Source organism: Tinamus guttatus, unplaced genomic scaffold, assembly GCF_059628265.1.
Source record: "Tinamus guttatus ecotype Peru unplaced genomic scaffold, ASM5962826v1 Tinamus_guttatus_pri_ptg001272l, whole genome shotgun sequence".
NCBI classification, from domain to species: domain Eukaryota; kingdom Metazoa; phylum Chordata; class Aves; order Tinamiformes; family Tinamidae; genus Tinamus; species Tinamus guttatus.
Genome location: NW_028289806.1, coordinates 175,525 through 227,220, shown reverse-complemented (window position 1 = coordinate 227,220; position 51,696 = coordinate 175,525). Strand labels below are relative to the sequence as shown.

The window sequence follows — 51,696 nt, the reverse complement described above, 5'->3', positions numbered from 1 at the left end:
CCTTGCTGGTGCAGCTGAATCCCATCCTTTCCAGTAAACCGTGGAGGAGTGGGACCATCCCAGTGTCCTGAGTGGGGTTTCAAAAGGCAAGAGCACTGGGTAGAGCAGCATCAGCCTCCCTTCAGTGTGTTGAACCCGGTGGAACAGGCAGGCACCAGGGCACGTTTAGCCAGGCTGGTCTCCTTGGCTGCAGCAGCAGGAGCCTTGCAGCAGCCCAAGGCCTCCCTGCTGCCTCCTTGTCCTTTCTGTGACCGTTACTTTACCAGGTAGCGGAGGTTGGGCGCTTTGCTGTGATATTGTGTAACGCCTGCGTTAGATGTTTAGCCCTTTACTCCATAGTTACTGTTCTTGGTGAATTTGTCAATTTGGGAATAATTCTGTGTCGAGACGTAAGGTGACAGGTGAGGTGGTAAAGAACCAGGGTCCCAGCGTCAGGAATAGTACGGCAGCTCGTGACAAGCGGGATGTTCTGTTTTCTGTGTGAGGTGCCTCAGCCTTCCCTCTCCTCCCTCGGACGCGCCGTGATCTGCCCGCGAGGGGAGCAGGCGTCTCCCGGGAAGGAAGCTGCGGGAGCAGGAATGCGGCGCCGCAGCATTGCTGAGCGGCCGCCCGGGCGCACGCCCAGCCCCGCTCCCGCGGCACACCTACGCGGGGCAGGAAGCCGAGCCTGCGCTCCGCGCGCTGTAGCCTTAGGGACAGGATTTTTTGCAGCTTTGCTGTGTGTCCTTTCTGCGCGCTGCTGCTCCTTGCCGCGCGCAGCCCGTGCTGCTCCGTGGAAGGCGGCGGAGGTAGGTAGCGCGCACCAGCGAGGAGACGAGCACAGCGCAGAGCAACCGCTGCCAGCCTGGCGCTCCGGAGAGCGGGAGAGAAGGGCTCGTTTGGGGATGGTTTCAGTAAAGCAAACGGCAAAGACTCGACACATTCGGGTTCCTTTTTTCTGGGGTTTTCTGAGGGTATTAGAACAAGTGCATAGCTCGGGGATGTGGAAGGGTAAGCACGGCCTGTCTGGCAGCGCTGGCAGCCGCTGCGCGGCCATGTGTGAGGCGCACGTGTGCGTTGCGGTCCCAGTGCCCTTTACTGAACAGCTCTTCCTTTGTTCAGAGCTGTCAAAAACTGAGCAAGCTTTGTGAAGAAAAAGCCTTTGGTGCCTTCTCCCGCTTTGTAGGCACACTAGAAACATGAACTCAAGATGCAGTTTTCATTAGCGCTGCTGGAAGGCAACGGTGCCAACTGAACTGTGTCAAGTGTGAGGAGAACTGAGTTAGGTCCGAGCAGGGGTGAAGAGATGCTGTCCCCAGCTGGACATTGAGCTATGGGTCTGCCCTTCCACACATTCCCTTTGGAGTCTTGATTGATTAATGTACAGGATGATATTCAAAATCATCCTAGTATGATAAATACGGAGCCTCTTTGGAAACCTTGGCGCTTTTCTAGGTAGCTCAGTGGGCGCATTGTGTAGTCTGCCTGCAAATCCACGTCCCGGTGCTCGAGGCGTTCAGGCCTTGTGTGTGAGTATGCAGGGCGGGTAGAGCTCGTGTGGATGTCCCCAAGCAGGCTGTGAGTCACCAGCGTTGGGCGCTGGGGCAGCCGTGCCCTGACTGCGTGGCGTGGGGCTGCTGAGGGGCAGCTGCAGTGGCCCCACGCTGGCGCTCAGGCCAGCGGGCTGTGCGCTCGCCTGGGGGCTCCTGAGGGGGCTCCTCACGGGGACTCTCCTGCAGCTGCACGTAGGAATTCACTCAGTGGCAAATTGTAGACATGTTCGATCACTGTGCATCATCCCGCTGCTCGGTGACCTCTGTTTGCGAAGCTGTCTGAGAGCTGGTTGAGTTGCTCGTTATTTGGGCGTGTGTGTCTGAAGATGCCTGAATCACTCCCTTTATCTTACTACACCCACAGGTACTGACTTACGCAGGTGAGGCAGCTGCGTGTTAAAAGCAGCGTGAGGAGGGAGCCAGCGCCTCAGAGCACGGCGACTTTCACGGGAGCTGCGGATAACACGGGCGCCCGAGGGGCCTCGCCGCAAGCCAGGTACGTGCGGGATTTCAGAGACGCTGCAGGGAAGCCGCCGTGCCGGGAGGTGGAGAAAACAGCAAGGGAGAGCTTTCCTCACTGCCGCGGTAGTGCTACCACTTCTGTTTCTAGACGGCTCTTGGGGGGCAGATTTCTGTTTGGAAATTCTGTGGAAGTCACTAATTTTGCAATGACTTCTACATATATGCATATAAAATTATTGTTTTTTTTCTTCCTGTAATAGAATAAGACTTCAGGCTATTTGAAATGCCGGCAAGTTTTGACCTGGAATCAAGTCTGAAAACGCAGGGCAAAGGGTGAGGGGGAGGAAGGGAAACTCCACCACGTGCACGTAAAGTAGCGGCAGCCCTGTTGCTGCCCTCACCCTGGGTAGTTTCTAGGTGTATGTTGGGACTTGGCTTTGGCAGGGCCCCTTACCTATGGATCGTGCTGCTGGGAGCTGGGGGTCCCCAGCACCCCCAGCAAGGTGTGCATTTTCATTTTTAGTCATTCATTTTTAATGCATAATTTGATTTTGCATTTGATTTCCTCTTAGTCTGGATTTTCATCCATGTGATAGATCCATAAAATGACCTCCTTGCAAATTACTCATGCTGCAAATTCTTCCCTAGGTGTGTCCTCAGCAGTATGGAGTGTCGCTGCCAACTTTGTCCTTGGGCGTTATTTATACTCATGGGTAAGCTGTGCTTTTGAAAGCGGGGGGAAAGCTGGCTAAATCTTTCCTGCCACTTGGCAATGACTTTTTATTTATAAATGGGGTAGTATATTTGTGATATAATGAGTTGTATTGCCTGTAGTCTTCATATGTGCTGTGTCTTAAGCAAGATAGTTTTATCTGCAGCCAAAACTCTTGCAAAAGTGATCAAAACATAAACTTTATTGTTGGGAAGTGAATGACAGGAGCATGTTCACCACGAGGTTGAGAAATACTGCTAGTGTAAGCATTATATTAGCCATAGTTTTATGGTGGCAGCTGGGAGATCAATGTTCAAGAGCAGTGCTGGTGTCACCCTTGTGTCTTACTTGACACACCTTTATCTTGTAGCTTTGTCTCAACATGCCCTCGTAATTGATTTATTGGGGAAAACAGTTTTCAGTCAAGGAGCGTGCTCTCACGCCACTCTGCTGTCACTGAACAAGAGCTCTTGTTTCTCTGCTGTCCCAGTTTTACCACCGCTCCTAGATGCCCAGAGATCCTGTTCTCACGGCGCCTGCTACCCGCCGGTGGGAGACCTCCTCGTAGGAAGGATCCATCACTTGAAAGCCTCCTCCACGTGCGGCCTTACCAAACCCGAGACGTACTGTACGCCCTACGGGGAGGTATGTTCACCTTCACCCTTTCACAGCGACGTGCCTAACCTCCTTCAGGTCTTTAGCACTCTTCCAGTAATGTCAGACAATGTCACTGTGTCCAGTGTCTCTTTCAACCTGTGTAGAGGCAGAGGAGTGCCTCATTCCCATGCTGTTGAAGCGGAGCAGAATGTGAGTGCTGTGGCAGGGCAAGAGCAGCAAATCTCTGGAGTTTGTGCCGCTGGTATGGGATCATCCTGGAGCTGGGGAGGAAACTGCTGGTATTCCCATCAAAATCTGAGGGCAAAATGTGAGCTTTTGCATCAAAAAAATTCTAAACCTTCTTAATACTCTAGACTTCTTAGTTATCAACTCAATCCAAATATCAGTCATCAAAAATGGGATCATTTCAGGTCTTTTACAAAGATCTTTTACAACGAAACTTCTAAACCAAATGTCTGTTTTCAATTAGCTTGGTAGTGTGAGGGGAGGAAATTATGCCGTGCATGTGACATTTCACCATCTGCAATTGCAGATCCTCAGTCTCCAAATCTGCCACCAACATCCAAGTAAGGCTTTATGGATAAGTCTGCACAGAGCTGAAAATATTGCAGGATCAATGACCATAGCATGAACACCTCCTGAAGGCTTTATGCATTTGTGTGGAATTTTTAACTTCTACAGCAGTGGTGGGGGAAGCTCAAGATGGAGTGAGTTCACCGCAGGACAGGCTGTAAGGGTTTTGGAAGGGCTGAGCGTTTCTCGATTTGCTATTTCCTTAACATAAATGAACTCACTGCTTCCTAGTGCCATCTCATAAAAAGTAGGCTTATTAAATTTATAGACCATCATGACTTTTCTTGCTCATGTGCCAAATAGGTGCAAATTTGGAGTCCATTTTGCAATCTCAGCAGAGGGCATGGGACGAGGGGTTGCAGTGTGCACTGCCCACCCGCGCCAGCTGGCTGCTGCCTACTGTCTGGCTTTGGTGCCAGCCCGCGCTGCCCCCCGGGGCTCTTTTGCAATTCTAGTAGGTCAGTTGCTGTGGGCACTGTGGGCATCAGTTTCAGTCTTGGTTCCATTGTCTGCTCCCAGAGCCCTGGCTCCGAGTCCTCTAACCTTTATACTTTGCACTAGTGATTGCTCCATTCCTTGGCTGCCCAAACCCAGGAGGGCCCCTGCGTTGCCATTTATAGCGCAGGGCACTGCGGCCGGGATTGGGAAAGCGATGGGGGCGGAAAGCGGGCAGGCCAATGGTCTGGCGTGGAGAGAGCCCGGGGCTTGGGAAATGGCTGCTCAAGCCAGGAGGGAAGGGAAAAGCAAGAGGAAAACTGAAAATGGAATTGAAATATAAGCGAGCGTGAATTTGGAGTCCTGAAGCCACTGATGTATGTGGCAAGACTCTCATGGGCTGAGGTGTTGTCCCAGGCTCAGGAAATTAATCGGTTTATTTAAATGCAGCACTTGGGTAGCAGTATGGAGTAGCTACCATCATTTGGTCAATGGCGAGGGAAGGTACTGTGCATTTTTCCTTGCATATTGGCAGATTCCACATCCTCTTGCCTCGCTCTCTCTTCTGTGAGCATGTGACAGCTTTGTGGCACATGCAGTTCTCGGCTTTTGAAGCAGCAACAGGGCCTTGGCTTATTTGGACCAAGCAAGGTTAGCGCTTCTTTGAGCAGCCTGGATGGTGCTTTCCTCAGGGATAATGCACTACTTCCAACTTAAAAAACATAGAACTAGAAAGCAGCAGTGGGTTTTCTGGTTGTTTTATGGTAAATTAATTTCAAGGTACCCAAACCACCGTGTACTCTTTGTAAAAGCTCTTTAAAAAGAATGTAATCAAGAAGAGAACAAAACTGGGTTTCCTGAATCCTGCTCTGAATCCTGTTTTCTACAGCAAAAGCAGTTTGTGTGTGGCGATTACAGGGGTGCTTACATCCTGACTTTCCCAAAAGGTTTATCATGGGAGATATTAAACTATTTGCAGAAGGTGAAGGCCCAAGATTTTCTGCTTTCTCTCACTTGCTTGATATGAGCAAGGAAGTTGTCTTTATCACCCCGTGTGCCTGCTGATAACGGGTCAGACAGGTGAGGAAGTGAGAAGACAGGTTCTAGATAAACCTAATCCTTAAAGCAGCTGCTGGGAAGGGAGCGTAAGGCTGTCAGGCAAAGAGGAATCTTGGAGTGACACAGGCTTTTACGGACAGATATTGCAGTCGTCTGGCTGCAGTTATCCTTAGCATCTCTCCCTGTGGTATTTAAGCACAGAATCGCTTTTGACTAGTTCCAGAAATACAGGCCAGTATTTATACATATCCTGTGAACAGGAATATGCTGAAGACTCTAATGCTTGTGTGTACCTTATTGCTACCATCTGATGGTTACATATGCTTGCCCAACTGCATGAGTTTGGTAGGGGACCTCATCAGTGATTCTGTATCACAAGAAACATTTTAGTCCAAATTATACTGCCTGTTAGATGGTTCAGCAGCCCAAAGATATTTTGGAATAGGAAGGTTCACGTCAAAAGCCTCCGTGCCTCCCAGCTCAATTTCTTTTCAGCCTCTAGACAGAGTCAAGTCTCCTGTGGAGGAAAATGCGTCCCTAGAATCCTGGAATAATTGTGGTTGGATGGGAACAAGGGAAGTCCAAACCTCTGCAGAAAGTTGCTAGTTTGGGCTTTTACTTCACAATGTTTAGAGTTTATACCAAATACTTTGTATTCCCGACCTGTCAGTGAGTTACTGCTCTGTGCTTATCACATCTTATTCTTGCATTCAGGCGCATCCTGTTCGTTGCAGATAGAGACATATCCCTAAAGCAGAGGCTGTATGGAAGCAAATAAGGCAGGCAGGTTCCCTGCATACTTTCTCCTTCTCTGTTTTCTGTACCCTTTCTGCTGCATAATTGCAAATTGCCACATATGCTGAGACACCGTGTCAGAGGCAGTTGGACTCTAGCATTGCAGTGTGCAGAGCTAAATGAGACAGTGTGGTTTCTCCAGACTGTCGTTCTGGCAGATTTTAAACTATGCTTTGCTGAGGGGACATAATGAGCAAATAGAGCAGAGGAGGGAGTGGGGGCACCCACATTCTTTGCTTTCAAGCAAGAGAAATGAATTGAACTTCATTTTCTTAAACCTCTGAGCTCTGTGCCTAGGGTGCTTGTCCAACAGCTGACGTTGGCTGTTAGTGCATTCCGGACATTTAGTGTGTATTTGCTGGCTTCCAAGGTATTGACATTGCTAACAGTAAGATTCTAACTGCCCCCGGAGGCCACGTGTGTTTATTCAAGGTATTTGCCTTCAGGTTCTTAGTCACAGATGTTCAGCAAAAGCCTCTGCTCTCTGACTGAGCAGGGAGGAAGGGCTGTGGTGAAGCAGGTGGGCATGGTTGGCGTCCTGCAGGAGTAGCCGCCGCAGGCTTGCAGCGATCCCTGCTGCTGCAGGCACAGGGTAGCACCGCCCTCTGAGAGCGAGTGCAGCCTCTCCTGGGAATATTTATGACAGGACGGAAACAAGGCTCTAGGGCAAGAACTGGGCAAGCTCTCATTTTCCACTGAGAACAAGCAGGGGCAGATCCGTGCTTGAGCGGTGCCGGATGCCTCACTGCAGTTGCGGCACAGAATGGGCCGCTCTGTGGACGGGCTGGGGCATGAGACGACTCTTCCTGAATCGCTGACTTGCCTGTGGGCAGAGACAGTGCTTGAATTTGGGGCTGGGGAGGGTCCCCCCAAATTATGGGTTACCCAACTCTGCGGAACCCTGCGCTGGAGAGCAGCAGGCTGCTGCCCAGCCTTGTCTCTGGCTGTTTCCAGAGGACACAACGGAGGGCACAGCTCAGTACCTTCCTCTTCTTCAAAGAGCCACACTCTGAAAGCAGCGTCACCACACGCTGCTCGAGTCTGGATGTCATTTGCTGCGAGTCTTGCCAGATTCTCAGCAAACAGCAGTCTGGCTTCTAGTAAGCGCAGGCAAAGCTGAAGCTAGAGGAAGATCTTTTAACTGCTCGTTGCCTCGGAAAGTGTGTGCCAGCGTTTTAGCTCTTGGCTCGGATCTGCATCTAGATGTGGGGTTCTCCTCTTTCCATTCCGTCTCTTTAAATAGGCACAAACTTTTATCGAGTCTTTCTTCTTTGTCTGTTCTGCTTCCTCATCCTGCCTGTGACCTCTGAGTTTTGAGGTTGCCAGTAAAACCAAACTGGGGGGGTCAGTTCACTGTATTTTTGTTTTGGGTATAACCTCAGAACTCAGGCTTCTCTGTGGCACTTCTGCCCGGGCAGGAAAGGATGTGAAATTGGGCATTATGGCTGAGTTTTATTCTGTGGTTCAAAACTGCAATGCAAATGAGAGGTCTCTTTGCAAATAAAATTGCTCACTTAAAGGCTTGATGATGGCAACACATCCAGTGGTAACTTAGATAGCATTTCCACTTGGCAGGTTTGGAGTGCTGCAAAGTGAGGCCTAGTGCATTGGCCTGCCATAGGGGTGCCGTGCAGCTGGTGCTAACAATTAAAATAGGCTCTAATAGAATTACATAACTTGACTTTAGCAGGTGTCCATGCTTCTAAAATAACTCAGTCTTGCTGCCCATTCTATTTTTGAATATCATTCAGTCTGCTTCCATACATACCTGTACATTCCTGCTGTCTTCCAGATCTTTCCAAAATAAACTTGGAATGGTAATTACTGTCCCAATACAATATTTATCATGCTCGACCACACAAGATTGCTATGTGGGAGGCTGGATGGACTGACACAGTGCCTCTTGCTGACATGAAACTGCGCTGATACGAGACCGCCGAGGTCTCGACAGCTGTTGAAGGTCTTTGGTTCAAGGCCAGAGAGAAGCAGCTTCAGATTTTTGCCGAAGAGTAATTCCAGTTTATTTTGGTTTATGCACCTATGCCAGGAGGTTTTATTTCAAGGCATCTCTACTCATGTTAAAATGACAGCTAGAGCTACTTAAAATACTCTGTAGAGCTACTTAAAATACTCTGGTCGGAATCCGCCAGCTTAAAATGCCTGGGGGTGTGTGGCCTGCACGTGGAGAGCGGGGAGCTGGGGGCTCCGGAGCAGCTGCTGTGACAAGGTCAGGAGAGAAGGAGGCCACGAGGACGCGCAGCCGAGCGAGGGAGAGCTGCAGCGCCCGCGCCCCGCCGCGCGTCTGCCGCAGGCAGGGCTTGCTCTCACGGGTGCCATAGGTGCCTTCTTATTTACCACTGCTGGTTGTGCTTCTAAGTACATCCCCCCATTTATTTTTAAAACTTCTTCTAATTCTTCTTTTCTTCAACATTAACTTTTCCCATAAAACAGCTGTCCTGTGAAGTACCTTTCAAACAACTTTCATACTTCAAGCAAGCTTTCGTAAGCAATATTTTGAGTGTTTTTACGAGCAGATCCACAGTTCTGAGATGTGGAAGGGCAGTGAACTGTTAGACCCTGTTGTCGTTCAGGTGTTTTGGTGCCCCGTCTCTCGGCGTGGCTCCGGTACCTGCTGCAGCACGTCCACGTTCTGTGTGGCTCGCCAGCACACAGGCTGCTCTGCCAGCGTTGGGCCAAGAACAAGTATGGGAGAGCTGGGGCCCGGCACTGCCCCGGGGCACTGACCCAGCTCAAACCCTGACCGCTGCGTTTCCATTTCTGTCCTGTAGTCCCCCAGCCTTGCTTTGCTCCTGACCAGCTCGTCTCACATGAATCTTTGCTGGTAATAAAGAGCGGAGAAAGCAGGGAAAGGTGTTTCTTGGTCAATCCCCCCTTGACCCAGAGCTCGACTGACATGTGGGTAATTCCCACTGTCCCGAGAAACTTTGAGACACACAGTCAGTAACAGCAAATTCTCTTGTGTAACTGAGTTTCACAATTTACTCTAAGCATGTGATTTGAATCTTGAATTTTGCTTCCGGTGTTAATTTTAGCTTAAAAGACCGTGAAGGTAGCCCTTTCCCAGCGCTGCTGGGTGTCCAGGTGAGTCGCTGCAGCGGCCCTTCCCCGCATGCTCCGCCGTGCACGGAGCTCGCCCGGAGCTGCTCCGCGCTGGCCTCAGCAAGGGGATGTGAGCGGGGCTCAGCAGGCGGATCCGCTCCTTAGGAAGGGACACGTCATCCCCGCCGTGTCCCTCACACACCTTCCCTTCCCCTCTTTCCCTTGCTGGAAGTGTTTCCTCTGGGTTTTGCTGGTGCCCCAGCCCAGCCTGTTTGCCTACCTCGTGGCTCGCACTCCTCTTGACCAAAATGGGACCTTTACTGCTCCTTGTCTCTTACTCAATCCACCATCCGCTGCTTTCTGCATGTTTCTGAGCCTACTCATGTGCCACATACTCAAAAGCTTGCTGGAAGTAACGGCATTTAACGTTGCTTGGTTATTCAAAACTGGGACATTTGTTTGCTCCTCGGGGACCCTGTTTGTGTTTTCCCCCTCCTTCAGTCTCTGCATTGCCCGTGCCACCTCTCTGTTTGCTTCTTGAATTACTTGCTTAAGGGCGAGCTGAACTTTGCGCTGCGCGACTCGCCACCCGCTCCCTTTTCACCCACTGAGCTGTTTGCTGCTGCCTGGCTCGGAGGGAGCGTGCAGAGGGGCTGAGCCGGTTCCTGGGCTCGGAGGAGAGCGAGGCCTTTCTGTCTGCCCAAACACACACTCCTCAGTCGCATGGGACAGGCAGGCTGGTGCTGAAAAGCTGCAAAGAGCACTGCCATTGCAGAAAACAGGCATGCCTTAAAAAAGGATGTTTTTGATGATTCTCAGAAATATCTTTTTTTTTTTTTTTTTCCGAAACGATTTTGGTTGTAGTTTTCAGTCCTTAAAACCGTGAGCTTTTTAATGGGACATGAGGGGGACCCCTTGAGTTCTAATTACCATTAATTTTATTGACCCGCATTGTTTAGCTGTCTAATAAAACAGTTTGTTTCATTGCTTTCCCTCCAAGTTCATGCCAAATTAGAGCGTGGTTTATGGATGAACGCTGAGTTGGTGGTGGCTTCGCTCGCCGCGCGCTGACTCTGTCCCCTGCCTTCTCCTTCCAGTGGCGAATGAGGTGCTGCAGGTGTGACTCTCGGGTGCCACACTCCCACAACAGTCACCGCGTGGAAAACGTGCTCGCTTCCAGAGGGCCCCTGCGCTGGTGGCAGTCCCAAAACAGTGAGTACTGCGGAGCCTGGAATCCCCCGAGGACGCTGTTGGCTTTCAGACCTGAGCTTTCTGCAGCAGGAATCTCTCCTGGGTTCCTCTTGGTGCCTGGGATCAACCTTAAGCATTCCCAGCAACAGAGGGGCCTGGATGCTGCAGTTAGGTTCAGAAAACAATTGAACAGAAAGTTCTGATTTTCCAAAAGTGTTTCAAAGGGGATTTTGGAACTTTAATTTCGGATTTGAATCAAAACAAGCTGTTCCCCGTGGGATCATAATTCCAAGTTTTAACTTCACGTTTTCACAGACACTTGGTGACTTAAGTGATTGGAATAGTGATACTGAGGAAAGGAGGGGAGGTGTTGAATCCAGTAGATTGGAAGGGAAAAAGGGAAATGAATGACTTGGCTCAGACAGATAAATGTTCTGTTTTTCTGAAGTCCATGGCTTGCCTCTTTGAAAGCTGCCTGTTTGTGTCTCTAGGTATGGATCGGGTCTCTTTGCAGCTGGATCTGGACAAGAAATTCTTGCTCAATAGCATCGTCCTTAAATTCAGGGTTTGTATGCACCTTCCTAATTTTCAGATCGGTTACAAACTGTAGTGGAAGGGCCCTGCTGGCCCCTAGCAGCGTGTGGGAAGCCCGATGCAAACCTCCCCCTGGGCTCCCCGCAAGCCGGCCGGGGATCGTGCCTCTGTTCCTCCCTGCTCTTCCCCTTGTGTGAGTGTTTCCTAGAGCAAGCAGGCGGCCTGCGCTGGGGAGCAGGTTCCCAGATAACTGAGCGTCTGCTGTCAAATCCACTTGGTGCAACCTGACTCATAGACCTGCCTCTTCTTTCCCCCTGCCACTGCAGTCGCTGCTCCCTGCCGCGATGCTCATTGAGCGCTCCACCGACTTCGGCAAGACCTGGAGCGTTTATCAGTACCTGGCCTCTGACTGCGCCGCCTCCTTCCCCGGGATCCCCCCGAGCCCCGCCGAGAGCTGGCAGGACGCACGGTGCCAAGCGCTGCATGCCCAGCACGGATACCCCTTGCACGGGGGCACGGTAGGGTTTATGGGACTTCACTGCAGGAAGCCCTAGCACTTGTACGTTCCTTGTAGTGTGACCTTGTAATAGAGGGCAGATCACCTAAGTCCATTGCAGAAGGATGTGGTGGCTTGGAAATGCTGGGATTCATACGTGGCACAGGAAATCTTCTACAAATGTTATGCCTAGCAAGTGATGCGAGTCAGTGGACATCCAAGAGTGCTGAGAGTAATCCTCTGGAAGACTCTTGCTCCTTCAAAAGGAAGGTCCTTTCTGCTCTGTGGGCAAGCTAATGTTAGTCTGTTGCTAAATCCTCAGCAATTCTGAGTTCTTTTTCCTTCAGTAAGTGACAATTCTGCAGAGGAATCAGGTCTAGGGCACAACCCATTGCTTAGGTTATGAAAAGAAAGAACCCTATCATTCTGCATTTTAATTTTCTTATTTTCTTCCTTCTCAGATCAAATTCAGTGTCCAAGACTTGGCACCTACCATTTCTACCTCCTACAGCCAGATTGTCAACAGTAAGTGAATGACCTTCTGGGTATCTGAGAAAGGGAGAGGAGGAGGATGCACCTCTTAGGGTTTTACCTACACGTGATGGAGGGCACTGAGTCATAGTAAGCACTTCTGAGAGAGCAATTTCTCTGCAAAACAAGCGTTTGGCAGCATTTTTGACAGCTACCCTGGCACCTCTGTCATGTATGATGTCCCCTGTACACACCACAGGTATAGCAGTTACACAACTTGCCTCTGCAGTGCCCCTAAGACATCCTGCAGACCGGTGTATCAAATACCTTGAAGGCAGGAGCAGCTTTCAGTCCTCCCCGTTTTATGCTGAAGCTGCTCTCTGTCTCTTGTCCCTAACCCTCAGTGCTGATTGCAGTGTTTCTGTGCCTGCTGCCTCCTTACATCTCTTCTTGGTCCCTAACAGACCTGGCAGAATTCACCAACCTGCGGGTGAACTTCACTCAGCTCGCCCACATTGTGCACCAAGGCTACCACTCGCCCAGCACTTTCTATGCGGTGACAGAAATGCAGGTGCAGGGGAGCTGCTTCTGCAACGGACACGCGGATCTCTGTGCTCCCTCTGGAGATCAGCACGTCGTGGTGAGTGCAGAGCCCCGGGAGAAGCTGGGAGACCAGCACTGTTCAGGATCAGCCCGTCTCCGAGTCCCAGCCCCTGCATACACCTCCGCTTCCTGCTTCCCGGGAAGGCTGGGCAGGATGGCCGGCAGTTCGATGTGAGACAGTCTTATCCCTGGCCAGAGGCTGCTTTGAATCAGTCTAGGAAAAATGTTGCCCCCTTGTGCTTGCAGAAGTAGGGTAATAGCTGCAAGACAACCTGTGTCATAATATTTTGTCTGTCTTCCAGGTTCATGGACATTGTGTGTGTCAGCACAACACTGCAGGGCCAAACTGCAATCACTGTGCAGATTTCTACAATGACCAGCCATGGCGACCTGCGGAGGATGACAATCCCCACGAATGCCAGAGTACTTACCCCTGCCTTTGCCTCTCTGCTTTTTGGCTTCTGCTTGTTCATGAGTGACAGGGGAGGGAGGAAATTCTGAGTCCTTTCACTTGGACGCTGCTGGGGGCTGGATGTTAATACAAACTGTCTTTGCAAACCTGTTCCTGAATCAATTATGCCAATACTGAAACTGCAATAGGGCGGGTGCCCCGAGGCTCACCAAATGGAGCAAGATTCTAAAACTGCTTCTAAAAGTGGTGCAAGTTTCACACTGCTGGTTTCTGTGTGCTAATGCAGGTGATGAGGGCACCATCTAGTGACAATGCAGCGGGGCCTCCAGCTGCTGGGAGACTCTGGCATGGTTGCAGCTTTAGACAGACTTGCTCTCTTCCTCCTTAGGGTGCAACTGCAACGGCCACTCCGACTCGTGCCATTTTGACCCAGACGTTTACCAAGCCAGTGGCGGGGAGAGCGGCGGTGTGTGTGACAACTGCCAGCACAATACAGAAGGGAAGAACTGTGAGCGGTGCAAAACTAACTATTTTCGCAACCAGCGTCAGGATTTTGCCCATCCTGAAGCCTGTCTACGTAAGTGCCTGGTTATCTCGGAGTAATATCTTGCCCTGAAATTCCCACTGACTTCTCTTCCGCCTCCTTATCCATGCGTTCTATTGCATGTTTCCAGCCTGTGAATGTGATCCAGATGGCACTGTTCCAGGGTCCGTTTGTGACCACCTCACGGGACGCTGTGTCTGCAAGGACAACGTGCAGGGGGAGCGCTGCCACCTCTGCAAGCCAGGATTCACCCAGCTGGCCAACGCCAACCCGCAGGGCTGCCGCAGTGAGTAGCCTTGGAAAGAGCTAGTGCTGCCAGGCTCGCCCCTAGCCTTGCATACAGCATCTCTGCTAACTCTGGAAGGGGCCTTGTTCCAGCCAGCAGTGATTTGGGCTTTCCAGATCAGAACCCTGATGGCTAGGGCTTGCTGGGCATGTAGTCTGTCTCAGATATGTGTGGCAAAAACCATGGGGAAACCGAAGTTGAGAGCATGTGTAGGGCTGTATCCCCTTTCCGATGCTCACTCGAGTGAGGTGCTTCTGTGGAGGTGAGCTGGGGGAAGGCAAGTCCCCAGTTCTAGCGAGACTGAAGCCTTCCCGTTTCAGGATGCACCTGCAACCTGCTGGGATCGCGCCCGGACATGCCCTGTGACGACGAGACAGGAAGGTGCTTCTGCCTGCCCAACGTGGTGGGAGCCAACTGCGACCAGTGTGCCCTGGGCTACTGGCAGATCGCCAGTGGCCAGGGCTGCCAGCCCTGCGACTGCCACCCTCGCCACTCGCTCGGCGCCCAGTGCAACCAGGTAGCGCTGAGCCCTGGCCGCGTGGCCCTGCCGCACGCGTGGGGCACTGCAGGATGGGCACGGGTCGGAGTGACCTGCTGGCCCTGAGCACTCGCTTGGTGTCTGGCTCATGCTGCTCTCGGCAGCTTGAGGACTGCTGCTTTAGCCTGCTCTGAGCTAGCTGTGAGGGGCTGATTTCACTAGGTGCTCTCCTATTTTTCCTCTCTTTCCGTTTTCCAGCCAATGCTGAAGAACATCCTATGTGGAGCTGCTGGCACAGTGCTGGCTGGAGGGGAGTGGGGATAAGCTGGCAGGGCTCTGCACATATCCCCGCGGATTCTTCATGTCACTGAGGCATCAAAATCACTTGTTCGATGGCTTCATCTTGCCATCCCATGTGAGCTCCTCCAGAGAAGGACAGTGCATTCCTTAATGCATTATGCTGTCACTTTGCCACTTTCCATCTCCTGGAAACAATATGACAAGCTATTCAGGAAAATGAGGGAAAGTGGTAATTACAGAGACAAGATTAAACCATTCTAAAAGGCCCAATGGTTGGTCAGGAAATCCTAATAGGAGATTTTCACCCAGGCAAGGCAAGTTAATTATCCTCATTTGTCAGTGAAAAGTGCATTTGTCACTTCAGGCTTTATAGGCAACTGGGAAAAATTAAAATTAAATGAAAAAAAAGAAGAAATGATATATCCTAAGAGCCAAAGAGAGGTCTCCTGAACCAGCTCAACACAAGGAGGAGATCTGAGATCATAAACCAGGCCTAATTTCTTGCAGGTGATTCCTTTGTCTTTGCAGCACAACCTGAAACCTAAACATTGTGATGCTTGTAAGCTGAGGCTGTTTGGAAATCTGCACCTGAACCTGGGGACCAGCTGAGCCTGGAGATGAGGGTGTGCAGCACTGAGACTTAATAAAACAGAAGTCCATCCTGCTTCCCTCTGTACTGGGAAATGGCACTTGTAAGGAGCTCACAGCAATCCTTTGCTCCTCTTTTTGATAAAAATCAGCCTAGGAAATAATCAACCGGTTTAACTGAGGGCAGTTTCCCAGCATGGAAGTGACTGCCATGTGCAGACCTTACGTGGTGATCCCGTTCTGCCACCTTTGCCGGGCCCTGGGGAAGGTCAGAAGCCCCTTACAAAGTTTCAGGGTGGTGGCAATGGTCATCAGAGCAGGGAAGGGCAACCTTCTCCTTTCTTTTATTCTCTCTCTCGAACATCCTGGTAATAAACCACGGTGTTGGCAGTGATGGGACGAGCCTCTCCCCAGGGCTGCAGGAGCAGGGCTATGGTGCTGTTGTTGTTTTCCTACCCTTAGTCTTGTCCTTAAGTAGGAGACAAGACATATAGAAAACAGAAAGGCTCAAGAGCAGCTCAGGCTCTGCACTTCAGGGTGCACTGCACAGAGTGTTTCACTTCATGGGGCAGGCTTGAATTAGCAGCTGAGCTCACATGGGACTTAAACAATGATGATAAACACAAGTGCTGGGAGATAGGTGCCTGAATTCCCGCTCATGCCTGATTTTCGTTGTCGCTTAAGGAGTTGGAGAGGTTCAGCAACAGCAGAAGTGTCTGCGTGGGATGAAAATGTGACTAATTCTGCCAGGGTCTGACAGCAGAAGGGCGTAATGAGGGATGGGTAGAGATAGAACTGAGGTTGCATATCAGCCTGGAGCTTTCTGCTGCGGGATCCAAGTGCAGGAGCCTTTGGCTGGAATTTCCTACTGCTGAAGTCAGCAAAGGATGGGAACACAGTGAGGCTTTGCTGATCAAATCAAATCAAGAGCAAATCAAGGGAGGGCTTTCTCAGGAAGGTGCTCAGACCTGGATGTCCCTGATGTATTTTTCTTGCTTCAGTTCACAGGACAGTGTTCTTGCCGAGAAGGCTTCACAGGAAGAACATGTTCTGCAGAGCAGCAGCAGGTTTGCCCAGATAGGCACTACGGAGATGTCAGGGTGGGATGCACAGGTATGTAAAAGCCGTTTCTCATTAGCAAGGTGTTTCTTAGTGCAGTGAGAGTTTGACCTCAGGTTATATTGGCATCTCACTTAAAGGGTCTGATTCCCACCACCCCTCTTGCGTGGGCTTGACCTCTGTGTCTTCTCTCCTTCCCATCCTCTAGAGTGCAACTGCGACTTCCAGGGCACGGAGGAGGCGGGCTGTGACAAGGCCACAGGCCGCTGCCTGTGCCGCCCGGGCGTTACGGGGCTGCGCTGTGACCAGTGCCAGCGGGGACACTGCAGCACCTACCCGCAGTGCGAGCTGTGCCACCCCTGTTTCCAAGCATACGACGGGGACATCCAGCGCCTCAGCGTGCGCCGGGACAGCCTGAGCAACTCCACTTCGCAGCTGCACTTGGGCCATGCAGGCTCCGGCTTCAGTGCCCGCATCTCAGAAGCAGAGGGCAACGTTCAGCAGGCCCAGAGCATCCTTGGCAGCTCTCTGGTGATAGAGCAGGGCCTGACACAGCTGGCCAGCAAGCTCACTGCCATCAGGTAAAGGACCTTGTCTCAATGGAGCAGTGCCCAGAGCAACATGGGCCCACAGTGCCAGCACACAGGCTTTGAACTAGCAGGGCAGCTGCCTTAGCTAGGAAGAGATACAGACTTTTCCTGTGCACTGACAAGACTTGTCAGACTGATTCACTTGAATAGTTTCTGCTTTGCTTCCATAATTGAATATACTGCTCAGCTCTTGCAAAGATCAGGGACGCAAGAGGCCTGTCCTTCCAATTGCTCCTCCTGTGAGTTGGGCTTTCTCTATATAGAGAGGAGACCATTCGACAGAGTTTTGATGTAAACCCAGTCCTGCAAGATGAGGCAGAGAGGAGAGCTCTAACCCGGCGCTGCTCTCCGTGGGCTGTGCAGACCTCCGAGGCTACTGTGTGTCCTTGGGCAGTCGATTCTTTGGACAGAGAGAAGTACCTCTTCACCATGTGTTTGTAGCTGCCTAGCGCAAGAGGACCCTAATGTCTGCCTACTGATGGTTTGCTGGATGCTTGAATCCACATTTTCTGCTTTTCTATCCCAGGAAGGAAGCCCGAGGCATAAATCCTGACCTTCATTTTCTGGATGAGACTGCTTCTCTATCTAGTGAGCTTGACACCCTCAACAGAAGCTTGGTTATCATTAACAGCCAGTATGAGACCAAAAAGACCCAGTTTGAAACGAGCCGCAGCACCGATATTTCAGGTATGGTGCTGCAGTCACACTGCTCCCTCATTTGTGTCCGTTCATTCACCTTAACGTGCCTCTGACTCTTGCTGCTTTCTCACTGCTTGAATAGAGAAGTTTTTAACAGGCTTTTGGCTTAGGAACTGTAAATAGCTCCTTTTATCCAACCTCTAATTTTAGCCATTACTAGCAATTTTATGCTAACAGATTATTTGCTCTCGAATATTGGGCTTGGAAGCCTCAGCCTGCATGCATCGCTTCCTGGTGTCCCAGCAGGCTGGCTGATGTCCCTCTCACCCTGCACAAACTCCTGCTGTCTGCAGAAGCGCCTCTTCTCCAGGGCCCAGCATGAACTGTTGGCGAAGGGGGTGAGCCCCTCTGCGAATGTGTCACAGACACCAGGAGGAAGCTGCAATAATGACGGTTCTGCACAGATGGGAAGGATGGAGGGGTGGAAAAGGGAGCCAGGCGACTGTCACACACTCAGGAGAAGAGCTAATTAAGCCTTGTGATGATGGTGGTAGTAGGTTGCCATTATATCCCTGCGGCAGCTAATTCTCTCCGAGCATCTTATTGTCTTCTGCCTTCCCTCCTTCGTGTGCAGCACAGTCCAGCTCAGCCTTGCAGGGACTAATCCCAACACGTGGAGAATGACCTCTGCCTGCGCGCGTTTGCCCCGACTCCCTGCTCGTCTGAGCAGGGTTTACGGACCTAAGTCCTGTCCGTTCTCCTTCCAAGGTGCGGCGGCGTCGGGAAGGGGCTGGCTCTACCCCCGAGGATGGAAAGGGCTGCGAAGGCGCATTACCTTCCAGGGCCCCCTTCGGGGCGTGCTGAGCAAAGAATCAGCACTTGTGTTGCCTCTGCTCTGCTTTGGTTGCAATCTCTGAGCCTCAAACCAGAATTTGGTTCTTCAGGAAGGCTCTATCGCTCACTGTGAAAGAGTGGCTGAAAGGTGTTTGGAAATGAAGGCAAATTTTAGTTGTGCTTTAGTGACTAACCTCCCGTACTGTGTCCCCCTCTTCTCTGTGCACACATCCACTTGCAGGGTATAGTCAATGGCTTGTTTAGGTAGCTATGCTGCATTTATGAGTCATGAAAGTATTTTTGTCATTTATTGTTTTTATTCCTGCAGGAGCCTTCAAGACAATCAGATCTGCTTACCAGACATCCAGCAATGCCAGCAGCCTCGTGGCTGCTGCCTCCAGGCTGCTAACTGAATCCAGAGAGAACAGGAGAAGCGTTGAGGGACTGGAAGGGGCTTTCACAGACTACACCTCCACGCTGCAGACTCTGCAGGGCAAGACAGCCTCCTTGCCCAACTTGACCCCAGTTATAAATAAGGTGAAAATAGCAAGCTATTTTTTTATTTCCTCACAAATTTCTAGTTTTTAAGAGGATCTTGTTGTGCTCGGAAATGGAAAGTCCTACCCTGGCATCATCCATCTTTCTTCCAGCAGTCTAACATGATAGGATGAAATGTCTGGACGCACATTGTGAATGGCATCCTGGCAGGTTGCTCCTTTGGGACATCAGTGGGGTGCACTCTGAGCACCCCTTGTCTAGTAACAGCAGATACCAAAGTACTGGGCACCCACCACCTCACACCTTTCCAGGGTTTTTTCCTCCAAGGACTATCTTTTGTGTCAGTTCCTGTATCTCAAAGATCCACTTAATTTCAGGATAAGTTCCTTTTCTTTCTCCTTCACTGCTTTGTTATTGCCATGGAGATCCATTTCAGTGTCTCTTAATGCACGGTTGCTGTGGAGACCACCAGCCTCCATCTCTGCTTTTCAGGGCATCCAAATGTTCCCAAGCAATCAGCCTGCACTGGTGTTTGCACTAACTCTGAATTTGCTTGTGCCCCTGCTGCAGTGCCCTCTCTGGATGGTAACTCTAGAACATGACCTGCAGTTAAAACCACTTGTGTTTTGGCAGGGAGCAGGATTTGTTCAGCCTCTTTTCTCTCGAAAAGGAAAATGTCAGGCTGCAGGGATTCCTGTCCCTGTGAAGAGCTGCTGTCCTGAGAGGAAATGTAGTGTTTGCTCCATGTAGACAAGCTCTCTGTTATACTTCATGAGCTGGTGGAATATAGCTCCCACTTTGCTCCTAATTGAGCTCAAGGTCATTCTTAGGTTCTGAGCTCACATCATTGTCTTGGATGTGAACACTCAAAGCCAATCTGTGTGTGCTCAGTTCTGCCTGTCCTCGTCTGACACAGTCATAGTCTGGTCATTTGGGCTGAATCAGGCACTCAGGTACATGTCATTGGTAGCTACCCAAAGCAAAGGGTTGACACTTTTGATGTTCCACGTAAAGCTTCACTGTAGAAGTGTTCCAGGTTCCTGCCCGGCTCCCTTGTCCCGAGTCTCTCCAGGAGCCTGGCATAAGCTGGCTCGTCTGTCAGACTGAAGCTACTGAGGTCTCTGTGGCGCCGAGGATGCCATGGCACTGTGGGACCTCGGTGCTACGTGCTGCTCTCTCCCTGCGTAGGTCTGCGGTGGCTTCAGGCAGGAGGAGTGCACTCCTGCCCGGTGCGAAGGGTTCCTCTGCCTGCGAGACAACAGCACAGAGTGTGGAGCTGCTCTGGGCTGCAGGGGCATCTTCCCCCTGTCACGAGGTGCCCTCCGGAGGGCTGAGAAGGCCTCAAGCGAGTTCCGCAGCCTGAGCGCCCGGCTCCAGGAAACCGCGCGGCTGGTGAGTACGGAGCGCGGCGCTCCCTGCTTAGGTCCCTGCTCTAGGGCAGCAGATGTGGCACCTGTTAAACAGCTACCGAAAGAACAGATTGTGATAAAATAACCAATCTCAAACTTGATCTGACACTTGATCTTTTGGACTGCTTCAGAAATTTGGGATTTCTTTAAATGAATATCTGTATGCTACCCCTGCAATTCCTGGCACACTTTGCAGACTTGCCTAATTTGTTTGGGGCTTGTGTAGGGCTGTTGGGAATCCAGGGCAAGTGCTACGGCTTCAGTAAAATATTGTTGTTTGCAGATTAAAGCAACAGAGACATCTGCAAATCAGATTCAAAGCAATACTCAGCGTCTTGTGGAGCAGATGAGTGTAACAAGGACCCAGATAGAAGGCGACGTCCGACGCATTCAGCAGTTCATCCGGAAAGTTCGGAACTTCTTGTCAGGTAGCACTGTGCAAACTTGCAGTGTGTACGGACAGGCTGGCTCGTGCGTGGAAGACCAAATCTTGTAGAGTGACCCTGTGTATATATACAATGAAGGGAATTAACTGAATAGCTCACCCACTCTAGGCTCAGAGATAGCCAGTTCATCTGCACTTGAGTGTATTCACAACCCCAAGATAACGTGCATCCATAGTGCGTTTCCTGAAAAGCAGAGAAGAAGGAGTTTCAGCAATACAAAGCTCATCAATTTCTGTCAATAAGTGAAATTTGGCCAGCTGATTTGGTCAAGCTTGATTGTGCCATTCACATGAAACCAAATTAATCCCGTGTGTTTTATCCATCTTGGCTTCCCTGGCACTTCACCAAAGGTGGACCTGGCCTGCTTCCTTTCAGGGATGTTAAGAGCCATCTATAAATGTGTGGCCTGGGGTAAAAACATACAACATACCAAACCTTGGGCTTTGCCTTCAGCCAAATCTGTTGTCAAATCTCTTAGTTCTAAAACAAAGCCTGAATTTAACAAAAGTGGAAAGCTTAGATGGATAGCCTTGAGGAAGAGGAGTCTTTCATTTGTAGCATGGACAGCAGATTTTTTTTTTTGTGTCCTGCTCTCCACAGTTCCTTTCTTTGTCTGTGGGGCTTGGGGACAAACACGTTCACCCAGAGCCTCTGTGCTGAAGCTGGTTGTGAATGTCACCCGTTAGCTCTGGTTAGGACGGCAGCTTCTGAGCAGCCTGGAGATGCAGGAGTTTATCAGCAGCATTTATTGACCGCAGGTAAACTCAGACAAATCTTCAGACTATTAATCAGACTAAATTCCTTGTTGTCCTATAAAACAGTGGGATGACTTATTGTTCGCAGACAGATTGTAATAACATAATAAGCCTCATGAGCATTAGCTGAATAAGAAAATCAGGTCATTTGGTGCTGCCTGGTGTTAATGATGAGTGAAGATATTTCTGAGCTAATCACTGGGCTAATGTCCCTTGGGCTCTGCCTGCATCTGATTCCTCAGATTTGTTAACTTTTATTTGTGAAATAAGAAAAGGCTTGTCTTGAAACACAGTCTCATTTAGTCAATGAGATTTACGTGACTGAGCTCTGGGCTTAGCCATCTTACCCTGTCTGCCAAATTAAAGGTATCATTTTAGTACTTTTCTGGAAAGCTTTGCCAAGGTGAATGAAAAGTGCATACTAAATGTAAATGCAGTTCTCGTTTTATTCTAAGCAGTAGGACAGATTTTCAATGCTGAAACAAACCTACGGTTTATCATATTTGTCCCTCAGGTAAGTCCGTAACAGTCATCAGCAAAATCATCCTGGTCTAAAACTGAATACCCATAGCAAATTTATGAGGACAGTTTTACAGAGATTTTTACCTCAGGATTTCTAAAGCATCAAATATGCCAAAAGATGCCAATCAACATATTTGGGACATGCTTAGGAACCTTTATGTGGTAACTTAGACCCAAGCTGGGAAAAGAAAGATGTCAGAGATGTTATTCAGAGTAATGGAGACAGAATCATAGAGCCCTTAAAACTCTAAAGATACAGCACAAATCCGGAATGGACAGCAGAAATGGGACTGCTCCCTGCACGCCTGAATATGGAGGAAGAAAATGAAAAAGGGAAGGTTTAGTTGAAAGCGCTGCTATTATGATTGTGCTCAGTGACTTGCACCACAGCTGGAGCTGTCCTGCTGTCCCTGTCTTTGACTGACATATCCACCTGACACGGAAGGTTAGATTTTTGGAGAATTACATTCTGAGTGTTGCCTTGTAGCTGAAGCACAGTGTACCCAGTCAGATTCAGAGATGCTGCTCTGCATCAGGGGTATGTGGTCTGTTTCCTGACTGTATTCTGTGATGGAATATGTGGTAGAACTGTTGCCTTGACTTTTTTGGTGCCTCTTATTTGGTGTTGTAGTTTGGTTAGCGTGAGGCAGATCACCTTCATATTGAGCCTGCCTTTAGAAACTGGCCCCTGCTCTAGTTAGTTAAATTCAGGGTGGGTTTTGGTAGCAATCTGAAGTAGAGAGACCAAGCATATGTGAGAACACGCAGAGCTGGATATCTGCCTTCATGCTCCTTTGCATTTGCCTTCCTGCCTTCCTATTCTTTTCTTCTATTTCTGATATTGTTTGTTTGCAAACTCTTTAGACAGAGATACTGACCCTGCTGCTATCCAGGAAATCAGCGAGTCTGTTCTCTCACTACGTCTCCCTACGGATGCTGCTGCAGTCCTGAGAAAAATGACCGAGATCCAAAATTTGGCGACTAAGCTGCAGTGTCCGGAGAGCATCCTTGCCCAGACGGCCGAGGATATTGCTAAGGCCAAGCAGCTGCAGCAGGAAGCAGAGCAAGCCAGGTCAGTTGGGAATTGAAGGCTTTCAGCAGCTGAGGGTTACGCAGCCAGCATGGATGTGGTGATTCTCAGTCGGGGTTAAACCTAACTGCTGCAGCTGTGCTGACTTGCACGACCTGCAGTTTCAACCCAGGATCTTCTGTGTCTGCGCAGTACCTAAAAGAATGAGTTTGCAATCCCTGTGGTGCCCAAATACAAGTAAGAAACCTGGCTGCTAATAATAGATCTCATTGTAGGTACTAGAACAAGGAGGTCTTTAGCAGAAGTAATGGAAGTTCTTTTCTTTCTCTAGAGCCCCCACAGTGAGAGATGACAGGCTTGCCCCTGCATTGCTTGATACTGATGACCTATATCCTAATTGCACAAGAGAGTGTGAGCGATTAAATGGACTGTTTGTTTTCTGGGTGAAAGTTGGGAGGATTATCCCATAGTCCCTTAAAAAGTAATTAGGGGCTTTGCACATTTGGAGCATCTGCTTTGCCACATGTTGACTTTCAGCAGTATCCCAGAGAGCAGGTTAGCAGGATAAGTATGTAAACTCCTTGGTAGTGTCTGACACCTGCTTAACCTGCTGGAAGTGATGAGGAAGGGAGCCTGGCTTTCTAGGGGATAGTCTGTCACAGAGTGTGAATATTTTCGCTGCAAACAGAGAAGCTATAACTGGTTGAATTGCTGTTGCTTTCCCTTTAATATTTTTTCCTGCATCAGTTGGAGAAAAAAAAAAAAAAAAACAGAAAAGACAGTTCAGTACTTTTCAGTTCTAATTTACGGACTCTTTCCTGTGTTTCCCAGGAACCGGGCAAATGCTGTGGAGGGCAACGTGGAAGAGGTGGTTGGGAATTTGCGGCGAGCAAACACGGTGCTTCTAGAGGCCCAGGGGGCTATCAGGGGCTCTAGCTCTTCCCTTCGCTTCATCCAGGAACGTGTTGACGAAGTAGGTGGTGGACAAGGGCTTTCTAAGTAGCAATATTCCGCCTTGCTCACTCGCCCTTTGACACTTCCTGCTTGATAGTGTCCTGTGTCCACATGGCAGAGAAGCTGGATGATCTGAGGAAGTTGTGCTGTTTTTTGTTCCTGCTGCATCTCGTTTGTCTGCTTCTCCAAACTCCAGTCAAACCTTGGCTGAGCTACCTGAGACAAGACCTCTCTTTTGTTTGACTCAGTTGTGCAGTGCTGTCTCTGATCCCCAGCTGAAACCTCCATTCTGTAATTTGTCAGTCAAAGATTGAAATAGTGTAATGTTGTTTTGGATGCGATTTCCTCCTTAATGTGCAACACTGTACTTTTAGATCAAGGCCGTTCTTGGCCCCACTGAGAGTAATGTGAAGTCCATTGCTGGCCAGCTGGATGGACTTGCAGAGAGACTCAGCCAGCTGCAGCACAAAGCGGACCAGAATCGCCTGAGAGCCAGCGATGCCCAGCAGACAGCGGCCGAGGCCGGCGAGCAGGCGAGGAGTGCGCGGCAGGTACCCGAGCTCCGGCACGGCGGGGCGGGAGCAGTTCACAGCCTTGCACCTGCCTCCTGTTGGCATAAGGCAGCAAAGCCAGCTGTGGCAAGGCACATTTTCAGATGGAGCAAGGAGAGTTCCCTATCCACTGCACTGTTGTTTTCTTTTTCATACTGTGTAATATCCCACTATCCAGGCCATTCTCAATGCTAATACCTATTGCTGAAAACTTATTTCTGCTTTATCTCCCACCTGAGATAGGGTGGCCTACATAGCTATCGGTGAGCAGAGCTGTGTTAGTGTTGTAAGCCTTCATGCATTTGTATAATAATACTAATGGCAAAGCTTTAGGATAGTATCCATTTGCTATTTAAAATGATTCAGCATTGCAGAATCCCTTTTCACCCAATTTGTTTGATTCTGCATCCAAGCACTCTTTGCTTTCCAACAGGCATTTGAACAAGTGAAACAAATGTACGCTGAGGTGAAGGGAAGGATGAAGGAGAGCTCGACGTTGGGAGTGCAGGGCAGCAGGCTGCAAAGCGTGAACATGGAAGCCAAAGCTCTGCTGGAGGAAACCTCGGCCATGATGCGCAGGATGGAAAGTAAGAGCCTGCGCTCCGTGCGAGAGCCTGCGCTCCAGGCAGTCTCCAGCAGTGAGGAGGGGGCTTCTCGAGGGCTGAGGGAAAGTGGCTGCAAGGAGGGAAGGGAAGGGCCACAAGGGCTGAGGGAAGACCAGATCCTCAGTAGTGCTGGGGTGTGCATCGGGCTGCGACTGCTGCTACTAAGCCCGTAAATTTGGAGTCAGCAAGGGCATGTGTGCCTGCTGTAGGAGGGACACCTTAGCCTGCAAAGCGGATAGGCCCTTAGCAGTATCTTGCTTTTCCTCCTCAGGTACTCTTCAGTTTTAAACATTCAAAACTAGTGACTTTGGTGGCTCTTTGGGCCAGCCAGTATGTGGCTGTAGCTGCCCAGGAGGCTGGCACCACCTCCCAAGTGCAAGGAGAGCGGCCAACGCCCTGTGGCCCAGGCCGTGTTTGCAGAGGGCCTTGTCCTCACTGGCGTGGATAACTCCTGGCGCACGTCGAGGAGCTCCTGCAGGGCCGTGCGGCCGAGGCCAGGGCTCCGAGCCGCGTTGTGTCCTTCCAAAGCGTGCGAGCCGCCCCCGCGCTGAGGGCCCGGGGACCAGCCCGGGACGGCCACCGAGTGCTGCAGCGGGGCTGGAGCAGCGAGCAGCCAGCGGGACCCTCGTGCAGGCGCCTGCACGCGCCGGGCTGGCTCCGTGGCTGCAGTGACAGCGTCAGCACGGGCGCTGGCGTGCGTGGCTCCTCCGTCAAGATCTGCAGTGTTTGTGAGCCAAAGTTCGGAGCAGCTGTGTTCAGATTTTCTGGGGGGCGACAGGGAAATGCGGAAGGAGGAGTGTTAACTGTCTCTCCTTACCCCTCCGTGAGCAATGTCTGCTCTGTGAGGGAGGCGAAGGCTTTTTCTAACCCCAGTAGCCTCTGAAAGGATAACTGGACATGTCGTCCTCCACCTGAGAGCTGCTTGTAATACTTTCCTCCCCCTTTTCTCAGCTTTAGAGATAGAAATTCAAGGAAGCAATGAAGCTTTTATCTCCAAGTCGGCGAGCCTCGTGGGCCTGGAGGAGCGGGTGGAGAGCATTCGGGATTCCATCCACAAGCGAGTCGCCTACTATGACAGCTGCTGAGGACGGAGTTGTCAGGGCCACACACCGACATGTCTTGCCATACAGTTGCATTGTCTTCCTTCTCCTCAGATGCTGACTTATGTATTTATTCCCATTTTCTGCATGGAGTTTTCATGTTTTAATGTCTCTGATTTTAGCAAATTGAATTACTGTGCCTTAGGAAAACAGCTGCGCCGAGCCAAAGCAGCAACTCCCTGGACAGGATTTACGTTGTCTGGCCTGGCAGAAGCCACCTACTCCTTAAAGAAAAGGGGCAGAGAAATCAATCTTTCACTGAAGAAAAAAAAAAATCCAGAAAAATCCTATTTTTATACGAGTTTATAACCCAAGACAGGTTTGTTTGTTTTTCTCCTTGTTTCAGCCAGTTCAAGCTCTTGAAGCTGGATTTTACTGTTCAAATAAAAGGCATCCAGGTACGGCCTTTTAAAACATTTTGTGTACACTGCAGTTTATCCTTAAACTTGCTTTGGCTTCAGTGCTTTCCTTATTTATTCGAAGAAGCAGATCACAGAAATGTATAATTTTATCTCCATCATATCTATACATCATACCCAAAGTTTTACAAAGAAGAGAAATGCAACTTCTGACTCAAGGGTAAAGTCAAGTTTCTCCTTTGACCTTGTGCCCCAGTCTGAGTATTTACCACGTGACATCTGCCAGCAGAGAGTATCAGAGGGAACAGGTCTGCAGAGGCCCTGGGACTGCTTTAGAGGGGACTTAATAGACCATTTCCACATTGAGTTTCTCTGAATAACCAGCAGGCACTTTACAAACAAAATTCAGCTTTATTAAGCAAGTATTTATTGCACAATTACAGATTTGGAAGCAGGGAATTTACACCTTGCTGTGATTACTATCAGACATATGGAGGTTGTTAGCAGGTTGTCTCCTTTTGTAGCCTAAGTGAAAACTGTACAGCCTAGGCGAGTGGTTGACACTGAACTTCAGCGTGCTGAAAGTTGGGAATAAACAAGATCCCAGGAGTATGAAGGTGCAGATTTTATTAAAAAAGAGATGAAAAATGCTGAGCTGCCACTGAGTAAAACTGCATGGCTGTGGTTTATAGAATTTATGCTGTGCAGTGCACTTAGGATGCATTGAACAACTACACAGTGTGCAAAAACCAAAAGCTTATAGCACTGAGCAATGCTGTATGAACTATATACACTGAAAACGCTAGCAGAAGCCTCAGATTTTCCTGTGCTGAAGTGCCATCTCCCAATGTTAACGCTCCAGAAACACTCGGAGGTCACTGCACTGATGGATTGCCAGCAGTGAGCAGCGTGCAGCCCGTGCGGTGCGGTCACCGCGCTGAGACACTGCTGCTCATCTGCTCCTGGCAGGACACAGCCTCCTCTCTTCTGGCTTGCACTGTTCAGGTCTGGCTTTGAAGTGCAGAAAAGAGTAAAACAGCCCTTCGGTTTCTGCAAGAGAAAGAGTTTCAAATGAGGATTGAAGTCCGTTTTACTAGACTGCTACCTTGAAAACGTTATTTTAATAAGCAGTAGCACTGGGGGTTAGGAACAGCTTAGATTCTATTATATGCCTTATCTCTAAAGGGTTATTACATGACCGATCATTGGGGCCTATAGTAGATCCTACTTGGATTTGGCTCTTCTGTTAATCCTTTATATTGTAGAATTCTGTTCATATAATCTCATCATTAGGGAATGTCATAAAGGATTGTAGTATGTGGCTCACTTTATCCAGTTTTTGGGGAGAACTAAGCTAGCATTAGTTCATCTTTGAGGAATAATTTTTCTTGCAGAAAATAATAATAATAGTTTCTCCCGCAAATGCGTTGCAAATGTTAACTTCATGAATCCAGAATTAATCTATCTATGGTCAGCCAGGGAGGAATCTCTCCTGATTGTACTCGTGTGCTGTTTCTTGTTCCTCTGCAGAACAAGAGCATCTCCAAGCTCTCTGGTAACACAACAACCTAAATGGTGCTGCTTGGACAATCCACGAAAGAGAAGGGCAGCTCAGGCTCCAGAACAGCCATGGACCCAGGCAGCCCTGGCTCAACCCTCTGCTTATGGCATAGTTTGAGACTAGGTGAAAAGCCCAAGTACCAGTTGATGAAATTGTTGCCAAAAAGTGTTATTTTGTAAGTCACTTTGCTTTTTCATGCCATAATGGGATTACTGTAAAGCAGCTGGTGGCTGGAGTGCAGTGCATGTACCTTGGAAAATGGGGTGAGTCCAGTGCCCAACTTCCTCATCACATAATCAAGCAAACTCCAGTTTGCCCCGTGCCACAGTGAAAGTGTTTACTGTTTTTCACTGGAACAAGAACTTCTGAGTTGAAAGGACTGGTTGGAAATAGAATTGGAAGAGGGAAAAAAAGAGAAAGAGAAATAACAATATTTACGATCATTCTTCAGATTCAATAAAACTGTTCTTAGTACAAGGAGTATCCACTGCGGAGCTGTGGGCGCTGCAGCGGAGCGGGGCTCGAGCAGCACCAGCGAGTCGCTGGCAGCAGCAGCCTTGGCCAGAGGGACCGAGCGCTGAGGGCACCGAACGCGGCAGCGGGACCGTCCTGGCCTGGGCAGCACGTGTGCCCGGCGCCGCCGCGAGCAGGGAGGGCGTCTGGCTCGCAGGGCTGGCACGGCACGTGTCGGCTGCCCCGAAAGGGTCATTGCGTGTCTTTGGTGGCGGTTACAGCTAGCAACCTGGCTACCTACTGGGGTTTCGCAGCTTTTCGAAGCAGCACCGCCTCGGAGCAGAAGGACGCCTTGGCCTTCTCGTGGCCCGCGCAGGTGGAGCTGCAGCCACAAGAAGTTCTGTTTGGTGGGCTCGGAGGCTCCGCCAGGACCGGCCCGCTGTCTCCCGGCAGGGCTCCGTTAACGGGCAGCGTTTGCCGCTTCCCCTCCGTCATTCCCGGGTCTTGTTCCAGCTGCGCGGGGAGGTTTGGACAGCCCGGCGTGGGTACCGGCGGCACCGATACGCTCTTGCCTTGGTCTGGCGTCCCTGAGCCCGCGATGCCGGGGCTGGTAGGTCTGGATGCGTCGGAGACTTGTGCAGCGGGCAGGGGGTTTTCAGCCGCCGCGTGGCCGTTCATGTGGAGCTTCCTCATGTGGTGCACGACGGCGGCAGCGTTGAAGGCTTGCTGGGAAGGAAGACAAAGCCGGGTGAGCGTGCGGAGCCGCGCGGTGCTGCGGGACACAGGCGCTGCCCTCCTCCCTTCAGCAGGAACCCCCAGGAGGGCCCTGGAGCTGTGCTGGTTACCCCTGTCTGTCTGCACAACACACACAGTGGGATGTGCTCCTTCCTTACGCGAACACCGTGGTTTCCACTGACTACGACCTGCTGGTGCTTGTAAGATCACAACCGCTGCTACGTAAGGAACTCACAGGGAACAGCTAGGAACTACCCCATGCTGTGAAACAGAGATCAGATGCGAATTTTGAATTAAAGCATCTAAAATGCCAAGAAACACATGGTTCTATGTCCTTCCTCTCTCCACGTAAATTCCTACAAGCATGCTTGATACAGAGGAAATTCCCACGTATGTCCAAGGCTGACAGAAGGAAAAGCTGAGTCCAGCTGCCAAGAGGCCTGTTGACGGAGCACCGATTTCACCCGCTCTCTATAAAGGCAATAATCCTCTCCCGCTACCCTTTGCGTGTTGGCAGGGGTGTCACAGTGCTGCGGGGTGGCTCTGCCCGGACGCCCTCCGCAGGGAGCGCTGGCCTGGCAGGAGCGCGGCTGTCGGGCACTTACCCACCGCATGGCAGCAAGTGGCATTTGTTTCTGAGATGGCTCTAGGCGCCCAAGAGCAAACAACTTACCCTCCATTTGCTCTTTGCGAAGTTTTTCTGAATCTGAGCACTGACAGATGGGTATATGTCACGGTGAAGGGCTGTATTTCCATTAATCCTGCAGATGGGAAGAGGAGAAAATGGGCTCATAGGCAGATGGCATTTGTAAGGCATTCGACATTCGAGAGGCGAGTAACTAACTGTTTTGTATATTCAATCAGCAATAATTAAACCCAAAGGAAAAACAGCAACAAAATGTAATACAAACACACTTCAAAGCTTGGAAAAGCTCAGAATGGGATTTCTTCTTTGCCTCTGTTTAGGAAGGCAAGTATTATACAAATTGCATTTCTAATTCTTTATCTTTTTTTCTTTTTTTTTTTTCTTTTTTCCATACACAGGAGAGAAACACACAGGACTGCTCCAAGGCAGCTCGTGACGTTAGCAGTGGGGATTGGAGGACCCTCCATTCTCAGCTGCAGCTAAGCCCAAGGATCTAAGTGCAGCGGCCACTAGCTGGCAACACTGACTCCCGAGAGCCGCGTTCCTCTCACCATGGGTGTCTCAGGGCTTCTTCACAGGTAAATCTTGTGTTTGGGTTTTTCTCCAGTAAATGTTTGATGAAATCCTTGGCTGTTTTGGAGAGGAGGAGGAGGAGGAGAAGCAAAGAGAAAAGGTTATTTTCCTGTTGTTCCTAGACATGATTCTAACAGGACGTGGCAGGCTGTAGTGGATAAACACTGCAACTATCGACCCCAAGAAGTATGTGTTAATACTGTGTCATTGCATCATCAAATGGACAGATTTATAGCCAAATGTTCCTTATGAAAAAAAGCTGCTCTGTTAGCTGAGCTCTCTTCCGTGTGCAGCATTCCTGCTCTTCCCGTCCGCGCTGGCCTGCGGGAAGGGTGCTGGGGGAATGCCGGAGCTGCTCCTGCAGCGTTGCCTGCCTGGGCTCAGCCAGGACAAGAGGCCTCTGGATTGCAGGCACTGCCCTTGTGAGAGAGCAAAGGGCTTTCCAGCATCTTGAGCTTTACCTGACTCGGAGATATCATCCCAAAACGGTGATTCAAACTCATAGTAGCCTTCCTTAATCTTTTCAAACAGCTTAGATTCTGTCTCCTCGTAGAAAGGAGGATACCCACACAGCCTGGAACAGAGCAGAAGAGAAAGGGGTCCCTTAGTGCCCCAGCCCGAGTGTGCACAAGCTCTTCTTTAGCTGCATCTGGGGGCCTGTGCAATGGGGTTGGGAGAAGAACAGAAGATACTCTACGGATCCATCTGTCCCTCACATCTAAGTGCATTCATAATACTGCAGAAAAGAGTTAAAAATTCAGCTGCAGCAGCGAAAGCACAAAGCCACAGCTGGTACATAGCTACATGGTGTGGGAGGAAATGAAACAAAAAGTACTGAGGAAGATCGAGCAGTAATTGTAGGCAACTGAAAAAAATAAAACATGGGATGAAGCATATAGTGGAGAAAATGTGATTCCCTCCCTCTCCCTACATTCCTTTGCCTTCTCTCATGTAGTGAATCAGTGCAAAGGAAGCATATATTGCTGCTGCGAGCACAGAGCTGGGAGGTCCAGGGTTAGCTCCGTTAGCACTTGCACTCTGGAGATGTGTGAAGCTCTAAAAAAGGTGGGAGACTCCTGGGAGAGTAAGTGGCACCTGCTTGTTTTTACTCACAGGATGTAGGTGATGACTCCAATGGACCAGCAGTCCACGGCCTTGCTGTATGGCTTCTGGGTGAGGACTTCTGGGGCTGCAGAAAAGCAAAAACTTCTTAAGAAAGCCAGCAATATTCAACGACTCAGCCCTGGAAAAAAGCTGAGGCGGCCTCTAAGCTGCCAGTGCAGGAGAACCCAGCCAGCTCTCTTTACTGATGGGATTGATCTGTCCTTTTGCGGCTGCTTTAAGACATTCAGTTTTGTGGTAGTGAAGCACTCCTATTGTCTTTTTCTTTGCATTTTCAAATATTTTGTGACTTTGCAGTCTTTAACCTGTAATCCTGTGTTTGTAGTCCGCATACATAGCGCATCTGTTACTAGTACACGTTGTTAATGTGATTACACATTTTTGCTAAGCAACATACTGTAAACATGTAATCTTTTCCAGACAGACCACTGGTAAAAAGCCATTCCTGATCCTTGGCCTACCGACGTATCCTGGAGTCCCACAGGCAGTGGACATGATGCCATTCTGTTCCATTTTGGACAAGCCGAAGTCTGTGATCATGATTTTGGAGTTCTCCTCGGGAGTGAGGTAAAGGAGGTTTTCGGGCTGTGAACACAAAGTGGACAGGGTTGGAAATTTGAGCTAGAAAAGGGAAAAGAAACAATAAAAGGTCACGGGAAAGAGCATGAGCTTATTCCTGATATTCCAGAATAACATGCTGGCATACGGCAGCGGAAGGAGCGTCGCGGTGCAGCCAGGTGCTGCCGGCAGAATCACCATGCTATTCCACAGGCTGGGAGGCAAACCTGGGTCTGAGGGTTTGGAGGACTGCACTACGTGCTTGAGAACAGCTGGCAGGTGCCTCAGCCTGCAAGACATGGTTATTTCTCAGGAACACGGTTCACCTTTAGGTCTCGGTGAACTATTCCGTTTTCATGGAGGTACTTCACAGCCGTCAAGACCTGGTGGATTACCACGCTTGCATCTTTCTCAGTGTAAACTCCTCTTTCCAGAATTCGGTCAAATAACTCTCCACCAGATACCCTGGAGAAATGATAGTTCAGGAAGAAGAAGGTTGAATATTAAACAAATATAATCATGCTTTCATGTTTGAGGCAAGCTGATTTTCCAACCCTTTTACAACTCCATTTTGAGCACAGGCATTGCTATGGTGGCCGTACTTTGGGACACTGGAGCCAGCAGGCTCCTGAGCGCAGCTTCAGTGCGCCATAAACATTCCTGGCAAAGCCAGTGAATCCGGGTAAGGTCTTGATGCAATTGCCTGCACACTCGAGCTTTCAGATGGGCTTTCAGAAGCGTGTAGAGAACTGCCACCAGTGTGCCTTACACAACCTAATGCACGGCCTGATGTGTATTTTTGTGTAACTTCTTCCTTTAGGTAGATTTGCAAGATAGCAGGAGCAGCCAGGCTGCCTGACGCTGGTGCCCACAGCAAGCTGCTTCCTGTGCAGCTGACACGTTGACTGCTTTGGTTCCCAGAACCCCTGCGTGCCACAGCTTTAATTAGAAACGCCTGGCTCTGTCCTGCTAAACTGTGATGAATTCATTTGCATAAGTAGATCCTAATCAGGAACTAGAATGAACATAGGCTGAAACAGTATGAGAAGCATCGATGTTAGTTCAAATCATGTAGCTGCCACCTCATTCTGACGGGCCTGAGCTCCAAGAACCCTGCTCCTACCCCTGCTCTTGCGCCCCAGCAAGACACGACTGCTGATACTCACAGCTGCATGACCAGGTAGAAGTGAGTTGTGCTCTCATAAATATCTTCCAGAGTCACAATGTTTTCGTGTTTTATTCTGCAAAGATAAACATAGATCACAGACATATCTGACAAGGACTATTTTTTCCAAGCTGAAAGCCCGTTAGTCTTTAGTTATGAAAGGTAAGTCACTGATCTGCATGGTGGCTATCCACACTCCTGTGGTAGCATCTTCTCTGCAGGCACGAACAATAAAGGAGGAGGCTCCTCATTTTTAAGCTGCTGCCTTTCCTGCATCACATATGTTTAAATACTGACAAAGCATTAACTCCCACTTCCTTTCGCTGGGTACTGTTCTGTTTAATGTCCTCAGTTTCTCAGATACACGGCAGTATGGCTGTGTTAGGGTAACAGGCACAGCAGGGGAATAAGAGAAGAAACTTTGCTAGTATATTCATTTGTAGTAATATTTATATATGCTTGAAAAAAAATATTTTTTTTAATTCTCACTCTTCCACTTGTTAACATAACACATTTTTTTGCAAGGGGACCAGGAGCAAATGTTCCTTATTCCTACCCTCAATTCATGTAAGTCTCCAGAGTCGTATGTCTTGGGAAGGGATGTTTGTTTTACTTTACATTTAAAAATATCTATATACACTCACTTTTTCAGTACTGCTATTTCATTCTCCAAGCTGCTGTCCCTAGTGAGAGGAGACTTCTTGATGCACTTCAGAGCAAAGAGCTTGCCTGTGCTTCTTTGTTTCACCAGGAAAACTTCTGAAAAGGCACCTCTGCAGAGAGGAAAGTGCATTTCAACATACGTTGCCGTTGGGAACTTGCAGAGAGGAAGGAAAAAGGTCAGAAAAATAGAAAAACTTAATTCAATTCTAAGTGGATGTTAACTGGAAAGCTAGAGCTACATTTCCAGCAGCCCCAAATTTAGGATATTCAGTGCAATAATTATTCAATATATAGAAAAATCCCATTTTCTCTGTTAAGTAAGGAAAAGGTTACATTTGCATATTTTATAATGAAGTTGTGTTGAGGAAGTTAGAAAAGAAATGATCCTTGTAGTGAAGTTAAGCCACATTCTTCAGGACAGCTCCCTGCTTGTAAAGACAGCGGAGTGATTTACTCGTTTTACTCTGTATGTGCTAGGCCAGGAGTTAACTTTGCTCTCACCAGCCTCAGAGCAGACCTCGGGGAAGGCAGGTGGCAGAACAACCACAGAACTTCAGCCCCCTGCTCAATACTTCCACATGGCACCTAATAACTTCCTCTCTACAGAGTCTGCTTGTACCTGTATATTCTAGCTCTAAAGTTACAACGAGTACGTAGCACGTTCCTGACAAGAGCACAGCGCTGGGCAACGAAGAGTAGATATTTATAACATCCCTAAAGCTTGCAATCCTGTTAAGGGATTTTCTTTGGCACATGTCTTGGGATAGTGACAGTGCATGCTTTGCCAGGTCAGTCCTCAGCAATGCTCATCAAATGAGCAGCTCATTAACTGCTGGTTAATGGAGTTCAGTGGAACGGGCTGCGGCGTGAGAGCCTGGAGGGAGCTGGGGGACAGGGTGAGGAAGGTGAGGGGGCTGCAACGGATCTGCCACTCAGCCGGGAGCTGCTCTGGGAACATGAAGAAGGCATTGCTTATAGAGGACATTTTTATTTATAAATGACAATAGGGTCTTGAAGAATTAGGTTCTGCGAGCAAGGCAGTGTGACACAAGCTCCAGTTTTTCTGGAAGGAGAAAAGTGGGAAAGGACTAGTTCCTATCAAATTTGGAGGATCCCATACAATAATAATAATAATAATAATAATAATAATAATAATAATAATAATAAATCATTTGAGGGAATGCTTTCCATAAAGTGCTTTTGGAATGTCTCAGTAATTTTTATATAATGGTCTTTGCTCTCTTTTGGTTCAAAAACCAATGGAGCCTTTTCCTCCATATATGTGGGTTTTCATGTCACTCAGAAGACTGTTTCATAGACAGGGCACTGGTCAGTGGTGACTACGGGTCTGAGCCCATGCTTATTCCTGAAATGCCTCGCAGCAGCTGCAAGAACTCCAGAATTTTTGAGCTTCCTAGAAAATTATCTATGAATTTCTAGGTAGTTTTAGCTCCAGGCATCTTCATTTATTTTCTTGAACTCATTGAAGCAGCGCATGTGGAAAGAATCTTTTTTCTAATACTAACTTTTCCTACCAATGTAATAGTAGGAAATGAACAACCCACAAATCAGATGCTAGGGCATCTGTTCTGTATTTCAGTCCCAAACAGTTTATAATAATTATGCCCCATATTAAAAACTCATGAATCAACAAGTTGGCAAGGAGAGAACAAACGTTTTCTAACCCCATTTCTTTAGAAGAACATTACTGGATAATTTAACTAATTACTGAGACTGACCAGGAACATCATAATTTAAAACATAGCTGAACTCTAGAATAAATATTTTTGGAAGTTTTTCCATGTGTTGTAAAGTTACAGAAAGTTTGGGTGTGCTAAAATTTAGAACCAAAAGTTAGAATACAACTGAAAATCGTGCAATGCTAAGGTCCTGCCCAGCTCTTGTTTGGAGCTCCTTGCGCAGCTCCGAAGGACGGGTCTGCTTGGGCACGGGTGGGTAGGGACGGGTCTGCTTGGGCACGGGTGGGTAGAGATGGGTCTGCTTGTGGCATTGGCAGACAGGGACGGGTCTGCTTGGGCACGGGCGCACGCCAGCACGGGAGCAGCTGTGCCGCGCGGGGAGCACGGGCTCCACTGGCACTAGCTGGGCTACTTACGATCCCAGGGCCTCCATGAAAATGAAGTTTTTTCGGATGTTGCTTGTCTGCTTTTTCCAGGAGCTGCTGTCATCATCTTCCTTGCGGCCCATCTTCTCCAGAGTGGAAGCAGGGAATTCTGTAAGGAAGGGCAGGAGAGAAAGAATTAATGTGCCAGGTACTCACATGAAGAACAGGAATAACTAGTGGCTAGTTGGATACAACATCATGAATGCTGTTTGCTTGTCAGAGGATTCAAACTTATCAACAGCTTTGAAATATATGATTTTTTGTACTTATTTTGTCACATCTGTTAGCACTAGCCCTGTCACTGATCATGTCCTAGTGTCAGTACAGTTTAATATTAGATCAGCTGAACAAGCACCTGGCAACCATTTGGTAGTATTGTCTTCAGAGTATGTTCATTTATGCATGTTGGCAATTAAAAATATTTGTATTGTGCTTTATATTTAGCAGTAAAAAAACAAGCTGGGTGGTTGCTAATTTTAACTAAAGTACCTATGACTTAATGGATTAAAAAGTTAGCTACAACTAGGGATGCAGATGGATTATAGTTGAGCTGCTTTATGGCTCGAATATTAAATAGTTTAAATAACTCATGACTGCAGAAGGGAAATAAACATAGGGCATTTCTTGGTCTGTATTGTATGGTTTGTGTTGCTGTCTTCTTTATTTTTTGTCAATTAGCATTGCTTTGCACCTCAGTCATCACCTTCCCGTTTCCCTTTTCCTGCCGGAGTCCCGTGGCTGTGAAATCCCAGCGCTGTTGGGTGCTCCGGGTGTAGCCTGGTGCTGCCGGCCGCCGCTCCCGGCTCCGCGCAGAGGTGGCAAGAGGAGCCGCTGCTCATCTGGGAAAGCAGCTTGAAGGGCTTGTTCAGGCGGATGCCAAGGGAACATGGTTAGTTTCTCCAGACTGAACAGTCCAGCCCTGTCGGTCTACGGTGACGCAATGGTCAGGCCGCAAAATCAGGAATATGCAGCTTCTGGAGTCAAATCCCTGCTCTGCTGCATGTAGATGTTTGTAGATGGGAAAAAAAAAAACCCAAAATATCAACTGATGGGGCTTGTTGCATGGTCAGGACACAAAAGAAATGCATTGAAAATATGCACTGATGGAATGGGATATATATATATATATATGCAATTATAATATTTATAGTTTAAATTTGCTCAACATTTGCTAATTTAAGTTTTATTTTCTTAATATTTTCACACTTGATTCCTTACAAAATTCTAGACAAGTCATTTCTTAATGGATTTTGCTGCTAAAAGGATGGGAGTTGTGTGTTTTCTTTAGTCTCCTATGAATCATCTGTTCATTTCATAGTTTCTCCTTCTGTTCCTGTATGTATATGGCATTTTGTTTTTGCTGATATCTGGAGGAAAGGACAGATGAATCGCTGTGACTCCATACATGTGTATTTGATTTCCTGCTTTCTCAGTTTTCATCACGAACAAGTCATTTCCTGTCTCAGCCTGCCCTTCTGTGAAAAATGGAAGTAGTGCTCTTTTGACAGCAAAACAATGAAATATTTGAATTGCCTAAAATGTAAAAGCTGCATAGGTACTCGGATGATAAATACATCTGCCTCCTTTCTCAAACTGGATCACCTTTTACTACATGGTTTCTCCCCTTTCTTTGCAGGAGAAACTGTTTGCATGAGGCCTTTGGACGTAATGCAGCCTCAAAACGCAGCCATGATGCCTGGACTCCAGCACATGTGACTTTGGTAGTGAAGCTCTCTGACCCCTTCCTTTACTTTTGTACGTAATCTGTCCATGCCACGTGTTGCTCTCTGCAGCAGTTCTAGAGAACACAGTGTTTGACAAATACGTCTATTTTGTTTGTTTATTCAGGTTGTGAATTCGTCCAACAATGCCCTGACCTTTCTCAACGCTAGTACATGGTGTGTGGATAAACACAATATATCTATTTGCTTAGCTGAAGAAGCTTTGCCTTCCCCAGGAAGAGGAAACCTCCTCATAGAAGCTGGGCGCACAGCCGTCGTTCCTGGGCTGGCAGGTTTTCCTGCCCCGCGACGCGTCCGTCTGCGTGGGCTCCGTGGTGGACGGGCCCGTCCTGCGGCCGTGGTCGCCCTGGGGCCGCCGTCCTGTCCGCGGTGCCAGGCGTGCACCGAGCTGGGGGTGCTCACGCTGCTGCCCACGCTTGAGCGCCACAGGATTAAACAGCCCTGGTGTGAGGGAGGCTCTGTGACTGCCTCTCTGCTCTCCTTTTACTGGTACAATAATAGTGCATTAAGATTGCAAAACAGAAAGGAAATGCTCATTCATTAATGCACATAAAGACTTCTGGAGATAAAAGAGAAGTATAAAGTATTGCTTTAATTTGCTTAGCATGCCACCCCCCTCATAACAAATTAAGCAATAAGAGGACTTAATCTGACAACTATATGCTGAAAGTAGTTTCAATATTAATGTCTGACCTTTGGGCTGTTCTAGAGACTAAGTCAATAACGTGACTGCTGCTGTATTCTCTGTGATCCAGCAAATGACACATCATTGCTTAGAATGTAATGAGTGTTATTATGACCTTGCTTAAATATTTCCTGAAGAAATTTGTTCAGCTTTCCTATCTCACAGGAACAGATCCATCTGCAGACAGACATTCTGCTTCTGAATGGATATACTGCATTAGCAAAATCATTGTAAGACATGATTAATAATCTTGTGACAAAGTTACATGTGGCGCATGGGAAGATGCATGCTTCCTTCATGATTTTGGCTTCAGAATTAGAAATTTAGATTAAAAAAAAGAGGAGAACACAAAGGGATTTGCTTTTTAAAAAACAATACACCAAAACAAGTACTGTGTGTGTGAATGAATTAACTAACAGCCAGGCTATGCCTTCGGGGACAACCAATGAAGAAACTGAAGACATGAGATCGCATTAGAAAAACATCTACATTAAACATTTTGTGTTCATTCCACTACTCAATTGATTCAAAAGCAGTGCATTAACTTAGGAGTCTGTGAATGGATACTGGCACATTTTTCAATATAAATATTACACATTCCTTAGAATTTTGAAGAAAATTATTATAACCCATCTTTCTACGAAGTTCCTAAATATAACAGATGAGCACAGTAGAGTATTAGACCAACAGTCTGTGCAAAGAGGTACTCCCGTATTTTCCTGCTAAAGGATGCAGTTCATTTTAAAAATGGGTTAGCCAGAGTCCAACTTAATGCCTGCTTTGTTATACAGAGCTGTCGGGAAAAGCAAAAGGTTATTAAGGAAATAATATTTTGCTTACCCAAGTGAGCACAAGCAAAGCAACTGCTGCTCCCTGCTCCTCCTGCTCAGCTCCGCCAGGTCTGTAGGGATTCAGGCAGCCTCGGCGCGGAGAGGCGGCCAGATTGGAGGGGAGGGATGAAGGAGATGGCTTTTATGTGGCGGTAACTAGGCAGCACTGAAAGGGGAGCCCGTTGCACAGGGATAAGCTGCTTGTGCATGTGCTGGTGCATGTGCGTGCGCGTCCCCGGCAGCGGCGCCGGCAGCCCCAGCACCTCTAAAGGGAGCAGTGCACGGGGTCCCCCTGGCAGCAAGGGCTTCTCACGAGTGAAAAATCGGTATTAGAGCATTCCTTGATGAATGCAAATGTAATTTGCCTTAACCAAGTGAACGAACTCTCGGTATAAAGATGTCCCCTTTTCCTCTGTATGACATTGAGGAGGCGCAGAGGGGCTGGGCTGAGGTCTGTCCTGCTGCTCGTCCCCGTGTCCCCTGCGGCCTGGCCACCCTCTCGCCTCCAGCGGCAGCAGCGGGATGCTCTCCATCATTCCTGACCTCCTGGAACTCCGTGGGTTTGACTTCTGGAGAAGCAGGACATGTGAATACAGGGAATATTAATCATTCTTTGCATCTTTTCTGTAATGGAGAATTTTCAGATTTGACAAAAATAATGTTACTGGCTACACTGTTGATTTCCAGTGCTATTTAGAATAACGCATGAAAAAAGTGCACATTAGTAAAGCAAAGTTTAGCTTTATATCAGAAATATATCAACTCTAATACAATAGAAGATAATCACGTTATTTTCCTTAATATTGTTTTCTTTAGTAGCTTAGTTCCAAGCACATGTCTGCTCAGTTTTCTGCCTTCCTTTCTTGGCAGACTGGGGATTTTGGTTAGAATATCTGGATGCGGGTTTGAATCACAGGATTTTCCTTTACTCACTAGGTCCTGATGGAATCTGCATTGATCTGTTCCTGAAGGCCTCAGAGTGTCACCTGTTCCTCCAGCCGGGATGGGTAGTCCAGCAGCACAAGAGGTCCAAGCACACAGTGTTGCTCTGCCTGAGCCAATCACTGTAAATTCACAGCCCGAGAGAGGTCCCTCCCCAAAAGCCGAGTGCCTGAAGGAAGGTGAGGAGAGATGAGAAAGGACCCAAGGGGCTGCGTGCTGAGCGTGGATGTCCCTGACCCGCTGGTGTGGCAAGGGGGGAGCACCAAATCGGAGGGACCTTCGAGTCATTTGTGGGACATTTATGAAGGTGCAGGAATGTACGTATGAGTGATACTTGTATATATTCTTAATACTGCAGGTCAATTCCTGTGGTCCTGCTGCAGCAGAGACATTCCATCTGCAGAAATTTGCTTGAGGTAAAGGACAATAGAGGAGGAGGAAGACGTCTGCAGTTTATGACACTCTCCTCAGAACCCCTGCCAGGTCCGAGCAAGTGGTGGCCTCCAGTGCACAGGTTGTCCCCGCGGCCGTGCAGGCAGGCCCGAGGCTCGGGGTGCTCGGGACACAGCCCCACTGCAACCAGAGCGCTGTCCGCCTCATGCGCCTGCATCTCCGTCTGCTTAACTGCACATTTAAAACAACATCAGCAATTCAGTATTATTGTCTTTGTCATATCCAATTTTCAGTTCATTCCTTATTATTTTATAAGGTTTGGTGTACTTTTAATTTTTTTCTAGAATTCTTAAAAGCTATCAGCAAATCATATCTTAGCTATAAATTCCATAGCTGTACTGTGGTGTTGGTGCATTAACCATTGGGTAGTTAAGGCACTGGGAGCTAAGAGATGCTAGTTCTTTTTCTGTATTTTCAGCCTCCTCTAGCCTGTGCCTATGTGTAGGGCCAAGTGCAGGTAACCGTTGAGCTCAGCCGGGCTGCTAGGAAATAAGGAACACAGAGAGCTGGTAGTGCCCTGGGCAGGCTATGGAGATGATGTACCTTGTGCACGGACTGTGCACCAGCTGTTGTCCTTGTTTTACGATTTTGAGATGAAGATTAAAATGTACTAAGAGAAAAAAATGTTGTTTTGTTTGTTTGTTTGTTGCCGTTATAGGTGCCTACCTCCTGCTGTAGAAGAGCCAGACTGTTGCCTTTTGGAAAGAGTGAGCGGCAAGGAGCAGGCTGCGCTGTGGAAGGCAAGGTAAGATCATTCCCGTTGGCTGGACCTGCGTGCACAGCGGTGTAACGAGCGTCGCCCGGCTCGCTCGGACGGGAAGGGCTGGGACACAGGAGGAAAGGAGCAATTCCCTCCTTTACTGAACGGGATTCACTGTGGTCATAGCTTCAAATAAAGTGCCATCAACGAAAGGGAACTGGCACCGGTGTGTGGGTTTGCATCTCCCCCGAGACGTGAGTGCGTTGTGCTTGCTGAGATGTTATAATTTGTATAGGAGCATGACTAGAGTAGGTGAATGCTCACAGCAGCCGTCAAATTAGGGAGAAACTCAACTGAAAAAAACGGCTTGCAGAACACGATTATTTAGTACGTGAGAGCCGCAAAGTTCCCCCACGTTGTCGATACTCAGTGTTTGGCCTTGAGAAACACGCTGAGAAAAGCACCAACAATCCAGAGGGAGTGAAAGGGAAAAAGTTCCCTTGTGAATGTTCACTGTGAAATGATTCAGTCAAGACACGACTCAACCTTGCCCGACAGAAATCTGGGACAACAGGCAATTCAGTTCAGGGACTTTTCTTTGAGCTCTCAATGGGATTGAGTTAAAATAGCAGTTATTAACCAAAGACACTCAAGTAACAGTCTAGTTTTTAAAGCCATGAATTAGGAGTGAGGAAGGGTGATGAAAACCAGCACCACAATGTGCAAATTACAGCAGTCCATTTGCAAGGATATTAGAAAGGCCTCTTCAGTGCTAAGTGGCCCTGCAGTGTGGGCCCTGGCTGCTGCTCCAGGAAGAGCTGGACTCGCAGGTAACAACATGCACAGGAATCTGCAAGGAAATCAGCCCTGGGGGCAGCTCCTGGTCCCAGGTGAGGGCATCAGGCACTGTCAGAGCACTTGGTCCTGGATAAGAAGGGAATGGGAGAATTTAGCTCAGGTGTCCCCTGGTGACAAGGGAACTCAAAGCATTTCTGCGTAACTCAGAGAAGTGAGAAAAGAGAATAATCCTGAACATTATCAGTGAGAGGGCAAGCAAGGCCTTTTGCATAATCAAGGTGGTTTTCAAGTATGGAAAAGTTTCTAAGCGTGACACCTTGAATGTGAATACAAACTCAGAAAGTAAACACAAAGAATTGATGATAAAGTGTGCGGTCTGGCGGAGCTGGAGCTGGTTGGAAGCACGCGAGGCCGGCAGTGCTCCGGGGCCCAAACCCTCCCGCCTGGAGCAGCCGGGTAGGGGGAAAGCTGAGCTGCGGGGGGTACCAGCCAGAGCACCCCGGGGCCGCAGGGCCAGCAGGGAGCACGGCTCTGCAGTCAGTGAAACGGCAGGCACGTGGGGCCAAAAATAAACAAACAAGTAAGGGCTTCTCCGAACAGCCCATCCGGGATTTCTGAGCGAGGGAAGGTTTTACTCCAGAAGAGCTCCTTGAAGTAAGGTGTCGTTCAGTTATATGCTCCTTACAGGTGAAATCCAAGTAGTATTTGCTTTTCTCTGTTGCTTTAAAGCTGTCTATAAAGCAAGTATATCCCTTTATCTCTAGTGTGATTGTGAATGAGCTGATTTGCAATCAGATGTTCTGCCTTTGAATCTGTACTGCCTCTTTCGGAAAGAACTGCTGAAGTTCCCATCGTTTCCATCCCTCTGAGCACCGGATCACCCTTCTCCCGACCTGTTCCAGTTCTGCAGAGCCCAGAGCAGCTGCTGATACCCCAGATATTTAACCGCTCCCCAAAATATTTTTATGTCTTAATCTCTGATTATTTTTGGTTGCCTTTATAAGCATTTGTTAATCCTTAGAGGATATGGCCCAAACGTGTCCTTGAATGTGTCAGGCTCCATTTATCCTTAACTGCCTCCCCTAGTCGGGGCCTTCCTGCCTCCTGCTATTTTGTGGCCTGCTGCTCCCTCTTGTGAACGCACCAGAAATTTCAGCCTGCCAAAAAATCTGGAAGGAAGATGTCTCATCTGCTCCTCTGAGCAGTGTGCAGAAAACAGGCTTCAAACTCAGCAGTATTTCTGGCAGCATCTTCTAAAATCCATCATTAAAATAATTGTTATAAGAAGTAAATTAGACAGCTTAGCACCTTTGAATTTCAGAACTCCTCTTCGTTACGTGATCCTAATATGGAGATTAAACATGTCCATCATTTAAGAAGATCAATCCAACATGTGTAGCTGAAATTCAAACTTTAAAAGAATCTGCAACCAGGATTAGGGGTAGAAATGCCTGGGAAGTACAAGGAAGCCCACAGCTGGGCAAGGCAGGGAGTGGGGAGGACACACAGGCTGGTGTTCGTGGATCAGGAGGGTTTGCTTGCTTTATTCTTTCTTGAATGATGACAAGTAAGCAAGCAAGATCTGAACTTCACATCTGCTCTGGGAGGCTTATCTTATTCTCTGTAAATAGCCAAAATTTATCAGGAGTTGGTAAGAGAACACCTGATGAATTGATGGTATTTTTTTCATCAGCTTGCTGAAAGTGGAAGTTACCCAACAAAACATTTCATAAACAGTCATAGAGTCGTGGGAGTGCTGATTCCTTGTCTGGAATTGTACACTGCACTTCAGTTCCTGGGATTGAAGCTCTGTAACGTTATCCTTGCTCATTCCCCTAATGACCTAACCAGGCACCAGCCCTTGGAAGGGTTTGCCCTTCTCACCTATGTATAAGGTGACAGGGAATCAGATCAGTGCAATTTTCCAAGGCTGGATCACTCATAACAGCCCATTACCTCAGTTTGGTGATACTCAGAGAATTTTTTTATGTTCCTCGCTTCTGGATATCATTATTAAGAATATCAGTTTTCTGGCCATTTAGAAAGTGCTCTGGGATGCCTGCTGGCAGCTAGCATGTGTGCTGTGGTCTAAGGAATATATCCAAGTCCATTTAAGTAACCCCATGCCTGTTCTATTTAAAGAGAAGGCCGTTACCGTTATGGTAAACAGGCTCCCTCCCAGGTACTCTGTCATCCTTGGACGCACCAAACAGTCAGTTAGAGCAGCACTAAATCAACAGCACGTCCCTCCAGAAGGAACCCCGCCACTTCCATCCTGTAAAACTGGGCAGCTCACGGGACGGATACTGGCTCACCTGTGAAGGTGACCTGCCAGGCATACAGTTTATTTTTCCTTCTTTTTCCTGGAAGTAAAACTTTCCTAAGGAGATTAGAGAATAAGACTAGAATAACTGCATAAAGAAAGGAAAAAATGCCCAAATATGTGCTAAATATCACCAGGCTCCCACATCCCTATGGACACTTTGGGGTATGGAAGTAATGATGGGGCTTGGGTGCTAAGGAGGTAGCAACCATTAGTGTTAATCAGGTCTCAAAGTGGGCAGATGCACCTATGTCCAGCTGGAAGGAGATGGTTTTTAGATGCTGTTTTCACACTCCCAAGCACACGGGTATTGACAGGGTGTCCTTTAGTGAGGCTGGCCAGACTTTCCACGCGAGAGCAGAATCATCACAGGGCTTCAGAAGGCACTGCCAAGCGGCTGAGATTTACATGGATGGGTTCTGCGGCAGAGCCGCCTCCCTCCTCACAGAGCTGCACATCAGCTTGGGAAGCCAGGCGAGACCACCTGCCTTTCTCCTGATTTACTACCAGAGTCATCTGGTGCTGTTTGATTCCACCCGCTATGAAACCATTCGTTATTGATATTGCAGAGAACTGGAATAGCTCCAGGGGTCCGTTTGCAGGTTGGCTTTGGCAGGGAGAACAGCGGCGAATGCGGAGCGCCCTTATCAAAGGCACGAGGTGTGGAAGAGAGATGACCTGAGAGGCTGCCCGGCCACGGGCTCCTTCCTCTCTGGGAAGCGGGTTCGGATTCCCGCGCTTGTGTGACAGTCCTGACACGCCACAGGGAGATGGGACCCCATCGGGGCTCTTACTGAGTCCTGCTGCAAGAACCTAGTGCCCTAGTGCTTGTTCTTCTTTCTGCCTCAAACAGTCTCTCTGTTTTGAGCTCCGTTCATGTTCTCTTGACCTTAAATAGCTGTTTCCTTCTGCCTTTGTAAATACATTTCTTGGATGTGATCCCTATAGTTTTCTGTCTTACAGTTTCACTTCAGATTTCTGGTTCATAACAATTTCATGTCTCAAATCACAGCAGAAATTCTAAACATCTCACAAGGATTTGCCCCAAAATATTCAAAACAGTTTAGATTTGCCATGGCCATAACACACATGGATTACATCCGTGCAAAATTAAGGATGCTTTAGCACGAAAGCTTCCTGGTAACATGACCAGCATCTCATACTTCTTGCGCATGTGTGTGTCATTTGACCAGTGCTGTCTTCTCGTAAGTTAATCTGTAAAAACAGATTCGGAAAAATGTGAAGGTCAGACACAGTGGGAGCTGGAAGGAGATGTGGGATTCAGAGCCAGGAAAACCAAACTCCTCAGGCAGAGCTGGCCCTTCTGCAAAAGAAAGTCCTCTGATATGATGTTGTACTGAATTTAAATGTTATTAATATTATAATAATAATTAGTGCATCGTATTGATATATTATGTACTGATACTATATAATAATCAATAATAATAAATTAACATTAAATAAGCTGAGCGGCAAAGTCCCATTTCCTGGACACTTCCCAGCATAGCCATTTCTCCTTATTTTTTATTTTATTGCCTTTCTGCTGCTCTAGCTAACAACAAAAAAGGGCAGTGTCACACATGATATATTAGAGCAGGTCACTGCCAGCAAAGGAGCCAGGCAGTGACTGTCCCGAAGGCTGCCAGCTCCTGGGGACAAGGAGGAAGCTCGCCAAAAGCAGACAGTGTCCAGAACCCACTAATGGACTTGCAGCGAAATCCCCAAACGGGCTGTGCAGACACCTCACTAGCATGAAAACCATTTCTTCGGCATGTTTTTTATTATGTGTTCTGTTCAGAACTAAACACTTCATTTTTGATTGATTAAAAAACCAAGCTCACAGTTTTTGTGATACTGGGGTGCACCAGCCATGCGCGGGGCCTGGACGTGCAGCTTTCGGCAGCCCTCAGAGCGTCCCTTCCTCGGATTACTGCCAGATCCTCTCCATCATCTACCGTGGGCTAAACGTTTTGAATTCTAATGAAAGTGCTCACTATTTGTCACATGTTACTTATCTGTTCTTCATAAAGCTCAGACTGGACGTGATACTGGTCATACCCGATACATTATGTAGCAGTGTATTCTTTCCTACCAGGATCTCTCAATAAATGAGGTATAGATAAAAGTATACGTAAGGTCGTAACAATCTTGTCGAAGTGACGGATGGCTTTTAATGTGTTCCTGTTTTAGGAAGGACACGCGAAGTGGCAGCTCAGCACCGCGAGTGCTCACTCGTGTCCTGCCGCGCTGCAAGGTCGGGCCAGGAGCCCAGGGACGACGGAGCCAACGGGTTGGCAGGAGACACAGCAACACCCTGCAGGTTAGAGCCAACCCCCACCGAGGCACAGAAAATCAGGGAAAATAGCGCAGAAATAATACATAGCTATGTATTGTTTTAGAATAATAATATATAGTTACAGAAAAATTAGTAGGTGAAGTTTGACTAAGAGACATTTTAAAATGATTCCAAGTGGAAATTCCTCTTCTGGCGTGGGAGAGGAGGTGGCAGTTTCGCCTTTGGCAAAGTCCTGTACGTGGTACCCATTAAGTGGGCTGCCCTGCATTTCTAAAGACACTGTTTCTCTGTTTTCAGTGTGTTTTGCCTCAGCAATAGTTTCTGTTAAATTCTATCATAAATTTGTTGATTTGCAAAATATCTCTTGAGCAAAGATTTTGTCACAGAATGGCGTTTGGTCTCAGAAAAGAAAGGAATATATTTTCCCTGTGCACTATGGGAATGTGATTAATACATGCTGCTTGTCATGCTGCTTTTTGTGCACAGATATAACCCACTAGGATTGCACAAAATTCCAATCACACAGATGCTAGTGTTTCACATTCTGCCAATGAAATCATGTTTATCAGCAGTAGCTCATTTGAAAGTTATTAACATTTTGAGGTCTGGTATATATCTGCTTTCTCTCCTCATGCTGTGGAATTCACTTCTACATTCACTTCTCCCCCTTAGGAAATGGAAATGAAAAGCTTTTTGTGTAAGGAAAGGAAGAGAAAATCAGAGCATTTTCCTGAAGCCACAGAGTTTCTCAGATATCCATTTCAAGGTGTTTATTACAGCCTTTCATCCCATCCCCTGACTGCTCGGCAACAGATGGGATGCCCGTTTATTTTTAGCAGTTTGTTTGCTTTGATTGAACACTTAAACACTATCCTGCTTTTAAGTCCTTGAATTACCTTGGAAGGTAACAAGTTAGGCTGAACTTTGCTGCAAATGGAAATTCAGGAGAGAAAGTACCTGTAATGCAAAGACAGACACGTAAGGTGCAAGCAAAAGTGGAGCCATCCTGGCCTTATAAACGCACAGTTTTACTTTTCATCTAGTGTTCTAACTATTAAGTAGCACTTTCATTAGGATTTATTCATCCTAGTACTCTACAGAAAGGAACAGCAGGGTAAATTCCACCTGAGTAGAGGGCTGGATGATTATTTATGGTCTTTCTTGAGAATTGAGAATTGACTGAAGGTAATTATTTCAGATAATTAAGATCACTAAGCCAAGTAATTTATTTTTCTTCCCTGAATTTTCCCATCCTCCAAGAAAAGTAAATATCTGTGTAAGAAAACCTTTTAAAAGGTTGAGTTTGCAAAGTATACTGTTAAGTTAGGAAAGACTGTCATGAAGGAAAATACAGTAAAGACATTTAGTAAAGTGGTGAGATTCCCAACTGGATGAATAGTTGTTGTTCCCAAAAGCTTTTCTCCTTTTTAATTCTGCAGCATTGCCAAGGGTAGGGAGTGTGGGGACAGAGACCTGAAACTGTTTGGCCCAAGTCCCTCTGTTGAAAGCAGCTGCTGTGGGGCAGGCCGAGCCCCGGCCAACGAGCGGCAGGTGAAGGCCATGGAGAGCCGGGCCCAGGTGAGCGGCAGGTGAAGGCCATGGAGAGCCGGGCCCGGGCGAGCGGCAGGTGAAGGCCATGGAGAGCCGGGCCCGGGCGAGCGGCAGGTGAAGGCCATGGAGAGCCGGGCCCGGGCGAGCGGCAGGTGAAGGCCATGGAGAGCCGGGCCCGGGCGAGCGGCAGGTGAAGGCCATGGAGAGCCGGGCCCGGGCGAGCGGCAGGTGAAGGCCATGGAGAGCTGGGCCCAGGTGGGATGAGGCGGGAGCAGTAGACCCTGTTCGGTAGGGGCGCAGCCTGGGGCTGGGGGAAGGTGGCTTGAGAAGGGGGAAAGCAGAGGAGAGCCAGGGCCTGGGCCTGGGCCTGGGCCTCAGCCTCAGCCTCAGCCTCACAGAGCTTAGGGCACTGCAGAGGCTGCCACCGTGTGGCAGGGAGTAAAAGGAAAAGTGAGGCTGGAAGAGCTGGGAGAGGAACAAGGTATGTGGGATTTTCACTTGTTTCTCCTACTTTTCTTGGCTGTTTTTCCCCCCCTTTCCACTAAGTCTCCCTCTCAGTGTGTCCACATGCCTGGCTGTCAGCTAAGCAGCTTAGCTGGAGAGGCACTTTCCTGCTTTTGTGGGGGTGGGGAATGCGACGGGGTGTTTTGGTTTCCAAACCAGAATATCTTTGCTGTGTTTATCAGAGTCTCTGTTTGAAGCCTGTGTTTTCTGGTCACCAAGGTGTGAACTCGGGGCCGCTTTCCCCGTGTTTGACTCTGCAGCCGCAGGCCAGGGCCTCCTCACTAAACCCCTTTACGTAACTCGGCGCAGGGCAGAGCCGTGAGCTCCACGGCTCAGTGAGCCTGAATTAGCCCTGTTCCTGCCTCTTTAACCCCCTTCTTGTTTGCTCTTCTTTTCTCTTTACTGATGTTTCTCCTTGTGTTAATTTTATCTTATGCTGTTTTCCATGCTACTTGGGCAGAATTTTGATGGTTTATTCAGGAAATATCTCCTAGGTGTCTTTCCCTGTGGTTGTGGTGTTTCAGAACAGTGTAAACTTAGTGAAGGGCTTAACCGCGTGCCTGTGCACTGTGGCTGGGTGCAGACAAGCACTAAATAGCAATGCTCAGACTTAAGCAGCTTTGGGGATTTAAAACTTTATTCGATACCGGTCTGGCCTTTAAGCTCAGACCTCTCTATGGCTGGGGTAAACTTTCCTGACCTGCTTAGTGCGCTCTGAATTCGAAGGCCCTCGGCTTGGGAAAGGCGCATGGGCAGCGCGGGGATGCGGAGCGGGAGGAGCCGGGGTTTCTGCTGGCATCGTGTGCGCTGCTGCCCCGAGTCCTGGCTGAGCCTGCGAGAAAGGAGCCGCCCGCTGAAACTACTGGCTATGTGTATGTGCATCTTCAACACTCGTAGATGATTTAAATTATTTTAGCTCACCAAAAACATTGGTTTTTTTACCTGGGTTATTCACCTAAATAACAAACACCTTAGCAAATTCTCAGTGTGAGGCTTCAAGGCCAGCATTGAGGCAAATGATAGAGGTTTACTGTCTTAAGAGACTGCGGAGATGTTAATGCCTGCTCTTGCAAGGCTGACAGAAGGGATTAAAGGCTGCAGAACTGGGGAAATAGCATGGCTGGGGGCTCTGTGGCTTTTCCTAAGTGCCGTTTAACCTGCTGCCGCGTCCCCGTGGTGAGGGCATGTGCTTGTTCACCCTAGCCTGCGCGTCCCGGGGCGCTGGCACAGGGTGCAAACGGGAACGGCTGGCACTGGTGACGGGACGGGAGCTGCCGGGGAGCTCTTAATGCCTTCAAGCTCTGGTATCAGCTTTTATCTGCAATGCTAAAACAGCACCTGGTGCAAAACGCAGCCCGGGGCCGCTCAGGGATGGGGCTGCGGCCTGGCACGTGTGCGAGGGCTGCCAGAAACACGCGTTTTCCCCCATCGTGGGACAAACGGAAGGGCCGCAGAGCAGCTCCTGGCCCAGTCTCCTGCGGTTGGTGTGAGGAAAGTCCTGAGGCCCAGGCAGCCCTTTGTGGCCGTTAGCAGCTCCAAGGGGGAGGCAGCCCATGACAGTGACACTTTACTCTTGCTCATCTTGCTCATGGCTCTGATTTAGTGCTCAGCACAGTGGCAGGGCCTTTGGCCACACCGCCTCCACGAACAGCCCCTGCTCTACAAGGGTGATGGCTTGGGACCCTGGTTCTGCAGCCAAGTGGCTTTGGCTGCATCTCTCAGGATAGCTGTATCCATCAAGTAATACTCAGCACGTCTAAAGGTGGTAAAATCTCGATGTAATTAACTTATTGTGTTTTATGGTGTTTGGTGTGCCTCCTTGGCATCCAGAGGATCTCAAATCTTTGATCTCGAGGTGGTGATTTATTGGGCAATTACACAACCAGGCCCCATCCGTCATGCGGGAAAGAGGTGCTGTGATCTCATCAGTCTGGAGAAGTGACATGGAAGGACTTTTATCAAATGAAAGGGGGGCTGATGGATAGGGGAGTCAGGGAAGTATTGATTCAGGCCAATATATTATCTTCTACATAAATATTGTGCAGACAGTAGCAAATAGAGACTACGCGATAGTCCTAGAGTGTTTTCCCATAATGAAGAACTGCTCATCTGTGAAGTATGGCTTCAGGGAGGAATGATGCTTTGGGACATTAAATGATTTTTTTTTTTTATGGAAATGTTAGTTCTCTTGCTGTTCAAAGAAGCAGATAAAATGCATAATTGTTATTCTACTGTTAACAGCAGGAACAGTGTGAGATGAGTCCTCTTGCGCATATGGCTTGGAAGAAGGTCTTTTTTGTGCGTGTTCTATACTCTTTTGGGATGACGTTGGAGTGTAGGTGACTAGCCGGAGCCCAAGTTAGCCCATCCGCTGATAGCCGGTGGCTGTTTCGTCTCGGATCAGTTACCCAGGTGCTTCCCATGCTTTCCTGGGCACTGATTCCTGCTGTTTTTGTGACCCCAGGCTCACAGGAGCAGTGTGCAGGTCTGCACACGCGTCACCCTCATCTCCCTGGGAGGAGGCTGAAGACTTTCCCCATGTCCAAGGTGGATGGAAGTTGTTTTCAGGTGATGTGGATAGAAATGCAGCGTGGAGGATGGGTTAGGAGGCTTCGCCTCTTGTTCCTCAGGCAGTGAAACTGATTGGAAGTTTAAAAGAAAATGGAAGCAAATTTCTGGGCAATTTCCTAGTCTTATTTTTATATATTTTAACTCTATAGTTAGAAATGTTCACAGCAGAAGAAAGTGGGGCTAGGCAAGAGCTTTAGGAT

General features: G+C 48.4%; 2 protein-coding genes across 2 annotated transcripts; one reads left to right on the top strand and one right to left on the bottom strand.

The window, feature by feature from the left end:
* The first annotated feature begins 2,658 nt into the window (after nt 1-2,658).
* On the top strand, nt 2,659-26,330 carry LAMB3 (laminin subunit beta 3). Its single transcript, XM_088538929.1, has 22 exons — nt 2,659-2,707; nt 3,197-3,351; nt 10,344-10,458; nt 10,929-11,002; nt 11,298-11,489; nt 11,929-11,992; nt 12,403-12,578; nt 12,844-12,964; nt 13,342-13,530; nt 13,628-13,783; nt 14,104-14,300; nt 16,151-16,262; nt 16,417-16,789; nt 17,325-17,485; nt 18,600-18,808; nt 19,958-20,161; nt 20,462-20,606; nt 22,766-22,973; nt 23,763-23,904; nt 24,260-24,436; nt 24,870-25,023; nt 25,993-26,330. The coding sequence occupies exons 1-22, from the start codon at nt 2,659-2,661 to the stop codon at nt 26,124-26,126; spliced, it is 3,507 nt and encodes a 1,168-aa protein (XP_088395055.1). The 3' UTR covers nt 26,127-26,330.
* Nucleotides 26,331-27,460: 1,130 nt separating this feature from the next.
* On the bottom strand, nt 27,461-39,513 carry CAMK1G (calcium/calmodulin dependent protein kinase IG). The gene is made up of 13 exons (XM_088538926.1): nt 39,369-39,513; nt 36,093-36,210; nt 33,958-34,086; nt 33,315-33,389; nt 32,475-32,613; nt 32,052-32,175; nt 31,582-31,657; nt 30,930-31,042; nt 30,447-30,525; nt 29,923-30,010; nt 28,816-29,240; nt 28,312-28,440; nt 27,461-27,550 (listed from the first exon to the last, which is right to left on the bottom strand). Exons 2-12 carry the CDS (start codon nt 36,182-36,184, stop codon nt 28,350-28,352), a joined length of 1,431 nt encoding a protein of 476 aa, XP_088395052.1. The 5' UTR covers nt 36,185-36,210; nt 39,369-39,513; the 3' UTR covers nt 27,461-27,550; nt 28,312-28,349.
* Nucleotides 39,514-51,696: the final 12,183 nt, after the last annotated feature.

What these genes read in the sequence shown, in the direction of transcription:
- LAMB3 (XM_088538929.1), top strand. Translation starts at nt 2,659, where the DNA reads ATGGAGTGTCGCTGCCAACTTTGTCCTTGGGCGTTATTTATACTCATG. An exon ending in TCCAGGAAACCGCGCGGCTG is followed by an intron (nt 20,162 to 20,461) that starts GTGAGTACGGAG and finishes TGTTGTTTGCAG; the next exon opens with ATTAAAGCAACAGAGACATC. An exon ending in CAGGAAGCAGAGCAAGCCAG is followed by an intron (nt 22,974 to 23,762) that starts GTCAGTTGGGAA and finishes TGTGTTTCCCAG; the next exon opens with GAACCGGGCAAATGCTGTGG.
- CAMK1G (XM_088538926.1), bottom strand. Translation starts at nt 36,184, where the DNA reads ATGGGCCGCAAGGAAGATGATGACAGCAGCTCCTGGAAAAAGCAGACA. An exon ending in GAAATAGCAGTACTGAAAAA is followed by an intron (nt 33,390 to 33,957) that starts GTGAGTGTATAT and finishes TTATCTTTGCAG; the next exon opens with AATAAAACACGAAAACATTG. An exon ending in CGAAAAGCTGCGAAACCCCA is followed by an intron (nt 28,441 to 28,815) that starts GTAGGTAGCCAG and finishes ATTTCCAACCAG; the next exon opens with TCCTTTCAACTCAGAAGTTC.